A 60,948-nucleotide genomic window follows, 5' to 3' on the forward strand; every position below is an offset into this window, starting at 1 on the left:
TGTGGCCATTTTTTCCTGTTAGCCTCAACATAAAAAAAGGATCTGAAGTAAATATTTTGTGAAAAAAGTTAACTGTTATTTTTTTTTTCCACATTCCAAAAATTCCTGTGAAGCACCTGAAGGGTTAATAAAAATTTGGTGCCAAAATTGTGCCAATGTAAAGTAGATATGTAGGAAATGTTACTTATTAACTATTTTTTTTGTTACATATCTCTGTGAGTTAATTTCAAAATTTTCGCCAAATTGCTGTTTTTTTCTCAAATAAACGCATGTCATATCAAATTAATTTCACAACTATCATGAAGTACAATATGTCATGAAAAAAACAATCTCAGAATAACTGGGATCCATTGAAGTGTTCCAGAGTAATTACCTCATAAAGGGACAGTGGTCAGAATTGTAAAAATTGGCCTGTTCATTAACGAGCAAACCACCCTTGGGGGTAAAGGGGTTAAAACATAAATTAACAATAGTTTATCACATCTTTGGGAAGCTGAGTACAAATTCCCTAGCCACACGCAGGTCTGATTATTGCCACACCTGTTCTCAATCAGGAAATCACTTATATAGGACCTGCCTGACAAAGTGAAATAGACCAAAAGCAAGACATCCTCCTGCAATCCAAAGAAATTCTAGAACAAATGAGAAACAAAGTAATTGAGGTCTATCAGTCTGGAAAATGTTATAAAGCCAATTCCCAAGCTTTGCGACTCCAGTGAGAGCCATTATCCATAAATGGTGAAAACATGGAACAGTGGTGAACCTTCTCAGGAGTGGCCGGCCGACCGGCCGACCAAAATTACCCCAATAATGCAGCGACAGCTCATCCAAGAGGTCACAAAAAAATCCACAACAACATCCAAAGAACTGCAGGCCTCATTTGCCTCTGTTAAGGTCAGTGTTCATGACTCCACCATAACACGCTGGGCAAAAAATGACCTGTATGGCAGAGTTCCAAGAGGAAAACCCACTGCCAAGCAATAAGAACATAAAGGATCATCTCGGTTTTGTCAGAAAACATATTGATGCTCCCCAACACTTTTGGGAGAATACTCTGTGGACTGACTAGACAAAAGTTTAACTTTTTTGTAGCTGTATGTCCCATTACTTCTGATGTAGAAGTAACATAACTGTCACGATCCACCTTTGGAATTGTGGCAGATCTGGTTTCCCTCAGATTAAAACTTTTTTCCTTTCAGGTCATCTGGGGTTAATGCAGTTTTTCCCCTGGTGGCCGCTGGTGTAAGTACATTGCTGCCTAATCTGCTGATGTATTGGTGACCACTCCCACCACCCTTCAAAAGGTTACCTGATGCATCAGCTGACTGTTGGTAATACAGGTCATTTTGGGTACTAACCGTGCTGAAGACTGGAGGTTGCTGGTTCAGGGGTGCTTCAGTTGAATGCTGTAACTTGATTATTATTATTATTATTATTTATTTATATAGCACCATTGATTCCATGGTGCTGTACATGAGAAGGGGTTACATACAAATTACAGATATCACTTACAGTAAACAAACTAACAATGACAGACTGATACAGAGGGGCGAGGACCCTGCTCTTGTGGGCTTACATTCTACAGGATGATGGGGAAGGAGACAGTAGGTCAGGGGTTGAAAGTCTGCAGTTACTCCATGTGACTGCAGACTTGTGAATCCTCACACTACACGCAGTGCTCGCCGAGAAGACTCATCGGTGCTAGCGGCAAGAACAAGCGGCCACATGATCACAAGTATGCGACATGCACACTTCTGGCCACATTCTAACTAGCCGTGCACAGCTAGGGAGCATGCATATCACATACTTGTGGTCATACAACCGCCCGGTCTCACCGCCAGCACAGGAGAATCCTCATAGCGAGCAGTGCGTACGACGTGAGGACACACAAGTCTGCACACACAATATGAAAAATATGACCTGTATTTTGTCATGTGAATAAGCCTCAATATTTAGTTCTATCACAGTCAGCTGTTCGGCTCGGGCTAATCTGATAATTTTACAGATAATTTTACTGATGCCTTACTCTGCTGTGCGGAGCATTCCAGCAAAGAAAAGTTAAATGTTGTTTTGTATTTCCTTTTCCCTTTGGTGTTTGTCTTACCTTACCTTGGGTTGTCTTAGTGCAGCAGTGGGACCAGTGTTCTCACTTGCCAATTCCCTACTTAGGGATAGGAGCAGGGCAAGTGAGGGATTAGGTATCCTGCTCGGCGACAGGGTGAATTGACCCATATAGGGATGCTAGTAAGAGCAAGGCACATTCTCAGGTGAGTGCAGGAGGTGTCCATTCCCCGTTCCCTACCGACAGGGCCCACCGTTGTTAAAGTGTCCCCGGTGTACCCTTTTGTGCTTTGCCGTTTTGTGACCGTCCACTCATCGGGTCGTGTCACGCTAGGACAACAGAAAATGAACATCATACCAACAGTAAGATATGGTGGTGGTAGTGTGATTGTCTGAGGCTATTTTGCTGCTTCAGAACCTGGAAGACTTGCTGTGGTAAATGAAACCATAAATTCTGCTGTCTACCAAAGTATCCTGATGGAGAACGTCCGGCCATCTGTTTGTGAACTCAAGCTGAAGTTCTCTTGGGTTATGCAGCAGGACAATGATCCAAAACACAGCAGCACATCCACCTCTGAATGACTTAAACAAAATTAAGAGTTTGGAGTGGCCTAGTCAAAGTCCTGACCTTAATCCGATTAAAATGCTGTGGCATGACTTTAAAAAGGCGGTTCTTGCTCAGAAACCCTCTGTAACAACCCTGCTGGCTGTTATGAATAGGTAATTCAGAACCACAATGGACCTTGAAGTTCAGAGCACACAAGTGACCTGACAAAAACCACAAAACATAGGATGAGCTCTGAGACGTGGGAACTCTGCTGACCGCAATCCCTAGACCTATCAAACCACACTAGAGGTAGCCGTGGATTGCGCCTAATGCTCCCTATGCAACTCGGCACAGCCTGAGAAACTAGCTAGACCTGAAGATAGAAAAATAAGCCTACCTTGCCTCAGAGAAATTCCCCAAAGGAAAAGGCAGCCCCCCACATATAATGACTGTGAGTAAGATGAAAACACAAACACAGAGATGAAATAGATCTAGCAAAGTGAGGCCCGACTTACTGAATAGACCGAGGATAGGAAAGATAGCTTTGCGGTCAACACAAAAACCTACAAACAACCACGCAGAGGGGCAAAAAGACCCTCCGCACCGACTAACGGTACAGAGGTGCTCCCTCTGCGTCTCAGAGCTTCCAGCAAGCAAGCAAAACCAAAAAAGCCAGCTGGACAGAAAATATAGCAACAAAAGTAATACAAGCAGAACTTAGCTTATGCTGAGCAGACAGGCCACAGGAACGATCCAGGAGGAAGCAAGACCAATACTAGAACATTGACTGGAGGCCAGGATCAAAGCACTAGGTGGAGTTAAATAGAGCAGCACCTAACGACTTAACCTCATCACCTGAGGAAGGAAACTCAGAAGCCGCAGTACCACTCGTGACCACAGGAGGGAGCTTGATCACAGAATTCACAACAGTACCCCTCCCTTGAGGAGGGGTCACCGAACCCTCACCAGAGCCCCCAGGCCGACCAGGATGAGCCATATGAAAGGCACGAACAAGATCGGCAGCATGGACATCAGAGTCAAAGACCCAGGAATTATCTTCCTGACCATAACCCTTCCACTTAACCAGATACTGGAGTTTCCGTCTCGAAACACGAGAATCCAAAATCTTCTCCACTATATACTTCAACTCCCCCTCCACCAAAACCGGGGCAGGAGGATTAACAGATGGAACCACAGGCGCCACGTATCTCCGCAACAATGACCTATGGAATACGTTATGGATGGAAAAAGAATCTGGAAGGGTCAAACGAAAAGACGCAGGATTAAGAACCTCAGAAATCCTATACGGACCAATGAAACGAGGCTTAAACTTAGGAGAGGAAACCTTCATAGGAATATAACGAGATGACAACCAAACCAAATCCCCAACACGAAGTCGGGGACCCACACAGCGTCTGCGATTAGCGAAACGTTGAGCCTTCTCCTGGGACAAGGTCAAAATGTCCACTACATGAGTCCAAATCCGCTGCAACCTGTCCACCACAGTATCCACACCAGGACAGTCCGAAGACTCAACCTGCCCTGAAGAGAAACGAGGATGGAACCCAGAATTGCAGAAAAACGGTGAAACCAAGGTAGCCGAGCTGGCACGATTATTAAGAGCGAACTCAGCCAACGGCAAAAAGGACACCCAATCATCCTGATCAGCAGAAACAAAACATCTCAGATATGTTTCCAAGGTCTGATTGGTTCGTTCAGTCTGGCCATTTGTCTGAGGATGGAAAGCCGAGGAAAAAGACAAATCAATGCCCATCCTAGCACAAAAGGCTCGCCAAAACCTTGAAACACACTGGGAACCTCTGTCAGAAACGATGTTCTCTGGAATGCCATGTAAACGAACCACATGCTGGAAGAACAATGGCACCAAATCAGAGGAGGAAGGTAATTTAGACATGGGTACCAAATGGATCATCTTAGAGAAGCGATCACAAACTACCCAAATGACCGACATTTTTTGAGAGACGGGGAGATCCGAAATAAAATCCATAGAGATATGTGTCCAAGGCCTCTTCGGGATCGGCAAGGGCAAAAGCAACCCACTGGCACGAGAACAGCAGGGCTTAGCCCGAGCACAAATCCCACAGGACTGCACAAAAGAACGCACATCCCGCGACAGAGACGGCCACCAAAAGGATCTAGCCACCAAATCTCTGGTACCAAAGATTCCAGGATGACCAGCCAACACCGAACAATGAACCTCAGAGATAACTTTATTCGTCCACCTATCAGGGACAAACAGTTTCTCTGCTGGGCAACGATCAGGTTTATTAGCCTGAAATTTTTGCAGCACCCGCCGCAAATCAGGGGAGATGGCAGACACAATTACTCCCTCTTTGAGAATACCCGCCGGCTCAGGCAAACCCGGAGAGTCGGGCACAAAACTCCTAGACAGAGCATCCGCCTTCACATTTTTAGAGCCCGGAAGGTACGAAACCACAAAGTCAAAACGGGAGAAAAACAGCGACCAACGAGCCTGTCTAGGATTCAACCGTTTGGCAGACTCGAGATAAGTCAAGTTCTTGTGATCAGTCAAGACCACCACGCGATGCTTAGCTCCTTCAAGCCAATGACGCCACTCCTCGAATGCCCACTTCATGGCCAGCAACTCTCGATTGCCAACATCATAATTTCGCTCAGCAGGCGAAAACTTCCTGGAAAAGAAGGCGCATGGCTTCATCACTGAGCAATCAGCACCTCTTTGCGACAAAACAGCCCCCGCTCCAATTTCAGAAGCATCAACCTCAACCTGGAACGGAAGCGAAACATCTGGTTGACACAACACAGGGGCAGAAGAAAAACAAAGTTTTAACTCTTGAAAAGCTTCCACAGCAGCAGAAGACCAATTGACCACATCAGCACCCTTCTTGGTCAAATCGGTCAATGGTTTAGCAATACTAGAAAAATTACAGATGAAGCGACGATAAAAATTAGCAAAGCCAAGGAACTTTTGCAGACTCTTCAGAGATGTCGGCTGAGTCCAATCATAAATGGCCTGGACCTTAACAGGGTCCATCTCGATGGTAGAAGGGAAAAAAATGAACCCCAAAAATGAAACCTTCTGAACACCAAAGAGACACTTTGATCCCTTCACAAACAAAGAATTAGCACGCAGGACCTGGAACACCATTCTGACCTGCTTCACATGAGACTCCCAATCATCCGAGAAGACCAAAATATCATCCAAGTATACAATCAGGAATTTATCCAGGTACTCTCGGAAGATGTCATGCATAAAGGACTGAAATACTGATGGAGCATTGGCAAGTCCGAATTGCATAACTAGGTACTCAAAATGGCCCTTGGGCGTATTAAATGCAGTTTTCCATTCATTGCCCCGTTTAATACGCACAAGATTATATGCACCACGAAGATCTATCTTGGTGAACCAACTAGCCCTCTTAATCCGAGCAAACAAATCAGATAGCAGCGGCAAGGGGTACTGAAATTTGACCGTGATTTTATTTAGAAGGCGGTAATCAATACAAGGTCTCAGCGAACCATCTTTCTTGGCCACAAAAAAGAACCCTGCTCCCAATGACGATGACGACGGGCGAATATGACCGTTCTCCAAGGATTCTTTTACGTAACTCCGCATAGCGGCGTCCTCAGGTACAGATAAATTAAACAGTCGACCCTTAGGAAACTTACTGCCAGGAATCAACTCGATAGCACAATCACAATCCCTATGCGGAGGTAGGGCATTGGACTTGGGCTCATCGAATACATCCCGGTAATCAGACAAAAACTCTGGGACCTCAGAAGGGGTGGATGATGAGATAGACAGAAATGGAACATCACCATGTACCCCCTGACAACCCCAGCTGGACACAGACATAGATTTCCAATCTAATACTGGGTTATGGACTTGTAGCCATGGCAACCCCAACACGACCACATCATGCAGATTTTGCAACACCAGAAAGCGAATATCCTCCTGGTGCGCAGGAGCCATGCACATGGTCAGCTGGGTCCAATACTGAGGCTTATTCTTGACCAAAGGCGTAGCATCAATTCCTCTCAATGGAATAAGACACTGCAAAGGCTCCAAGACAAACCCACAGCGCCTAGCAAACTCCAAGTCCATCAAATTCAGGGCAGCGCCTGAATCCACAAATGCCATGACAGAATAGGAAGACAAAGAGCAGATCAAAGTAACGGACAAAAGAAATTTCGACTGTACCGTACCAATGGTGGCAGACTTAGCGAACCGCTTAGTGCGCTTAGGACAATCGGAGATGGCATGAGTGGAATCACCACAGTAGAAACACAGCCCATTCTGACGTCTGTGTTCCTGCCTTTCAGCTCTGGTCAAAGTCCTATCGCACTGCATAGGCTCAGGTTTATGCTCAGATAATACCGCCAAATGGTGCACAGATTTACGCTCACGCAAGCATCGACCGATCTGAATGGCCAAAGACATAGACTCATTCAGACCAGCAGGCATAGGAAATCCCACCAAGACATCCTTAAGGGCTTCAGAGAGACCCTTTCTGAAGATTGCTGCCAAAGCACATTCATTCCATTGAGTGAGCACAGACCACTTTCTAAACTTCTGACAATAAATCTCTATCTCATCCTGACCCTGACACAGAGCCAGCAAATTTTTCTCTGCCTGATCCACTGAATTAGGTTCATCGTACAGTAATCCGAGCGCCAGAAAAAACGCATCAATATTACATAATGCAGGATCTCCTGGCGCAAGGGAAAATGCCCAGTCTTGAGGGTCGCCACGCAATAAAGAAATAATGATCTTAACTTGTTGAACTGGGTCACCAGAGGAGCGAGGTTTCAACGCCAGAAACAGTTTGCAATTATTTTTGAAACTCAGAAATTTAGCTCTATCTCCAGAAAACAAATCAGGAATAGGAATTATTGGTTCTAACATAGAATTCTGAGCCACAAAGTCTTGAATATTTTGTACTCTTGCAGTGAGATGATCCACACATGAAGACAGACCTTTAATGTCCATCACCACACCTGTGTCCTGAACCACCCAAATGTCTAGGGGAAAAAAAAGACAAAACACAGTGCAAAGAAAAAAAAATGGTCTCAGAACTTCTTTTTTCCCTCTATTGAGAAGCATAGTACTTTGGGCCTCCAGTACTGTTATGAATAGGTAATTCAGAACCACAATGGACCTTGAAGTTCAGAGCACACAAGTGACCTGACAAAAACCACAAAACATAGAACGAGCTCTGAGACGTGGGAACTCTGCTGACCGCAATCCCTAAACCTATCAAACCACACTAGAGGTAGCCGTGGATTGCGCCTAACGCTCCCTATGCAACTCGGCACAGCCTGAGAAACTAGCTAGACCTGAAGATAGAAATATAAGCCTACCTTGCCTCAGAGAAATTCCCCAAAGGAAAAGGCAGCCCCCCACATATAATGACTGTGAGTAAGATGAAAACACAAACACAGAGATGAAATAGATCTAGCAAAGTGAGGCCCGACTTACTGAATAGACCAAAGATAGGAAAGATAGCTTTGCGGTCAACACAAAAACCTACAAACAACCACGCAGAGGGGCAAAAAGACCCTCCGCACCGACTAACGGTACGGAGGTGCTCCCTCTGCGTCTCAGAGCTTCCAGCAAGCAAGCAAAACCAAAAAAGCCAGCTGGACAGAAAATATAGCAACAAAAGTAACACAAGCAGAACTTAGCTTATGCTGAGCAGACAGGCCACAGGAATGATCCAGGAGGAAGCAAGACCAATACTAGAACATTGACTGGAGGCCAGGATCAAAGCACTAGGTGGAGTTAAATAGAGCAGCACCTAACGACTTAACCTCATCACCTGAGGAAGGAAACTCAAAAGCCGCAGTACCACTCGTGACAACAGGAGGGAGCTTGATCACAGAATTCACAACAGCTGGCATCACTGCATGCTCTGTCTGTGTGCATAGGGGGGCGGCGCCGGCAACTTCTGTGTCTTATTGAGACTGTGTTCACCATGCTAAGGTGTTCCCGGCCAATTGCCATGAGGCTTCCTGTATTTAAGACTTCCCCAGCCATTGGTGGGGGCCTGTGCTACTTACTCCTTCAGTCAGTTCTTAGCTGCTAAGGTGCCAGGCCCTGTCTCTGTGACTCTTGTGTCTGCCACCCAGTGGGGGCGTTTTACCCTGGTCTGTGTCCTGTGTAGCCACCCAGTGGGACATAGTACCCTGGCCTGTGTCGTTGTGTAGCCACCCAGTGGGGTGTAGTACCCTGGCCTGTGTCCTTGTGTAGCCACCCAGTGGGGCGTAGTACCCTGGCCTGTGTCCTTGTGCAGCCACCCAGTGGGGCGTCGTACCCTGGCTTGTGTCTGTGTCTTTGTGCCTTGTCTCATTCCTGACTCTTAGTCTAGTCCTGTTCCAGTGTTCATTTATATCCCTGTCTTGGTTTGCTTTCTCTGCTGTGCATACTCTGTGTCTTGCTTTGCTCTGCTCTGCACTCTCTATCTAGCTTTGCTCTGCTCTGCACTCTGTGTCTTGCTTTGCTCTGCTTTCAGCTCTGCTCTCTGTGACCATGCTTTGCTCCTTGCTCTGTGTTCTGTGACCTTGCTCTGCACTCTGTGGTTTTGCACTTAGCTCTGCACTCTGTGGTTTTGCACTTAGCTCTGCACTCTGACTTTGCTCTGCTCTCAACTCTGTGGCTTTGCTCTTGGCTCTGCTCTCTGTAGCTTTGCTCTGCACTCTGTAGCTTTGCTCTGCTTTCAGCTCTGCACTCTGTGTCTTGCTTTGCTCTGCTTTCGGCTCTGCTCTCTGCGACCTTGCTTTGCTCCTTGCACTGCATTCTGTGACCTTGCTCTGCACTCTGTGGCTTTGCATTCAGCTCTGCACTCTGACTTTGCTCTGCTCTCAGCTCTGCACTCTGTGGCTTTGCTCTCAGCTCCCTTGCTCCACCTCTTGCGTGTCTCCACTTGGCTGCCTCCTGCGTCTCTGCTCTTGGCTCCGCCTCCTGCGTGCCTGCGCTTGGCTCCGCCTCCTGCTCTTGGCTCCGCCTCCTGTGTGTCCACACTTGGGTCCGCCTCCTGCTCTTGGCTCCACCACTTGCATGTCCGTACTTGACTCCGCCTCCTGGTCTTGGCTCCGCCTCCTGCGTGTCCACACTTGGTTCCGCCTCCTGCTCTTGGCTCCGCCTCCTGCGTTTCCTCAATTGGCTCCGCCTTCTGCTCGTGGCTCCGCCTCCTGCATTTCTGTTCTTGGCTCTAGCTCCTGTGTTTTCACTTTGCATCCGCTCTTGCAGTCTTTCTCTACCTATTCATAAGTCCTCTTGTCTGAACAGGTTCTTACCTGTTTTACATACCTACCTGCAGACCGGTCCCTACCGGTTCTTCCAGTGTACCAGCCTTGTCCGCAAGTTCAGCTAGAGCCAGCCTACCTGCCTGCCAACCAGAGAGCCAGCCGTACCCACCTGCCTGCCAGTGTCTGTTGTACCTGTCCGCCTGCCTGTGTCCTAGCCGTGCCTGCCTGTCTGCCAGAGTGCCAGCGAGTGTCTCTGTTGTACCCGTCCGCCTGCCTGTGTCCTAGCCATGCCCGCCTGTCTGCCAGAGTGCCAGCCGTGCCCGCCTGCCAGTGTCTCTGTTGTACCCGTCCGCCTGCCTGTGTCCCAGCCATGCCCGCCTGTCTACCAGAGTGCCAGTCGTGCCCGCTTGCATGTCTATGTTTCGTTCCCAGGAGGGATCAGTAGTCACAGCCAGACACCACCCTGAAGTGGTACCTGGCAGCTTCCTGCCGCACAAGCCTGACCTCGCCATCAGAGGCTCCAGCGAATACCAAGGAAGCTTCTTAGTTACGCCCCTTCCAGGGTAGTCTGGTCTGTGGCACAGTGGGGCCACACACCCCCACGCCCGCGCCAACCAGTCTGGGCGCGAGCGTGACACCCTCCAATGTGGCTGAATTACAACATTTCTGCACAAATGAGTGGGCCAAAAGTCCTCCAGCGTGTTGTAAAAGACTCATTGTCAGTTATTAATAACTGTATTTTGTGTTTTACTTCTGTTATCTTTGTCTAATATTTAAATTTGTTTGGTGACCTGAAACATTTAATTTTGACAAACATGCAAAAGAATAGGAAATCGGGAAGGGGGCAAACACTTTTTCACATAACTGTACAGCACAGCAGACACGGGCTGTGGTATATAAATCACAGGAGACACCGAGTTGCAGTATATACATCATAAAAGGAGACATGGGGGCTGTGGTATATACATCATAGGAGGAGACATGAGGGTGTGGTATATACATCACAGTAGAAGACACCGGGGCTGAAAATGTGGTCTTCAGTGGGGCGGGAGTGCATTTCTCGCTATCTCTGCCCACAACGTAGATCCTGGCATTGGCTAGCATCAGGACGTAATTTAACCTTTCATTGTACGTACCCCAGCATTCAGTAGTGAAGTCTGCATGTGCGCACTAGTAGAGCAAGAAGAAATTAGTAGGCCAGCAGCATCAGCCTGAACACTGCACTGCAGGAATATTTCCAGGAGCCGGAAAAATGGTCTGATGTTTTCCGCTCTTGGTGTATTGAGAGCACTCACTATATGGCAGGTTTTGTAGGTAACACTATACATGTGGCATTCTCTGGCTGGTAATATTAATATGGGCACTATATGTGGTAGACAATATATGTGAGGCACTGCATGTAACACTATACAGCGGGGGAAATAAGTATTTGATCCCTTGCTGATTTTGTAAGTTTGCCCACTGACAAAGACTCCATTACTTTAATGTGCTTCTTTTTGAGCCACTCCTTTGTTGCGTTGGCTGTATGTTTTGGATCATTGTCTTGCTGGAAGACCCAGCCATGACCCATTTTTAATGTCCTGTAGGGAAGGAGGTTGTCACTCAGGATTTTACGGCACATGGCTCCATCCATTCTCCCATTGATGTGGTGAAGTAGTCCTGTGCCCTTAGCAGAGAAACACCAACTCAATTTTTGTCTCATCTGACCACAGCACCTTCTCTCAGTCACTCACAGAATCATCCAGGTGTTTATTGGCAAACTTCAGATAGGCCTGCACATGTGCCGCCTTGAGCAGGGGGAACTTGCAGGCACTGCAGAATTTTAAACATTTACGGTGTAATGTGTTACCAATGGTTTTCTTGGTGACTATGGTCCCAGCTTCCTTGATATCATTAACAAGTCCCCCCCGTGTAGTTTAAGGTTGATCTCTCACCTTCCTCATGATCAAGGATACCCCACGAGGTGAGATTTTGCATGGTCCCCAGATCGATGTCGATTGACAGTCATTTTGTATTTCTTCTATTTTCTTACTATTGCACCAACAGTTGTCTCCTTCTCACCCAGCATCTTACTTATGGTTTTGTAGCACATTCCAGCTTTGTTCAGGTCTATGATCTTGTCCCTGACATCCTTATAAAGCTCTTTTTTCTTGCCCATGTTGTAGAGGTTAGAGTTTGACTGATTAATTGAGTCTGTGTACCTCACATATATTACGCCCGCTGCCCCGCTCCCGGGTACTCACCTTCCTGCTCCAGTGTTGCGGCGTCTCGTTGGTCGGAGCTCGCAGCGTGTCTCTCCAGCACTGTCGGGTCTGTGGCTGGCAGCGGTACTGCACTCCTTGTGCATGCGCAGTAGGCCGCAGCTGTGCGCCTCGCTGTCGTTTTGATCCCCGGCGATGTCCTGACCCAGAAGCACCACCGGACCAACAGGCTGCTGTGTCCGGTATATCAGGCCGCTCTCCCTTAGCGGAGGTGCCTGATTTTCGTGTATTCCTTTAAATCCTTGTTAGGCCCTGTGTTTTCTGCTGTTTAGTGATTTACCCTTCTCCTTGCTTGTGTTCCCTCAGCCCTGGTTTCTCCCTGTCTCCTGTTTCTGCTCCTTCCTGGTGTCTTCGTGGTCCTCTACCTGGCTCTGCAGTTCCTGTTCTTCGCCTGTCCTTGTTCCACCTCTAGGTCCAGCAACTTCCTCGGCTGTCCATTCCTGAGGCACCCTGTTATGACCTGGTGGTTAGGAGCACCCGGAATGACCTGTTAGTTAAACCTCATACAGGACGAGCTCTGGGATGTGGGAACTCTGCTGACCGCAAGCCCTAATCCTATCACACACACTAGAAATAGCCATGGAGCGCTCCTGACCAGACCTAGGCGCCTCGTCACAGCCTAAGAACTATCTAGCCCTAGAGATGGAAAATAAAGCCTACCTTGTCTCAGAGAAATTTCCCAAAGGTAAAGGAAGCCCCCCACATATATTGACTGTGAGTAAAGATGAAAGTCACAAACGCAGAAATGAAACAGGTTTCAGCAAAGGGAGGCCAGACTTACTAAATAGACAGAGAATATGAAAGGTAACTTTGCGATCAGCACAAAAAACTACAAAAAGACCACGCAGAGTGTGCAAAAAAGAGTCGGTGCGGAGGGGCCACTCGGCATCCCAGAGCTTCCAGCTAGCAAGACAAAATCATGATAACCAGCTGGACAAGAAAACAATGGACAAATAATGACTATCAGGAACTTAGCTTCTGCAGGAGAAGGCAGGTCACCAGAGAGATCCAGGAGCGAACTGAACAAATGCAAAAACATTGACAGCTGGCATGGAGTAACGATCTGAGAGGAGTTAAATAGAGCAGCCAACCAAAGGATGAACCACGTCACCTGTGGGAACCATAGGCGCCACGTATCTCCGCAACAACGACCTATGGAACACATTATGGATGGCAAAAGAAGCTGGAAGGTCCAAACGAAATGACACAGGATTAAGAACTTCAGAAATCTTATAAGGCCCAATGAAACGAGGCTTAAACTTAGGAGAGGAAACCTTCATAGGAACGTGACGAGATGACAACCAAACCAAATCCCCAACACGAAGTCGGGGACCAACACAACGCCGGCGGTTAGCGAAACGTTGAGCCTTCTCCTGGGACAATGTCAAATTGTCCACCGCATGAGTCCAAATCCGCTGCAACCTGTCCACCACCGCATCCACACCAGGACAGTCCGAAGGCTCAACCTGCCCTGAAGAGAAACGAGGATGGAACCCAGAATTGCAAAAAAATGGAGAAACCAAGGTAGCCGAGCTGGCCCGATTATTAAGGGCGAACTCAGCCAACGGCAAAAAGGACACCCAATCATCCTGGTCTGCAGAAACAAAACATCTCATATGTTTCCAAGGTCTGATTGGTTCGTTCGGTCTGGCCATTAGTCTGAGGATGGAAAGCCGAAGAAAAAGACAAATCAATGCCCATCTTAGCGCAAAAGGACCGCCAAAACCTCGAAACAAACTGGGAACCTCTGTCCAAGACGATGTTCTCTGGAATGCCATGCAAACGAACCACATGCTGGAAAAACAATGGCACCAAATCAGAGGAGGAAGGCAATTTAGATAAGGGTACCAAATGGACCAGCTTAGAGAAGCGATCACAAACCACCCAAATGACCGACATCCTTTGAGAAACAGGGAGATCTGAAATAAAATCCATGGAAATATGCGTCCAGGGCCTCTTCGGGATCGGCAAGGTCAAAAGCAACCCACTGGCACGAGAACAGCAGGGCTTAGCCCGAGCACAAGTCCCACAGGACTGCACAAAAGAACGCACATCCCATGATAAAGAAGGCCACCAAAAGGATCTAGCCACCAAATCTCTGGTACCAAAGATTCCAGGATGACCAGCCAACACTGAACAATGAATCTCAGAGATAACTCTACTAGTCCATCTATCAGGGACAAACAGTTTCTCCGTAGGACAACGGTCAGGTCTATCAGCCTGAAACTTTTGCAGCACACGCCGCAAATCAGGGGAAATGGCAGACAAAATTACCCCTTCTTTAAGAATACCCGCCGGCTCCGGAACACCCGGAGAGTCAGGCACAAAACTCCTTGACAGGGCGTCAGCCTTCACATTCTTAGATCCCGGAAGGTATGAAACCACAAAATCGAAACGGGAGAAAAAGAGCGACCATCGAGCCTGTCTAGGATTCAACCGTTTGGCAGACTCCAGATAAGTTAAATTCTTGTGATCCGTCAAGACCACCATGCGATGTTTAGCTCCTTCAAGCCAATGTCGCCACTCCTCGAATGCCCACTTCATGGCCAACAACTCCCGATTGCCCACATCATAATTGCGCTCAGCAGGCGAGAATTTTCTAGAAAAGAAGGCACAGGGTTTCATCACCGAGCCATCAGAACTTCTTTGCGACAAAACAGCCCCTGCTCCAATTTCAGAAGCATCAACCTCAACCTGAAAAGGGAGCGAAACATCTGGCTGGCACAACACAGGGGCAGAAGCAAAACGTCGCTTCAACTCCTGAAAAGCCTCAACAGCCGCAGAGGACCAATTGACCACATCAGCACCTTTCTTGGTCAAATCAGTCAACGGTCTAGCAACACTGGAAAAATTAGCGATGAAGCGACGATAAAAATTAGCAAAGCCCAGGAACTTCTGCAAGCTCTTCACAGATGTCGGCTGAGTCCAATCGTAAATGGCCTGAACTTTAACAGGGTCCATCTCGATAGTAGAAGGGGAAAAAATGAAACCCAAAAATGAAACCTTCTGAACTCCAAAGAGACACTTTGACCCCTTCACAAACAAGGAATTCGCACGAAGGACTTGGAACACCATTCTGACCTGCTTCACATGAGACTCCCAATCATCCGAAAAGACCAAAATGTCATCCAAATATACAATCATGAATCTATCCAGGTACTCTCGGAAGATTTCATGCATAAAGGACTGAAACACAGATGGAGCATTAGAAAGCCCGAATGGCATAACCAGGTACTCAAAATGGCCCTCGGGCGTATTAAATGCCGTTTTCCATTCATCACCCTGTTTAATTCGCACAAGATTATACGCACCACGCAGATCTATCTTGGTGAACCAACTAGCCCCCTTAATCCGAGCAAATAAATCAGACAGCAGCGGCAAAGTATACTGAAATTTGATGGTGATCTTATTAAGAAGGCGGTAATCAATACAAGGTCTCAAAGAACCATCCTTCTTGGCCACAAAAAAGAACCCTGCTCCCAATGGTGACGACGACGGACGAATATGACCCTTCTCCAAGGATTCCTTTATATAGCTCCGCATAGCGGCGTGCTCTGGCACAGATAAATTAAACAGACAGCCCTTAGGAAACTTACTACCAGGAATCAAATTAATAGCACAGTCGCAACCCCTATGAGGGGGTAGGGCACCGGATTTGGGCTCTTCAAATACATCCCGGTAATCTGATAAAAACTCAGGGACTTCAGAAGGAGTGGAAGGCGAAATTGACAGCAATGGAACATCACCATGTACCCCCTGACAACCCCAGCTGGACACAGACATAGATTTCCAATCCAACACTGGATTATGGACCTGTAGCCATGGCAACCCCAAAACGACCACATCATGCAGATTATGCAACACCAAAAAGCGAATATCCTCCTGATGTGCAGGAGCCATGCACATGGTCAATTGAGTCCAGTACTGAGGCTTATTCTTGGCCAAAGGCGTAGCATCAATTCCTCTCAATGGAATAGGATGCTGCAAGGGCTCCAAGAAAAAACCACAGCGCCTGGCAAACTCCAGATCCATCAAATTCAGGGCAGCGCCTGAATCCACAAATGCCATTACAGAATAGGACGACAGAGAGCAAATCAGAGTAACGGACAAAAGAAATTTAGACTGTACCGTACCAATGGTGACAGACCTAGCGAACCGCTTAGTGCGCTTAGGACAATCAGAGATAGCATGAGTGGATTCACCACAGTAAAAACACAGCCCATTCCGACGTCTGTGTTCTTGCCTTTCAGCTCTGGTCAAAGTCCTATCACACTGCATAGGCTCAGGCCTATGCTCAGAGAAGACCGCCAGATGGTGCACAGCTTTGCGCTCACGCATGCGCCGATCGATCTGAATGGCCAAAAACATAGACTCATTCAGACCAGCAGGCATGGGAAATCCCACCATGACATCCTTAAGGGCTTCAGAAAGACCCTTTCTGAAAATTGCTGCCAGGGCACATTCATTCCACTGAGTAAGCACAGACCACTTTCTAAACTTCTGACAGTACACCTCCACTTCATCCTGACCCTGACACAAAGCCAGCAAGATTTTCTCTGCCTGATCCACTGAATTTGGTTCATCATAAAGCAATCCAAGCGCCAGAAAAAACGCATCAACATCACGCAATGCAGGATCTCCTGGCGCAAGGGAAAATACCCAGTCTTGAGGGTCACCACACAACAAAGAAATAATGATTTTTACTTGTTAAGCAGGGTCACCAGAGGAGCGGGGTTTCAAAGCTAGAAACAGTTTACAATTATTTTTGAAATTCAAGAACCTAGATCTATCCCCAGAAAATAAGTCAGGAATAGGAATTCTAGGCTCTAACATAGGATTCTGAACCACAAAATCTTGAATGTTTTGTACCCTTGTAGTGAGATGATCCACACAAGAGGACAGACCTTGAATGTCCATACCTACACCTGTGTCCTGAACCACCCAAAGGTCTAGGGGAAAAGAGAAACAAAACACAGTGCAAAGAAAAAAAAATGGTCTCAGAAGTTCTCTTATCCCTCTATTGAGATGCATTAATACTTTGGGCCAGCTGTACTGTTATGACCTGGTGGTTAGGAGCACCCGGAATGACCTGATAGTTAAACCTCATACAGGACGAGCTCTGGGATGTGGGAACTCTGCTGACCGCAAGCCCTAATCCTATCACACACACTAGAAATAGCCGTGGAGCGCTCCTGACCAGACCTAGGCGCCTCATCACAGCCTAAGAACTATCTAGCCCTAGAGATGGAAAATAAAGCTTACCTTGCCTCAGAGAAATTCCCCAAAGGTAAAGGAAGCCCCCCACATATATTGACTGTGAGTAAAGATGAAAGTCACAAACGCAGAAATGAAACAGGTTTCAGCAAAGGGAGGCCAGACTTACTAAATAGACAGAGGATAGGAAAGGTAACTTTGCGATCAGCACAAAAAACTACAAAAAGACCACGCAGAGTGTGCAAAAAAGACCTCCGCACCGACTCACGGTGCGGAGGGGCCACTCTGCATCCCAGAGCTTCCAGCTAGCAAGACAAAATCATGATAACCAGCTGGACAAGAAAACAATGAACAAATAATGACTATCAGGAACTTAGCTTCTGCAGGAGAAGGCAGGTCACCAGAGAGATCCAGGAGCGAACTGAACAAATGCAAAAACATTGACAGCTGGCATGGAGTAACGATCTGAGAGGAGTTAAATAGAGCAGCCAACCAAAGGATAAACCACATCACCTGTGTAAGGAACCTCAGAAGCCGCAGCTTCACTCATAGCCACCAGAGGAAGCCCATAGACAGAACTCGCCGAAGTACCATTCACGACCACAGGAGGGAGCTCGACAACAGAATTCACAACAGCACCCGTGAACGCCGTCTCTGCATCTAGTCCTCCTCGTTCGCTCGGCCCTGCCCGTCCGTCCTTTGGCATTCCTTCCTGCGGCTGTCTCAGTCCAGTTGGTATTTCTCTGCTTCTCTACGAGCCGTCCCTCTTGGTACCGGCTGTCGTGGTATTTGAACCCCATGGCCTGCTCCTTGCAATCCCTGTATAGCGGTCAGTTCCACCTGGCTCGCTCACCCGGGGGAGCTCAGTACCACGACCCAGAGGCTCCACTCCTGGAAGCTTACCGAGTCGTAACAACATACAGTGCTTTTCAGATATAGGACCCATATTACTATTATCAGACAAAAAGTGTTCCGTGTAGTGTTACATACAGTGCTTTTCATATACTGTCTGCCAGATATCATGCACATATTACTATTACCAGCCTGAGAGTGCCCCATGCTTAGTGTTACCTACAGTGCCTGTCATACAGTGCCTTCCAGATATAGTTCCCGTTTTTCTACACAAGCCAGAAACTGCCCCATGTATAGTGTTATCTGTTATGATCTGGTGGCCTTGGAGCAGCATGAGACGTACTCTGGAGAAGTACGCAAACCCTGAACTTAGCAGCGCAACTAGAAGTAGCCGTGGGGGGTACCTAACACTCCCTAGACCCCTCGACACAGCCTAAGAACTAACTACCCCTAAAGACAGAAACAGGAAACCTATCTTGCCTCAGAGAAAATCCCCAAAGGATAGACAGCCCCCCACAAATATTGACTGTGAGAGGGAAAAAACATACGCAGACATGAAATCAGGATTTAGCATAGGAGGCCATACTAGCTAAATAGAAAGAATAGAACAGAGTACTATGCGGTCAGTATTAAAACACTAGAAAATATCCACCACAGAAAATACAAAACACCACATCTGACTAAAGACATGGAGGGTATATCTGCATCTCCAGAGACACAGCTAGGCTGCAAAAAATCCTTCACAGACAAAGTTGGACAAGACAAAACATGAAAATGCACAGAACTATAAGGTCCACAGCAGATGGACAGCAAAAACAAAGCCAGGACTTATCTTTGAAGAAAAGCACAGCGAACAGGAGAGACCAGAAGGGATGTAAATCCTCCAAAAACAATGAACAACTGGCAGGGACTAAAGAGTCCTGCAAAGCTATATACCCCAGTCAGTTTTGCAATTAGTAGATACACCTGTCCAATCCTGCAGTCCAGGCACAACTGCATTACCCTCTACAACCACCGGAGGGAGCCCAAAAGCTGAATTCACAACAGTACCCCCCCTTGAGGAGGGGTCACCGAACCCTCACCAGAGCCCCCAGGCCGATCAGGATGAGCCCGATGAAAGGTACGAACCAAATCAGCGGCATGGACATCAGAGGCAGAAACCAAAGAATTATCCTCCTGGCCATAACCTTTCCATTTGACAAGGTACTGAAGCTTCCGCCTCGAAAAACGAGAATCCAAAATCTTCTCAACAACATATTCCAACTCCCCATCGACCAACACAGGGGCCGGAGGATCAACAGAGGGAACAACGGGCTCCACATATTTCCGCAACAAAGATCTATGGAAGACATTATGAATAGCAAAAGAGGCCAAAAGCGCCAGGCGAAAGGACACCGGATTAATAATCTCAGAAAACGACGATGGAATAAATGGCGCTATAAAAATGTATAATAATAATAATAATAATAAAATCCTATAAGGACCAATAAATCGAGGCTTAAACTTAGGGGAAGAAACCTTCATAGGAACATGACGGGAAGATAACCAAACCAGATCCCCAACCCGAAGCCGGGAACCAACACACCGACCGATGGTTAGCAAAACGTTGAGCCTCCTCCTGACACAGCACCAAATTGTCCACCACATGAGCCCAAATCTGCTGCAACCTGTCGACCACAGAATTCACACCAGGAAGGTCAGAAGGCTCAACCTGCCCAGAAGAAAAACGAGGATGAAAACCAAAATTACAAAAAAAGGCGAAACCAAAGTAGCCGAACTAGCCCGATTATCAAGGGCAAACTCAGCCAATCGCAAAAAAGCCACCCAATCATCCTGATCAGCAGACACAAAGCATCTCAAATAGGTCTCCAAGGTCTGATTAGTTCGCTCAGTCTGGCCATTTGTCTGAGGATGAAATGCAGAAGAAAAAGACAAATCAATGCCCAGCTTGGCACAAAAGGCCCGCCAAAACCTAGAAACAAACTGGGAACCTCTGTCGGACACAATATTCTCCGGAATACTATGCAAACGCACCACATGCTGAAAAAACAACGGAACCAAATCAGAAGAAGAAGGCAATTTAGGCAAAGGCACCAAATGAACCATCTTAGAAAATCGGTCACAGACAACCCAGATAACCGACATCCTTTGGGAAACAGGAAGATCGGAAATAAAATCCATAGAAATATGTGTCCAGGGCCTCTCGGGGACCGGTAATGGCAAAAGCAACCCACTAGCACGGGAACAGCAAGCCTTAGCCCGAGCACAAATCCCACAGGACTGCACAAAAGAACGCACATCCCGCGACAAAGAAGGCCACCAAAAGGACCTACCAACCAAATCTCTGGTACCAAAAATCCCAGGATGGCCAGCCAACACAGAACAATGAACCTCAGAAATCACTTTACTAGTCCATCTATCAGGAACAAACAGTTTCCCCACTGGACAGCGGTCAGGTTTATTAGACTGAAATTCCTGAAGAACCCGTCGTAAATCAGGGGAAACGGCAGAAAGGACCACCCCTTCCTTCAGAATGCCAACCGGCTCAAAAACCCCAGGGGAATCAGGAAAAAAACTCCTAGAGAGGGCATCTGCCTTAACATTCTTAGTACCAGGAATGTACGAGACCACAAAATCAAAACGGGAGAAAAACAGGGACCATCGAGCCTGTCTAGGATTCAGCCGTTTGGCAGACTCGAGGTAACTCAGATTCTTATGATCGGTCAGGACCACAATACGGTGCTTGGCCCCCTCAAGCCAATGTCGCCACTCCTCAAATGCCCACTTCATAGCCAACAACTCCCGATTGCCGACATCATAATTGCGTTCCGCAGGCGAAAACTTCCGAGAAAAGAAGGCACACGGTTTCATCAAGGAACCATCAGAATTCCTCTGAGACAAAACGGCCCCTGCCCCAATCTCAGACGCGTCAACCTCAACCTGAAATGGAAGAGAAACATCTGGCTGACGCAACACAGGGGCAGAAGTAAATCGGCGTTTAAGCTCCTGAAAGGCAGAAACAGCCGTGGAGGGCCAATTCGTCACATCAGCGCCTTTTTTTGTCAAATCGGTCAGAGGTTTAACCACACTGGAGAAGTTGGCAATGAAACGACGATAAAAATTAGCAAAGCCCAAGAATTTCTGAAGGCTCTTCACAGATGTGGGCTGAATCCAATCATGAATGGCCTGAACCTTAAAGGGAACCTGTCACCTGAATTTGGCGGGACTGGTTTTGGGTCATATGGGCGGAGTTTTCAGGTGTTTGATTCACCCTTTCCTTACCCGCTGGCTGCATGCTGGCCGCAATATTGGATTGAAGTTCATTCTCTGTCCTCCGTAGTACACGCCTGCGCAAAGTAATCTTACCTTGCGCAGGCGTGTACTATGGAAGACAGAGAATGAACTTCAATCCAATATTTCGGCCAGCTTGCAGCCAGCAGGTAAGGAAAGGGTGAATCAAACACCCGAAAACCCCACCCATATGACCCAAAACCAGTCCCGCCAAATTCAGGTGACAGGTTCCCTTTAACCGGATCCATTTCTATAGATGAGGGAGAAAAAATGAAGCCCAAAAAAGAAACCTTCTGCACTTCAAAGAGGCACTTCGACCCCTTCACAAATAAAGCATTACTACGGAGGATCTGAAATACCATCCTGACCTGTTTCACATGAGACTCCCAATCATCGGAAAAAATCAAAATATCATCCAAATATACAACCATGAATTTATCAAGATAACTCCGAAAGATATCATGCATGAAGGATTGGAACACAGATGGGGCATTAGAGAGTCCGAATGGCATCACAAGGTATTCAAAATGGCCTTCGGGCATATTAAATGCAGTTTTCCATTCGTCACCCTGCTTAATACGAATAAGATTATATGCCCCTCGAAGGTCTATCTTGGTAAACCAGCTAGCCCCCTTAATCCTAGCAAACAAATCAGTAAGCAAAGGCAAAGGGTATTGAAATTTGACCGTGATCTTATTCAAGAGGCGATAATCAATACAGGGTCTCAAGGAGCCATCCTTCTTGGCAACAAAAAAAAACCTGCTCCCAATGGTGAAGAAGATGGCCGAATATGTCCCTTCTCCAAAGACTCCTTAATATAGCTCCGCATGGCGGCATGTTCTTGCACAGACAGGTTGAAAAGTCGGTCCTTAGGGAACTTACAACCTGGAATCAAGTCAATAGCACAATCACAGTCCCTATGCGGTGGAAGGGAACTGGATTTGGGCTCATCGAATACATCCTGGAAATCTGACAAAAACTCAGGAATTTCAGAAGAGGGGGAAGAGGAAATTGACATCAAAGGAACGTGACCATGAACCCCCTGACAACCCCAACTAGTCACAGACATAGATCTCCAATCTAACACCGGATTATGTACCTGTAACCATGGGAAACCCAGCACAATATCATCATGCAATTTATGCAACACCAGAAAACGACAATCTTCCTGATGGGCTGGCGCCATGCGCATGGTCAACTGTGTCCAAAGCTGAGGTTTATATTTAGCCAACGGTGTAGCATCAATGCCCCTTAAAGGAATAGGGTTCTGCAAAGGCTGCAAGGGGAAACCACAAATTCTGGCAAATTCTAAGTCCATTAAGTTCAGAGCGGCGCCTGAATCCACAAATGCCATGACAGAAAATGATGATAATAAGCAGATCAAGGTCACAGATAACAGAAATTTAGGTTGCGCAGTACTGATAGTAACAGAACTAGCGATTCTCTTTGTACGCTTAGGGCAATCAGAAATAACATGAGCAGAATCGCCGCAGTAAAAACACAACCTATTCTGGCGCCTGAATCTTAGACGTTCAGCTCTAGACAAAATCCTATCACACTGGATAGGCTCCGGGCTCCGCTCGGAGGACAACGCCACAGTGTGCACAACCCTGCGCTCGCGCAAGCGCCGATCAATCTGAATGGCCAGAGACATAGAATCACTCAGACGAGCAGGCGTGGGGAACCCCACCATAACATCTTTAACGGATTCAGAAAGACCCTTTCTGAAAATTGCCGCCAAGGCATCCTCATTCCATTTAGTCAGTACAGACCATTTTCTAAATTTCTGGCAATACGATTCTGCCGCTTCTTGACCCTGACACAGAGCCAACAAGATCTTCTCAGCTTGATCCACAGAATTAGGCTCATCATACAATAATCCCAATGCTTGAAAGAAAGAATTAACATTAAGCAAAGCAGGATTGCCAGTTTCCAGGGAAAATGCCCAATCCTGTGGGTCACCACGCAGCAGGGATATGATAATTTTAACCTGCTGAATGGGATCACCAGAAGATCGGGGGCTCAATGCAAAAAACAGTTTACAGTTATTTTTGAAACTCAAAAATTTGGATCTGTCACCAAAGAATAAATCAGGAGTGGGAATCCTAGGTTCTAAGGCAGGAGTCTGAACAATATAATCTGAAATACCCTGTACCCTAGCAGCAAGCTGATCCACACGAGAAACTAACTCCTGAACACTCATGTTATTACTAGGTTCCGCAGCCACCCAGAGATTAAGAGGGAGGAACAGGCTAAGGAAAAAAAAATGGCTCAAAACCTTTCCTCCCTTCTTCTGAGATGCAATTAACTCATTGTTGGCCAGTTGTACTGTTATGATCTGGTGGCCTTGGAGCAGCATGAGACGTACTCTGGAGAAGGTGGCACCTGTACTGACCGCAAACCCTGAACTTAGCAGCGCAACTAGAAGTAGCCGTGGGGGGTACCTAACACTCCCTAGACCCCTCGACACAGCCTAAGAACTAACTACCCCTAAAGACAGAAACAGGAAACCTATCTTGCTTCAGAGAAAATCCCCAAAGGATAGACAGCCCCCCACAAATATTGACTGTGAGAGGGAAAAAACATACGCAGACATGAAATCAGGATTTAGCATAGGAGGCCATACTAGCTAAATAGAAAGAATAGAACAGAGTACTATGCGGTCAGTATTAAAACACTAGAAAATATCCACCACAGAAAATACAAAACACCACATCTGACTAAAGACATGGAGGGTATATCTGCATCTCCAGAGACACAGCTAGGCTGCAAAAAATCCTTCACAGACAAAGCTGGACAAGACAAAACATGAAAATGCACAGAACTATAAGGTCCACAGCAGATGGACAGCAAAAACAAAGCCAGGACTTATCTTTGAAGAAAAGCACAGCGAACAGGAGAGACCAGAAGGGATGTGAATCCTCCAAAAACAATGGACAACTGGCAGGGACTAAAGAGTCCTGCAAAGCTATATACCCCAGTCAGTTTTGCAATCAGTAGATACACCTATCCAATCCTGCAGTCCAGGCACAACTGCATTACCCTCTACAACCACCGGAGGGAGCCCAAAAGCTGAATTCACAACAGTTTGCTACAGTGCCTCACTTGTACTGTCTGCCAGATATTGTGCCCATATTTCTATTACCAGCCTGAGAGTGCCCCATATCTAGTGTTACCTACAGTGCATTCCAGATATAGTGCCCATATCACTACCACTGGGGCACTCTCAGGCTGGTATACAGAAAAGATATATATCTTTGTACCGTGTTAGCTAGTAGATAGAAAAATATTTAGATGTGAGAGTCCTTAGTTGTTGATACCTTTTAATGGCTAACTGAAAAGACGATAACAAACTGAAAGCTTTTGAGACTACGCAGGTCCCTTCATCAGGCAAAGAATAATTCACATTCTGGGGAATCACATACTAATATACAACAAGGCTCAGAGAGAAAGAAGACCATAGATAAGACAAGTGACATGAAGCAGAATTATCATTATGTGAGAGGGATAGACAGATATTGGAACAGTTCATAGATAAGGAAGTCTTAATGTTTTATGGTCCTCTGAATGGGTCTGGTTCTAGGTTTTGATGACCCCAGAAGGTCTAAAGAGCAAATTCCTTAACTGATGCAAAAATACATAAATCCATGCAAAACATTCATTCCTGCACTGAGTGTGCCTAAGGTCCTCATGACTTTATACTCACAGATTCTTATGTCTCTCTGAGATTTGAAATTACCTTTTAAAACAAGTAAATTCATGTCCATGATGCTATGACCGGGGATACAAAAATGTTTTGCTACCGGTAGGTCAAGCTGGTATAGTGATATGGGCACTGCATCTGTATGACAGGCACTGTATCTGTATACCAAGCACTGTATCTGTGTGGCAGGCACTGTATGGCAGGCCCTGTATTTGTATACCAGGCACTGTATCTGTATGGCAGGCACTGTATCTGTATGGCAGGCACTGTATCTGTATGGCAGGCACTATATTTGTATGGCAGGCATTGTATGTATATGGCAGGCATTGTATCTGTGGCAGGAACTGTATCTGTATACCAGGCACTGTATGGCAGGCACAGTATGGCAGGCACTGTATCTGTATGGCAGGCACTGTATGGCTGACACTGTATCTGTATGGCAGGCACTGTATCTGTATACCAGGCACAGTATGGCAGACACTGTATCTGTATTGCAGGCACTGTATCTGTATACCAGGTACTGTATTTGTATGGCAGGCACTGTATATGTATGGCATGCACTGTATGGCAGGCACTGTATCTGTATGGCAGGCATGGTCTGGCAGGCACTGTATCTGTATGGCAGGCACTGTATTTGTATACCAGGCACTGTATCTATATGGCAGGCACTGTATCTGTATGGCAGGCACTGTATCTATATGGCAGGCACTGTATCTGTATGGCAGGTGGAGCGCCCCCAGACACAGGGCCACGAGTTCTCGGTACCGGGCCTCTCTGGTTCAGTTCTGAGGCTGTCACGGTGGCTAGACCCGGTCCGCGACCCTGCTAAGGGGCGTCCAATAAAGGTGGTGCAGTCTGTCAGGGGTTCGTGACGCCACCTGTGGTGTTCGGTCAGGGTGACTGACGCTGCTGTGGGGTCCGCTGGGGTGATGGAATGGCAGCTGGATGGTATACCTTCCCACAGGTGAAGTGTGTCCCCAGGGCTTCCCAGTAAGGTAGATGGTAATGGTGTGAGGTGCAGTCAATAACGAGGACACAGGGTTGCAGTCTCTTTACCTCTTTACTGAAGACTTCAGGATCCTCAATCCAGAGCACGCTTAACAGGGCGATCTGAGACCGGCCGGTCCGATGGGCACATCTCTGGGGCGCTGCACAGGCACTGTATCTGTATGGCAGGCACAGTATCTGTATAGCAGGCACTGTATTTGTATACCAGGCACTGTATCTGTATGGCAGACACTGTGTCTGTATGGCAGGCACTGTATCTGTAGCAGGTCCTGTATCTGTATGGCAGTCACTGTATGGCAGACACTATGGCAGACACTATCTGTATGGCAAGCATTGTATCTGTATGGCAGGCACTGTATATGTATGGCAGGCACTGTATCTGTATGGCAGGCATTGTATCTGTATGGCAGACACTGTATCTGTATGGCAGGCACAGTATCTGTATGGGAGGCATTGTATTTGTATACCAGGCACTGTATCTATATGGCAGGCACTGTATCTGTATGGCAGGCACTGTATCTGTATACCAGGCACTGTATGGCAGGCACTGTATCTGTATGGCAGGCACTGTATGGCAGGTACTGTATCTGTATACCAGGTATTGTATCTTTATGGCAAGCACTGTATATATATGGCAGGCACTGTATGGCAGACACTGTATCTGTATACCAGGCACTGTATCTGTATGGCAGGCACTGTATCTGTATGACAGGCACGGTATGGCAGGCACTGTATCTGTATGACAGGCACTGTATTTGTATACCAGGCACTGTATCTGTATGGCAGGCACTGTAACTGTATGGTAGGCATTGTATCTGTATACCAGACACAGTATGGCAGGCACTGTATTTGTATGGCAGGCACTGTATTTGTATGGCAGACACTGTATCCGTATGGCAGGCACTGTATCTATATGGCAGGCACTGTCTGTAGCAGGCACTGTATCTGTATGACAGGCATTGTATTTGTATGGCAGGCACTGTATGGCGGACAATGTATCTGTATGTATCTGTATGGCAGGCACTGCATGGCAGGCACTGTATCTGTATGGCGGGCACTGTATCTATACCAGGCCCTGTATGGCAGGCACTGAATCTGTATGGCAGGCACTGTATCTGTATACCAGGCCCTGTATGGCGGACAATGTATCTGTATGGCAGGCACTGCATGGCAGGCACTGTATCTGTATGGCGGGCACTGTATCTGTATACCAGGCCCTGTATGGCAGGCACTGAATCTGTATGGCAGGCACTGTATCTGTATACCAGGTACTGTATCTGTATGGCAGGCAATGTATCTGTATACCAGGCACTGTATGGCAGGTGCTGCATCTGTGGCAGGCACTGTATCTGTATACCAGGTACTGTATCTGTATGGCAGGCACTGTATCTGTATACCAGGCACTGTATGGCAGGCGCTGTATCTGTGCCAGGCAGTGTATGACACTGTGTGAAGGGTTAAACTAAGAAAAATTAATGCAGGCTTCATTTTGTGCTTTTCGACTCCATCTTGCTGTTTTGAGATAAATTTTTGTTACTAGGTAAAAGTTCATAGTTGTTATGAGACCTTGATTATTCCAGCCCAAACAAGATATGACACTGAAGGTGTATTGTTCTACGAGACCTTGACGTGCAGGCTGCTCCTCCATTCTTATAAGTTAAGAACTGTGAGTGTGTTCTTATGTTGATTGGTTGAAGTATAACTTCTAAGATTATGAAAAGTGTAACACAATAAACAGGGGTCAGAGATCTGATCGATCCTCCCAGATACACACGTCTCCGTCTGGTCATTTTCAGTTGCCGGCAACGCCCTGTGGATCAATTTGAAAATCACTGTCAGCCATGAAGGGTCACTTCAGATCCTCCCTCAACATCTTGGCGCCCAACATGGGGCCCCAAACAGGAATGCCTCTGCCCCCCTGGAGGGCAACAAGACAAAGGACCCTGGGACCGGACACAAGCACTGGAAAATTGGATCATCCCTCACAACAACCACAGTAAGTTGGCAGTTATACTGTTTAGACTGACCGTTTGGTGTGGTTTTCCATTGATTGTTGCTGCAAAGAGGATCTGAGGTTGTTCCGGATGGTGGGGTGATTTTTGGGTGGAATCATATAGAGGTGTAGTTCTGTTGGGGGCCCAGTGCTCGAACCATACCTCATAAGGGAGGGACACCCCAGATTGACAAGTGATGTAATTCTCTTTATAGTCAAAATATCCTGAAATCCTGATCACTGTTAGAATCAGGCGTGGTGAGGTGATCAGAGATTGGGTAGGATACATAACTCAGGAATAGATATATATATATATCCAGAGGTGTCCGGAGGGATAGTCTGAGATGCCCTCCTCCTTTCACTGAGTACCACGTTTATTGGGTTGTCCCAGTGGGGGACAGGTAGACCCGGTGGAACAGACTATACGGCTCTAGTACTGTGCACAACTGAAGTAAGGATATTTAGCACTAAAGGAGAATCATGTTTCCATGGAAGAACAGTTTGAATTTGTGTGATGATGGTTTTGTGGAAATTAATTAAGTCTGAGAACTGCTGCATTCTGTTTCTGTGTGAAATTTCTAAAAATCTGATGGGAGGGGCAGTCTAAGCAGCTGCGCGATTGCTTTCTCCTTTCTGTGTGGAGAGATGCTGTGAGTTCTTATCTCCGCTAAAGTCTTGGATGGGAGGGGGCACGTAGCTGCGCTCAAGATTCTCTGTATACTCTGTCCTTGGTGTAGTACGCGCTGGGAGATCTGTGTTTTGTTTAAAGCAACAGTACTGTATTGAAGTAGAAAGAAATATTGTAAGTTGAAGTTGAAAGTAAAATATGGTGCCTAGTTTTAGAAGGAAACTTGTGATTGTTTGGTTATCAGTGTGATTGAAAGATTGGTAAAAGATTCACCTGCTTCAAGTTGAGTTATTGATATATATAGCAAATTGATCAACAGAGGAAGTGAGTTCTGATTGTTTCTGTTATTGATACGTTGAAAAAGGAAAGCTCTCTACTACTATGACAAAGACTGGATGTTTTGTGGTGCAAGAAGGAATTGAGAAAGTGCTTGAGGGTAATGTGCCAGAAAAAACGTACAATTAAAAATAATGATCTGGGGCAGGGGCGCTCCCTGTTAGATGATATGGTCCCTCCCCAGGAAATTAAGCCTCTTCTCCCGACTGAAAGCCCTATGCCCCTTAACCCCAAGGCACCAATATATCCTGGACTGCCGAGAAGTTCTATGGGCGTCTTATGGTAGTATTTAAAGATCTGGGATTCTCATTGTATAATAAACCCCATTCACACCTTTTTGTGTCAGCTTTAATGTCCGGCCTTAAATCTGAATTGAAAGAGGCAATAATGTCAGTTAGACCTGACATCGAGATTTCCACTCTGGATGATGCATTGAAAATAGTAAAAAGTTTTCAGAAGAATTTAGCTCGCTCTGCATCAGCAGGGAAATTAAAGGTTAAACCAGTAGCCACAGCAATTCATGCTCCAACCTCAGTCCCCACCCCAGCTACAAGGACACAGCTCCGTTCCTTATCAGTGGCCCACACAACACACTCCAGCTCCTGCCCTGCCCACCGTACACAAATCCAGTCCCATACTCCAATATCCCTTTTAACCCTATGTCTGGGAACCCCCCTCCCCAGCCCCGCCGTGCCAATTCTCGCTTGCAGTGCTGGCACTGTGGCCAGCCCCTTGTCAAATTTATGGTAGACACTGGGGCCGCCAATTCCATAATCAAGTCATCAGATGTACCTACGGACATTCCTATTCAATTCTCAATCCAAGAGCTTGTTTTAATTGGAGATGGCAGACCCAATAAACATACTCTTACAAAGCCCATCCCTATGCGACCTTTCCATGAGGTTACTGCTCAGTTCGTAATCTCTCCCACATGTCCGGTAAATTTACTGGGGGCAGATTTATTATCACAGTTCCGCTCCAGAATACAATTCCAAGATGATGGTCAGATGGTTCTTACGTCATATAACCCCTATGCAGATGAACACAATGAGGAGATCTGTATCCCACATGCCTTTACCACAGTTATGATGGCCCTGATAGGCCCAGATCCACCACTCCAACCTGGTGCCCCTTTTCCCAAAGTCCATCAGTACCCTTTGAAACATGATCAGGAGCGGGGCCTCAAGGGGCAAATACAAACATTACTCGATAATGGTGCCCTGGTACCCTGTGTTTCCCCATGTAACACACCCTTGTTTCCCGTTAAGAAAAAGACCCCACCAGGCCAACACCCTGTGTACCGGCTGGTACAAGATCTACGGGCAGTTAATGCAGCTACTGTTCTAGGAACTCCGGTGGTGCCTAATCCACATACTCTTTTGTCCCAGATACCTCAAGATGCTGCTTGGTTCACAGTCATCGACCTTGCCAATGCCTTCTTCAGCATTCCATTACACCCAGATTGCCAGTTTCTGTTTGCATTCACTTATCAGGGACGGCAATTGACGTGGACAGTTTTGCCACAAAGGGCCCAAAAGAGTCCCTCAGTTTGCAAAAAATATGGGCGAGTGTCTTTTACCCTGGCAGTTAGGTCACCCCGATGTCACACTGCTTCAGTATGTGGATGATCTTTTGTTGTGTGCATGAACAGAGCAGGAAGTCATTGCTGCCACTGTTAGCCTCTTCAAGTATCTGGCAGATCTGAACTGTCGGGTTTCGGCCTCAAAACTTCAGTTCTGCCTTGGTCAAGTGATATTTTTGGGTCACTGTCTCCTTCAGGGTGTCAGACACCTCACAGAAGAAAGAAAGATAGCTGTCAGCTCCCTTCCTTTTCCAAAAGATGAGACTGAACTCCAGCGTTTCCTTGGACTATGTACCTATTGTCGTCAGTGGATACCGGACGCATCCCGCATAATGCAACCTCTCTACAATGCACTAAAAGACGGGTATAATGAACTATAAGGAAACATCACCGGTTTGTATGAAAAGCCTTTATCGTGCCTTCTCTGAATTAAAGCGGCTTATTGCTTCCGCCCCTGCCTTGGGCATCTCAGACTATACTCGACCGTTATGGGGCAATCGAGGGTTTATTACTACTGCCGGTACTCCAGTGAAGAATGCTGAAGCTGTTAAAACCCTCATGGACTCAATCAAATTACCTACCCAGGTGGCCATTATCAAGGTCAAGGCGAACGGTCCTAGGAACAGTCCACAGACTGTTGGTAACGCCTTTGCGGATATGCAAGGGAAAGCTACTGCTCTCCTACCCGTGGAACTGACCATACCAGCTATGGTGACCACACACTCTCAGCGTAAACGGTTACAAGAAACACTGACTCTACAGGAACCTGATTATCTACGCCAGACTGTGGTTTTCTGTCAGACCCTGCGAGACTGCTTAATGACGATGCAGAGAATGTCCCCAAAGGAAGAAGTGAAGCAGTGGAAGGCTGATGGAGCACGTATAAATAATGGTCTCTGGAAAAGGACCAACTTGTGTGTCTCCCTAAGCGGATGTACCCTGCTATTGCCTCATGGGCACATGGGCCCACACATCGAGGAAAAAAACAGGCCCTAGCCCTGATACAAGAATTCTACTGGGCTCCAGGTATTTCTACAGTCCTGACAGCACTCAACCGTGCATGTAACATCTGTCAGACCTGCAATCCCAGTCAACTTCATCGTGTACCCCCGAAGCACCTTGCTAAGCCCGACTATCCTTTCCAAAGGCTCCAGGTGGACCACATCACATTGCCTAAGTCTGGAAAGTATGAATATTGTCTGGTGGTTGTCGACATGTTCTCCAGTTGGCCGGAAGCATTCCCCGTTACCAACATGACTGCAAAAACTACAGCGAAGAAACTGGTGATGGAAGTCATATGCAGATATGATGTTCCAGAAGTCATTGAAAGTGACCAAGTCCCGGCCTTTTCTTCTCATGTGTATCAGGAGGTTCTGACAATGCTTGGATCCACTGTAGCCCTCCATACTCCGTACCATCCACAATCCAGTGGGTAAGTTGAGAGGCTGAATGGTGTTGTGAATTCTGTGGCAAAGCTCCCTCCTGTGGTCACAAGTGGTACTTCGGCTGATTCTCTCTGTGAGCTTCCGTTGGTGGAGGAGAGTGGTACTGCGGCTTCTGAGTTTCCTTCCTCAGGTGATGTGGTGAAGTCGTTAGGTGCTGCTCTATTTAACTCCACCTTGTGCTTTGATCCTGGCCTCCAGTCAATGTTCTAGTATTGGACCTGTTTCCTCCTGGATCGTTCCTGTGGCCTGCTGCTCTGCATAGCTAAGTTCCGCTTTGCTATTTTGTTTGCTGTTTTTTTCTGTCCAGCTTGTCTATTTGTTTTTTCCTGCTTGCTGGAAGCTCTGGGACGCAGAGGGTGTACCTCCGTGCCGTTAGTTCGGTACGGAGGGTCTTTTTGCCCCTTTGCGTGGTTTTTGTAGGGTTTTGTGTTGACCGCAAAGTTACCTTTCCTATCCTCGCTCTGTTCAGAAAGTCGGGCCTCACTTTGCTAAATCTATTTCATCTCTACGTTTGTCTTTTCATCTTAACTCACAGTCATTATATGTGGGGGCTGCCTTTTCCTTTGGGGTATTTCTCTGAGGCAAGGTAGGCTTATTTTCTATCTTCAGGCTAGCTAGTTTCTCAGGCTGTGCCGAGTTGCATAGGGAGCGTTAGGCCCAATCCACGGCTGCCTCTAGTGTGGTTAGAGAGGATTAGGGATTGCGGTCAGCAGAGTTTCCACGTCTCAGAGCTCGTTCTATGTTTTTGGGTTATTGTCAGGTCACTGTATGTGCTCTGACCTCTATGTCCATTGTGGTACTGAATTACCTCATCATAACAGAACGGCACAAATTGACCAAAATGATGCAGGAGACTTCGGCTCCATGGCCAGAGCCCCTACCCATTGTACTGTACCACATTCGTACTACCCCTATTGCAAAACATGGCCTGTCCCCATATGAGATATTGTTTAGTGCCAGGCCCCCAGTTGCAAATTTCCAGCCTCAGCAGTTGTCAGAGGAAACTGACCGTGCTGTTCAATATGTTATTCAGCTTAGTAAAAATCTTGCTAACACCCATGCTCTAGTTTCTTCCTCCCTTCCAGAGTCAGTAGGAACCGACACTTGTCACAACTTGAAGCCTGGTGATTTTGTGGTTGTGAAAAGGCATGTCAGAAAACACGGACTAGAACCCTTGTATGACGGTCCCTATCAGGTCCTCCTCATTACTCCTACGTCAGAAAAGCTGGAAGGAAGGTCGACGTGGATCCACGCACCGCACTGCAAGCTGGTCAAACAGACTAGTGGCAGATAAAGGGGCATAATGTTTTGGTTTTTCTCTTTGGGAAGACCACATGTAGTACAAAATGGGTACAGCCAATAAAATTGTCAGTTCTATTTTCATTTACCCTATGATTACACATGTGGGATAAATTGGTTAGGGCCACAGACTATCTAGATGATCAAATTTGGGATATATTGGATATACTTAATACTACTGTTGCTGTCCAAAACCAACTTATCATAGTCACTAATCGACATACTGTAGTACTGGATTACTTAACAGCAGCACAGGTTATTGGACCCGCTTGCTGTCATTAAATAGATCCCAATAGCACTATGAAGTTAAAGTTAGAGGACATTCAAAGACTCAGAGATCAATCTGATAAAGACAATGACCGTAATAAGGACAGTTGGTGGGCAGACACCTTCTCCTTTCTAAAGGTACCGTCACACTAGACGATTTTACAACGAGAACGACAACGATCTGTGACGTAACAGCGTCCTCGTTAGCGATATCGTTGTGTTTGACACGCAGCAGCGATCTGGATCCCGCTGTGATGTCGCTAGTCGGCGCTGAAAGTTCAGAACTTTATTTTGTCGTTCGATTGGCGTGTATCGTTGTGTTTGACACCAAAAGCAACGACGCCAGCAACGATCATAGGGGCCGTCGCAGCGTCTTGCTCTAGCCAGGTAGGCGTTGTACATTAAAAAGGAGACGCCTTTACAATACATTGCAGTGACGCCCGTAATAGATTTAAATTTTAAACGTTTTCTTGGAAAATATCAATTTACCACGATCACATAAACTTCCCATACTATGATAGCCTAGGTCCAATACATATCGCCTGATTAATACAATAAAATATGCAATTACAAAGGATAGGGGACCGCCAAGTGATAAAGTATTACCTAAAATAAAAAAAAGGATACGCTATTACAAAAGGTGACTCCCTCTGTCCTGATAAAGCCTGGGAGGTGGTGTGTACATTCCATAAAGGAGGTCTTTACAATACATAACAATTACAAAAGGAGACGCCTTTACATTACATTATAACATTAAAAAGTGACCTCAGGACATGACTTTACAAAGGAGATGCCATTGTGTCGCAAATAGTCTGTGATGTGGTGTCTACATTATAAATAAAGGGGGTCTTTATAATACATTACAATGACAAAGGGGAGGACATAATGACATTAAAAAAGGTGACGCCATAACATGACTTTACAAAAGGAGATGCCATCTGTCGCCACAGCCTACATGGGGATTACAACAGCCATTACAAAAAAAGGCTTTTACTTTATTTAATAAAAAAAAAATGGTGACGCCATAACGTTATACAATGGAGTGGGTGTGATGTCTCCCTGTGAACTGTGATAGGCCACAGCGGGATCATCTATAGGTAGGTTCTATAGCAAGGTTCCGATATAAAAAGCTTGAGTCAACTGTTCAATCACTTGTGCGTATTTCAACTACGAGCATCTTGCAATAGGTTGGAAATCCACAACTCTGCATCGTGTTCATTCTCCATCTCGTAAGCGTTCTGGTTGGAAATCAAGATCTTTGCAGCGTCTTTGTTTTATAACCTCTCGTGAGCGTCTTGTTTTGAAATCTGGAATTCTGCTCCGTATTGATTTAACATCTCGTGAGCGTCGTGGTTGTAAATCGAGACCTTTACATCGTTCTCTAGCTTCTTGTGAGCGACCTGGTTGGAGATTTTGAACTCATCAGCGTTCTTATTAAATCTTTCATGGTAATTTTTTTTTTTTTTTTTTTTTTTTTTAATCTGCCATTTTCAAGCCCCAAAATTGTTATTAATAATATAAAAAAAGCATACGAACCATTCCATCCCTAAAATGGTGGCTACCAAAAGGAAAGAGCGCACGGCCCATCCCATACAAGAGAAGGCTGCTCACATTAGGAAAGGCACAGGGGCCACAACTTTCTTGCTTGATGTTGCTTCATTTTTTTATTTTTTTTTTAGATGTCTGCCAATGAACAAGACTGTGTTCGGGCACTCATAGAGATGTACCGCTCCCTGCCCTGCTTGTGGAAGATAAAGTCGGCGGATTACAGCAACCGCTACAAAAAGAAAGATGCGTATGAGAAGCTGGTGGCCATCTACAAGGAGCATCATCCCACTGAGACGGTGGATGAACACATTGTGCGTAAAAAAATCCAGGCTCTCCGCACAGTCTACAAAAAAGAGTTGAACAAGGTGGAAAAGTCGCTGAAGTCTGGGGCCGGAACTGACGACGTCTATGTGCCCAAGTTGTGGTACTATGACCTGCTGGCGTTCACTCGGGACCAGGAAATTCCTCGTCCGTGCCAGACTGTCACAAGCATATGTGCACCATCGCCTGAAGAGAACCTGCCCGAGTCTCCGGACGAGCATGTAAGTACCCCCTAGCTTCCCTTCTAGTAGCATGCCGTGTGTCTTGTAGGTTTATGAGACTGCATGGTTTCCAATAATAATGATTCACATTTTTCATGTTTAATCCCCCTGTTAATAACAGTTGTCACTTCCTGTTCTGAGAAGTATGTCCAAACAGTACTCCCCCCTCCTTTAAATGCATTTTTAATAATTTCCAAAGTCTATAACATAAAGATAAATACATTAACATATTGTGTCTTCCGCACATTTGTACGTACAGTATTGCTGCCCAATGTAGTTCAGCCCAGCTCTGAAAGCTCTGTAACCCCTGTGGTTTGCTACCTAGTTCGTCATAGCTTCCCATGAACAGGAATAGAGGTGTTGGAGAGGTGGGGCTCTAGGCTGAGTTGTTTGTATGTTATTGACTTTTAATTTTTTTTTCTTTTTGCTTGAATCGCAGGTGCCTCTTCAACAGCGGGAAAGACCAGAAGGGAACGATGTCCAGTCCCATCAGTCCTCCAGAAGCCCGTGTCTCGAGGATCAGAGACGTCCACAGCGGCCATCTCGCAAAAGAAAGTCGACAGCGGGGACACCTGTGGATCTCCTGGCAATGGCTAACAACATCTTGTCCAAGCATGCGGCAACCCAGCTCTCCGCATTCCCAACCTTGGTTGAGGAACGGTTAAAAAAATTGGACGTTACCCAACGATCTCACGCGGAGCGATTGATGTTTGACGTTCTGAACGCGGCAGCCGCTGGAAAACTGAGCGACACATCTATGTTGAACATCACCGAGCGTCAGCCCAGTAGCCAGTTTTATTTTGGACCACCACAGGAGCCCATGCACAGCACTCCTGTCCGCAGACCAGGCCCACATCATTCTCAGTTCTGGACACCACCTGCACCTCCTTCTTTTGCAGACTTTTCACAAGGACCTCCTACGTCCACGGACCGGTACAGCGAGATGGGCACCTACTATCAAAATTTGTAGGGATCTTGTCTTGAAAACACTAGAGACTTCAGTTTTATAACGTCCATAATCCACTCTGCCTACTGCCCTGCAGTCATTGGCCTGACGCCCGGTAATTAATCCTTGTGCCACATGAAAATGTCATGTGAAAACAAATAAAATATATATATTTTTCAAATTTGTCTCCATACTACGTGGCTCTCTGGATGGGCAAAATACTATGTGGGTGGGCAATATGCAAAGTGGACATGCATACTGTACAATACCAAATGCATTATAATCGGGATAGATTATATATATATATATATATATATATATATATATATATATATATATATATATATATATATATATATATATATATATATATAGAACAGCACAATGCTCACCAATAGCGGGTGCCTAGCCCCCTGGATAGAATGGTCCAAGCATTTATCCAACATATATACAAAATAGGAAAAAGAAGGCAGCACTCATAAAGTTTCATGTGAAAAAAATATGGAGATTTAATCGACCCACATCACTGCGCGACGTTTCGGCTCCCTGAGCCTTTTTCGAGCCTTGAAAAAGGTTCAGTGAGCTGAAACGTCGCGCAGTGATGTGGGTCGATAAAATCTCCATATTTTTTTCACATGAAACTTTATGAGTGCTGCCTTCTTTTTCCTATTTTGTATATATGTATGTATATATATATATATATATATATATACATACACACACACACACATCATGAAAGCGCTAGGGCAGAAGAGGTTGTTGATTCCCATGGTTCATATGTTTAATACAGAAGTAGAGTATTTTCATAGTTCAATATTTTAATTGGAATGGAATAAAAAGAACAAGACAATGTACATAAATCAATATATCGTTATGTTGACATTGTTACTTGACAAAGAAATTGGTTGGGTTCTAAAAAGAATGGTACACGAGAGCGGATGAACAAAAACAAATGTAATCCATAATAAATGGTAAAAGATATGCCTACAGTTGCGCTACAATTGTTGGTGCTGCCATGAGACAGCCCCTGGACCATTGAAAAAGTCACAGTATTTTTCCCTGCAATTTGTCGCGTCATCATTGTTCCTTCCGGATCCCAGACTTTCCAGGCCAGAAACCCTGTGCTCATCTAGACGCCATTCTCCCTGGGTTATATCCCCGTTTGCAGGGTCAACAGAGTCTACATACTGTGGAGGGCTGTATGCAGTGGCATCACGGCGGCGCAAAAAGTTGTGGAGGACGCAACAAGCAAGAACCACAGAGTCTATAGACGATAGTTTCATGTTCATTGCAGTGTGGAAAACACGAAATCGGTTTGCCATGATTCCAAACGCATTCTCCACAACGCGTCTAGCTCTCGAAAGCCGGTAATTAAATATGCGCCGCTCAGGTGTCAGAGTTTTCTGGGAGAATGGCTTCAAAAGGTTGGGATGCAGTGGGAACGCCTCATCTCCGACAAACACAAAGTTCATGTTTTCAGTAGTGTCACTGTTGGGAGGCAAGGCCAGTTTGTTTTCTTTCAAGCGGTCCCCAAAATCGGTTAGCTCCAAAACTCCGCCATCAGATAATCTCCCGTTAATCCCTACAGACACACTTACAAATTCGTAGTTCGCATTAACGAGGGCCATCAGAATTACGCTGAAATAACCCTTATAGTTATAATAAAAGGAGCCGGAGTGTGTTGGTTGGGTGATGCGGACATGTTTCCCATCCAAGGCACCCCCGCAATTAGGGAACTGCCATTGCTCATGAAATCCCCTTGAAATCTCTTTCCAATCATCCGGGGTCTCCGGGAAAGGCATGTAATTTTGGTGTAAAGCAGAGATAATTGCTTTACATGTCTCCGGAATTATGACGCTGAGTAGGGTTCGGGAAATCGCAGCGCAGTAATGCAAGTCTTGCATAGACCTTCCAGTCGCCAGGAACCGGAGCGTAACAGCCAGTCTCTCATCCACAGGGACAGCAGCTCGCATCCTTGTATTTTGCCGCCTAATATAAGGTTCCACAGCTTCAAGTAGGAAATTAAATGAATCCTCGGACATTCTCAGGTAGTTCTTGAAATCATGCGGGTTGTTCTCCTTCAGTTCCCTGATTAGGCCCATGTGGGACAATTGATTCCTCTTCTGCAGCCACTGTCTGGTCCACATGCGGCGCTGTCGCTTTGCACGATTGTTTCGCGCTTCAGCCTCCAGCTGGTTCTGAGCTTCTAACAGCAATGCAGCCGCTACAATCGCAGGTACATCCGAAAGAGACATGGCAACCTGAAAAAGCACAATATAAAATAATTATTACATATGATTTGCTAAAGTGACACAAGACAACCAATACTGTTAAATAGTGTTCACACATCTTTTTTTTTTTGGTTAGAAGGCAAAGTTGACATTAGCGTTTTGTTCGGTGCAGCCACGGCAATGCATGTGCCACTATATTTTACCTAGGGGCCTGAAATAACATGTGTTGCCCTATCGTTTTGTGAATCATGCGTCAGGACACAGAGGACGATGCATGATGTTTTTTTTTCTGACCCTAAAACCATGGAAAAGTTAATGCATGGGTCACAAAAAACGGCGTTGGGCATGTGCTCACATATCTGTTCAGCGTTGCATCTCAGACGCTGCCCTGTTCTACAGAAATGTGAACATAGGATTTAATGGAAATTTATATTTACATGTGTAATAAGCAGCGTTTAACACTACAGCCGCACCTCATTAACATCCCAAAATTACGATACAAGCTACTACAAAACTGAAAGCAAGACAATAAACGCTGTGAGTTGGTAACGGGAACGCCCCAAAAAAAAGGATGTCTGGAGCCGGCGTCACAAACGCGACGCTGTGCATAATCAGAGACGCTATAGCGATGCCGATCGCGCCGCAGCTAGGACCTCCTCTGGGCGTGGTTAGGCGGTGCCGTACAGCGTCTATCTTTAGAAAATGGCGGCGAGACAGCGCTGTGCTCCTCTGGGGCAGGCCGAGGTGCGTTTTTTTGTGGACAAGATGGATGCCCTCGACTATGAGGGACGGAGGAGCCGGCCTGCCCACCCAAATTTGCACAAGAATGCAGTGCTGGGCCGCATTGCAGAAATGATGGAGAGCAGGTTCAGCATCCGGCGCAGTGCGCTGCAACTGCGCAAGAAGTGGGCCGACCTGCGCTATAAGCAGCCACTCCATCTGGCACACTTGCGAGCGGAGGCAAAGCAAGGCAAGTATCAGAATGGTGGAATTGGAAGACGCACGGTACCGAGCGGGGGGAAATGGGATACTCGTGCCCGTGGTTGCCAACTTGTCCGGGACTTACGAGGACAAAAAATTAATATTTTCTTTTCAAATTTCTATAATGTCCAAGCGCAAAAATGCGTTGTCGCGTAAAAATTGGTCAGGTCATGAATTCCATAATCTCCACCCCCCATATTTAATTTATACGGATGTCCGCAATTGTAATCCCGATTGTCCTGAAATCATTACGTGGAGGTTGGCAACCCTGCTCGCACTGCCAGTAGGGGGAAACAGGAGACGTGCACTGCCGTGAGGTGCTTCCTATGTTCTATATATGTAATTACATTTAGCTTGTCAAAATTGATTTTTACTCCTTCCCGCAAATGGCCTCTTTTTTTTTTTTTTCTACAGCTCTGTACTTTTGTTGTCTAAACATGGCGATTTCTTTTTTTTATTTTTTTGTGTAGAGAGACGCCGCCGGCACCAGAGGGCACTGGCCTCCACCACAGCGGCCAGCAGCAGGCCACAGCCTGGACCGTCACGTAAGTTATCCATCATTCATTTCAATTTTATAACTGCATATGGGACTTTACAGGGGAGCAGAAATATAGAATACATTACAGATGCAGCCGAATTTCGATAGGCTCCTAACTTTAGCTGTCAATGTTGTCTAGTTTTATTGTGATGTCTACAGCTCTGTACTTTTGTTGTCTAAACATGGCGATTTCTTTTTTTTAATTTTTTTGTGTAGAGAGACGCCGCCGGCACCAGAGGGCACTGGCCTCCACCACAGCGGCCAGCAGCAGGCCACAGCCTGGACCGTCACGTAAGTTATCCATCATTCATTTCAATTTTATAACTGCATATGGGACTTTACAGGGGAGCAGAAATATAGAATACATTACAGATGCTGCCGAATTTCGATAGGCTCCTAACTTTTGCTGTCAATGTTGTCTAGTTTTATTGTGATGTCTACAGCTCTGTACTTTTGTTGTCTAAACATGGCGATTTCTTTTTTTTATATTTTTGTGTAGAAAGACGCCGCCGGCACCAGAGGGCACTGACCTCCACCACAGCGGCCAGCAGCAGCCCACAAGCTGGACCGTCACGTAAGTTATCCATCATTCATTTCAGGCTCCTAACTTTTGCTGTCAATATTGTCTAGTTTTATTGTGATGTCTACAGCTCTGTACTTTTGTTGTCTAAACATGGTGTTTCTTTTATTTTTGTGTAGAGAGACGCCGCCGGCTACAGAGGATACTATCCTCCCCCACATCTTCCAGCAGCAGCAGCAGCAGCCCACAAGCTGGACCGTCACGTAAGTTATCCATCATTCATTTCAAAATTATAACGGCATATGGGACATAAGAGGTGAGCTGAAATATTGTATACATTACAGATGCAGTAACCCCACCACAGGCCACTACTCCGCCCTTCCGCTACCCATCTTCCTCCCCCGGCTCGGCATCATTCTCCCCAGAGGCGAGCATTCGTAAGTGACGATAAACTGCGAGCGGTTCCCCACAGCGAGTTCAATTGTTAAACAGATATGATTTTGATTCCTTTTAGCTCCGGGAACTCTGGCCCGAGACAGGGGATGGGTGGTCAGCAGCTCCAGTGATGGACAACAGGCGTCCCTTCTCCGTAAGTATACAGACAGTGGGAGGGGTTATCGGTGGGATGTCACATTTGAAAGCGACTAATAAAATGCAACCAAAAAAAAAAAAAAAAAGACCTCTGGGACAGGACAAAAAAAAATGACTTTTATTCTATCTTCTATCTACAGAACCGGACACTGTGAGAGAGCTGCTGGCCAAACAAGAGGGACTGGAGCGGACAGTAGCGCTCTTGGAGCGCACAGTAGTGCTGCTGCAGCATCAAGTGCAGCAACATGGACGCACGCTGCGACACCTTTTGGCGCGCGGGCGTTAAAAATGTTTTTTTTTCTGTTTTTCTTGACAGATGTAATTTTAGTGTTTTGTTGAAAAAAAAAAAAAATCAGTTCAGTTTCTAAAAAAAAAAAAATTTCGTTCCTTTAAGTTGTGTGCTGTTTTATTTACTAGCGGAGCACGCCAGGGCCAGCCAAGGCAGACACAAGAGAATTAGTTAACCTTTCCATATAGTGTGTGCAAAATTGGCAGACAGCTAGTTTACCTTTCCATATGGTGTGTGCAAAATTGGCAGACAGCGCAACTGAGTTTGCAAACCGCATAGTAATGCCTCCATCTTGTGCGTCTGCTTGCCAGATGCACAAGATGGCTGCCGGAGGTGTTTTATCCATCATTACACCATATACATAGATAAAGATTATTGAATAGCCATAACTATACACAAAAGAAACAAACAACTGAAAGACATTTCATACCGTTGATGAGCAAGAAAAGAAACGATGAAGACGCCTGCAGTAGAATACGTTCTAGACAGAACGTCCACGGGAGAAGAGGATCGTAGCTGGCGAAGGATCGTTCCGAACAGGACGCTGGAAAGGCAGAAGACCGTGAAGACACAGCGCTCCAACAATATGAATCAATCGCTGTAGAGTTGCGGTTTATATTCCGGGACGCCGTAACGTCACATCCTGGGTGTCTCCCTGTGCATAAAACACACCTATCTGGCTACGTCTGCATCGTTAGATCGTTACACTCTTGCTGTGTGACACTGAGCAAACGACTAGCGAGGACGATCTGTGAGTCGCTGTTACGTCACTGTATCGCTCCAGCATCGTTCGTAGGTTGGTGTGTTTGGCATCTCTGCAGCGACCTAAACAGCGACGTTCCAGCGATCTTATTTTGGTCGGATCGTTGTCGTTCTCGTTGTAAAATCGTCTAGTGTGACGGTACCTTTAATCTAGCCAATTGGTTTAAGGGACTTGGGGGCTGGACAGCTGGAATCTTGCAAAGTTTGTTATGCATCGCTGCCTTTATTCTTGTCATGTATGTAATAATAAAACTTGTTCTTTAGTGTATTTCTGTATGTATTTGGAAATTCTGCACTAGGACAACTAATGATGATGCCAAAAGTGTTGCCACCCCTGCTCTTCTCTACACCGATTTCACAAAGTTACCTGATGAAGATGTTGAAGCCAAGCGCATGGCTACCTTCAAAAGACCTCCTCCACCGTCATCAAAAATTGTTATCCGTAATATTGTAGCATACAAGGGTGTTATGACCTGGTGGTTAGGAGCACCCGGAATGACCTGATAGTTAAACCTCATACAGGACGAGCTCTGGGATGTGGGAACTCTGCTGACCGCAAGCCCTAATCCTATCACACACACTAGAAATAGCCGTGGAGCGCTCCTGACCAGACCTAGGCGCCTCGTCACAGCCTAAGAACTATCTAGCCCTAGAGAAGGAAAATAAAGCCTACCTTGCCTCAGAGAAATTCCCCAAAGGTAAAGGAAGCGCCCCACATATATTGACTGTGAGTAAAGATGAAAGTCACAAACGCAAAAATGAAACAGGTTTCAGCAAAGGGAGGCCAGACTTACTAAATAGACAGAGGATAGGAAAGGTAACTTTGCGATCAGCACAAAAACCTACAAAAGACCACGCAGAGTGTGCAAAAAGACCTCCGCACTGACTCACGGTGCGGAGGGACCACTCTGCATCCCAGAGCTTCCAGCTAGCAAGACAAAATCATGATAACCAGCTGGACAAGAAAACAAAGAACAAATAATGATTATCAGGAACTTAGCTTCTGCAGGAGAAGGCAGGTCACCAGAGAGATCCAGGAGCGAACTGAACAAATGCAAAAACATTGACAGCTGGCATGGAGTAACGATCAGAGAGGAGTTAAATAGAGCAGCCAACCAAAGGATAAACCACGTCACCTGTGCAAGGAACCTCAGAAGCCGCAGCTTCACTCATAGCCACCAGAGGGAGCCCATAGACAGAACTCGCCGAAGTACCATTCACGACCACAGGAGGGAGCTCGACAACAGAATTCACAACAGTACCCCCCCACTTGAGGAGGGGTCACCGAACCCTCACCAGAGCCCCCAGGCCGATCAGGATGAGCCAGATGAAAGGCACGAACAAGATCGGCAGCATGAACATCAGAGGCAAAAACCCAGGAATTATCTTCCTGACCATAACCCTTCCACTTGACCAGGTACTGAAGTTTCCGTCTCGAAACACGAGAATCCAAAATCTTCTAGACAACATACTCCAGCTCCCCCTCAACCAACACCGGGGCAGGGGGATCAACGGAGGGAACCATAGGCGCCACGTATCTCCGCAACAACGACCTATGGAACACATTATGGATGGCAAAAGAAGCTGGAAGGTCCAAACGAAATGACACAGGCTTAAGAACTTCAGAAATCTTATAAGGCCCAATGAAACAAGGCTTAAACTTAGGAGAGGAAACCTTCATAGGAACGTGACGAGATGACAACCAAACCAAATCCCCAACACGAAGTTGGGGACCAACACAATGCCGGCGGTTAGCAAAACGTTGAGCCTTCTCCTGGGACAATATCAAATTCTCCACCACATGAGTCCAAATCCGCTGCAACCTGTCCACCACCGCATCCACACCAGGACAGTCCGAAGGCTCAACCTGCCCTGAAGAGAAACGAGGATGGAAACCATAATTACAGAAAAAAGGAGAAACTAAAGTAGCCGAGCTGGCCCGATTATTGAGGGCGAACTCAGCCAAAGGCAAGAAGGACACCCAATCATCCTGATCAGCAGAAACAAAGCATCTCAGATATGTCTCCAAAGTCTGATTAGTTCGTTCGGTTTGGCCATTAGTCTGAGGATGGAAAGCCGAAGAAAAAGACAAATCAATGCCCATCTTAGCGCAAAATGACCGCCAAAACCTCGAAACAAACTGGGAACCTCTGTCCGAGACGATGTTCTCTGGAATGCCATGCAAATGAACCACATGCTGGAAAAACAATGGCACCAAATCAGAGGAGGAAGGCAATTTAGATAAGGGTACCAAATGGACCATCTTAGAGAAGCGATCACAAACCACCCAAATGACCGACATCCTTTGAGAAACAGGGAGATCTGAAATAAAATCCATGGAAATATGCGTCCAGGGCCTCTTCAGGATCGGCAAGGGCAAAAGCAACCCACTGGCACGAGAACAGCAGGGCTTAGCCCGAGCACAAGTCCCACAGGACTGCACAAAAGAACGCACATCCCGTGACAAAGAAGGCCACCAAAAGGATCTAGCCACCAAATCTCTGGTACCAAAGATTCCAGGATGACCAGCCAACACTGAACAATGAATCTCAGAGATAACTCTACTAGTCCATCTATCAGGGACAAACAGTTTCTCCGTAGGACAACGGTCAGGTCTATCAGCCTGAAACTTTTGCAGCACATGCCGCAAATCAGGGGAAATGGCAGACAAAATTACCCCTTCTTTAAGAATACCCGCCAGCTCCGGAATTCCCGGAGAGTCAGGCACAAAGCTCCTTGACAGGGCGTCAGCCTTCACATTCTTAGATCCCGGAAGGTATGAAACCACAAAATCAAAACGAGAGAAAAAGAGCGACCATCGAGCCTGTCTAGGATTCAACCGTTTGGCAGACTCGAGATAAGTTAAATTCTTGTGATCCGTCAAGACCACCACGCGATGTTTAGCTCCTTCAAGCCAATGTCGCCACTCCTCGAATGCCCACTTCATGGCCAACAACTCCCGATTGCCCACATCATAATTGCGCTCAGCAGGCGAGAATTTTCTAGAAAAGAAGGCACAGGGTTTCATCACCAAGCCATCAGAACTTCTTTCCGACAAAACAGCCCCTGCTCCAATTTCAGAAGCATCAACCTCAACCTGAAAAGGGAGCGAAACATCTGGCTGGCACAACACAGGGGCAGAAGCAAAACGTCGCTTCAACTCCTGAAAAGCCTCTACAGCCACAGAGGACCAATTGACCACATCAGCCCCTTTTCTTGGTCAAATCAGTCAGCGGTTTAGCAATACTGGAAAAATTAGCGATGAAGCGACGATAAAAATTAGCAAAGCCCAGGAACTTCTGCAAGCTCTTCACAGATGTCGGCTGAGTCCAATCGTGAATAGCCTGAACTTTAACAGGGTCCATCTCGATAGTAGAAGGGGAAAAAATGAAACCCAAAAATGAAACCTTCTGAACACCAAAGAGACACTTTGACCCCTTCACAAACAAGGAATTCGCACGAAGGACCTGGAACACCATTCTGACCTGCTTCACATGAGACTCCCAATCATCCGAAAAGACCAAAATGTCATCCAAATATACAATCATGAATCTATCCAGGTACTCTCGGAAGATGTCATGCATAAAGGACTGAAACACAGATGGAGCATTAGAAAGCCCGAATGGCATAACCAGGTACTCAAAATGGCCCTCGGGCGTATTAAATGCCGTTTTCCATTCATCACCCTGTTTAATTCGCACAAGATTATACGCACCACGCAGATCTATCTTGGTGAACCAACTAGCCCCCTTAATCCGAGCAAATAAATCAGACAGCAGCGGCAAAGGATACTGAAATTTGACTGTGATCTTATTAAGAAGGCGGTAATCAATACAAGGTCTCAAAGAACCATCCTTCTTGGCCACAAAAAAGAACCCTGCTCCCAATGGTGACGACGACGGACGAATATGACCCTTCTCCAAGGATTCCTTTATATAACTCCGCATAGCGGCGTGCTCTGGCACAGATAAATTAAACAGACGGCCCTTAGGAAACTTACTACCAGGAATCAAATTAATAGCACAGTCGCAATCCCTATGAGGGGGTAGGGCACCGGATTTGGGCTCTTCAAATACATCCCGGTAATCTGATAAAAACTCAGGGACTTCAGAAGGAGTGGAAGGCGAAATAGAGAGCAATGGAACATCACCATGTACCCCCTGACAACCCCAGCTGGACACAGACATAGATTTCCAATCCAACACTGGATTATGGACCTGTAGCCATGGCAACCCCAAAACGACCACATTATGCAGATTATGCAACACCAAAAAGCGAATATCCTCCTGATGTGCAGGAGCCATGCACATGGTCAATTGAGTCCAGTACTGAGGCTTATTCTTGGCCAAAGGCGTAGCATCAATTCCTCTCAATGGAATAGGATACTGCAAGGGCTCCAAGAAAAAACCACAGCGCCTGGCAAACTCCAGATCCATCAAATTCAGGGCAGCGCCTGAATCCACAAATGCCATTACAGAATAGGACGACAGCGAGCAAATCAGAGTAACGGACAAAAGAAATTTAGACTGTACCGTACCAATGGTGACAGACCTAGCGAACCGCTTAGTGCGCTTAGGACAATCGGAGATAGCATGAGTGGATTCACCACAGTAAAAACACAGCCCATTCCGACGTCTGTGTTCTTGCCTTTCAGCTCTGGTCAAAGTCCTATCACACTGCATAGGCTCAGGCCTATGCTCAGAGAAGACCGCCAGATGGTGCACAGCTTTGCGCTCACGCATGCGCCGATCGATCTGAATGGCAAAAGACATAGACTCATTCAGACCAGCAGGCGTGGGAAATCCCACCATGACATCCTTAAGGGCTTCAGAAAGACCCTTTCTGAAAATTGCTGCCAGGGCACATTCATTCCACTGAGTAAGCACAGACCACTTTCTAAACTTCTGACAGTAAACCTCCGCTTCATCCTGACCCTGACACAAAGCCAGCAAGATTTTCTCTGCCTGATCCACTGAATTTGGTTCATCATAAAGCAATCCAAGCGCCAGAAAAAAACGCATCAACATCACGCAATGCAGGATCTCCTGGTGCAAGGGAAAATGCCCAGTCTTGAGGGTCACCACGCAACAAAGAAATAATGATTTTTACTTGTTGAGCGGGGTCACCAGAGGAGCGGGGTTTCAAAGCTAGAACAGTTTACAATTATTTTTGAAATTCAAGAACCTAGATCTATCCCCAGAAAATAAGTCAGGAATAGGAATTCTAGGCTCTAACATAGGATTCTGAACCACAAAATCTTGAATGTTTTGTACCCTTGTAGTGAGATGATCCACACAAGAGGACAGACCTTGAATGTCCATACCTACACCTGTGTCCTGAACCACCCAAAGGTCTAGGGGAAAGGAGAAACAAAACACAGTGCAAAGAAAAAAAAATGGTCTCAGAAGTTCTCTTATCCCTCTATTGAGATGCATTAATACTTTGGGCCAGCTGTACTGTTATGAGCTGGTGGTTAGGAGCACCCGGAATGACCTGATAGTTAAACCTCATACAGGACGAGCTCTGGGATGTGGGAACTCTGCTGACCGCAAGCCCTAATCCTATCACACACACTAGAAATAGGCGTGGAGCGCTCCTGACCAGATCTAGGCGCCTCGTCACAACCTAAGAACTATCTAGCCCTAGAGAAGGAAAATAAAGCCTACCTTGCCTCAGAGAAATTCCCCAAAGGTAAAGGAAGCCCCCCACATATATTGACTGTGAGTAAAGATGAAAGTCACAAACGCAGAAATGAAACAGGTTTCAGCAAAGGGAGGCCAGACTTACTAAATAGACAGAGGATAGGAAAGGTAACTTTGCGATCAGCACAAAAACCTACAAAAGACCACGCAGAGTGTGCAAAAAGACCTCCGCACTGACTCACGGTGCGGAGGGACCACTCTGCATCCCAGAGCTTCCAGCTAGCAAGACAAAATCATGATAACCAGCTGGACAAGAAAACAAAGAACAAATAATGACTATCAGGAACTTAGCTTCTGCAGGAGAAGGCAGGTCACCAGAGAGATCCAGGAGCGAACTGAACAAATGCAAAAACATTGACAGCTGGCATGGAGTAACGATCAGAGAGGAGTTAAATAGAGCAGCCAACCAAAGGATAAACCACGTCACCTGTGCAAGGAACCTCAGAAGCCGCAGCTTCACTCATAGCCACCAGAGGGAGCCCATAGACAGAACTCGCCGAAGTACCATTCACGACCACAGGAGGGAGCTCGACAACAGAATTCACAACACAAGGGGGACAGGTGCGTCGCAACAGCCATGGCTGGTAACATGGCACACCAGTCATGTGAAGACCGTACCCCTCGAGCTTATAGCTCGGGATAGTACCTCTGATGCTGCATATTAGTTAAAATTTATCTAGCGGGAATGTGAAGGGTTAAACTAAGAAAAATTAATGCAGGCTTCAGTTTGTGCTTTCCGACTCCATCTTGCTGTTTTGAGATAAATTTTTGTTACTAGGTAAAAGTTGTTCATAGTTGTTATGAGACCTTGATTATTCCAGCCCGAACAAGATATGACACTGAAGGTGTATTGTTCTACGAGACCTTGACGTGCAGGCTGTTCCTACATTTTTATAGGTCAAGAACTGTGAGCATGTTCTTATGTTGATTGGTTGAAGTATAACTTCTAAGATTATAAAAAGTGTGACACAATAAACGGGGGTCAGAGATCTGCTCGATCCTCCCAGAGACACACGTCTCCGTCTGGTCATTTTCAGTTGCCGGCAACGCCCTGTGGATCAATTTGAAAATCACTGTGTCAACCGTGAAGGGTCACTTCAGATCCTCCCTCAACAGCTGTATACCAGGCACTGTATCTGTATGGCAGGCTTTGTAAGGCAGCCAATGTATGGCAGGCACTGTATCTGTATGGCAGGCACAGTATGGCAGGCACTGTATCTGTATGGCAGTCACTGTATCTGTATACCAGGCACCGTATGGCAGGCACTATATCTGTGGCCAGCACTGTATTGGTATGCCAGGCACTGTATGGCGAGCAATGTATCTGTAGAAGGCACTGTATCTGTATGGCGAGCAATGTATCTGTAGAAGGCACTGTATCTGTATGGCAGGCACTGTATCTGTAGCAGGCACTGTATATGTGTGGCAGGCACTGTATCTGTAGCAGGCACTGTATCTGTGTGGCAAGCACTGTATATGTGTGGCAGGCACTGTATCTGTGTGGCAGGCACTGTATCTGTGTGGCAGGCACTGTATCTGTGTGGCAGGCACTGTATATGTGTGGCAGGCACTGTATCTGTGTGGCAGGCACTGTATATGTGTGGCAGGCACTGTATCTGTGTGGCAGGCACTGTATCTGTGTGGCAGGCACTGTATCTGTGTAGCAGGCACTGTATCTGTGTGGCAGGCACTGTATATGTGTGGCAGGCACTGTATCTGTGTGGCAGGCACTGTATATGTGTGGCAGGCACTGTATATGTGTGGCAGGCACTGTATCTGTGTGGCAGGCACTGTATCTGTGTGGCATGCACTGTATCTGTGTAGCAGGCACTGTATCTGTGTGGCAGGCACTGTATCTGTGTAGCAGGCACTGTATCTGTGTACCAGGCACTGTATCTGTGTGGCAGGCACTGTATCTGTGTGGCAGGCACTGTATCTGTGTGGCAGGCACTGTATCTGTGTGGCAGCACTGTATCTGTGTGGCAGGCACTGTATATGTGTGGCAGGCACTGTATATGTGTGGCAGGCACTGTATCTGTGTGGCAGGCACTGTATCTGTGTGGCAGGCACTGTATCTGTGTAGCATGCACTGTATCTGTGTGGCAGGCACTGTATATGTGTGGCAGGCACTGTATCTGTGTGGCAGGCACTGTATCTGTGCGGCAGGCACTGTATCTGTGCGGCAGGCACTGTATCTGTGTGGCAGGCACTGTATCTGTGTGGCAGGCACTGTATATGTGTGGCAGGCACTGTATCTGTGTGGCAGGCATGGTCTGGCAGGCACTGTATCTGTATGGCAGGCACTGTATTTGTATACCAGGCACTGTATCTATATGGCAGGCACTGTATCTGTGTGGCAGGCACTGTATCTGTGTGGCAGGCACTGTATATGTGTAGCAGGCACTGTATCTGTGTGGCAGGCACTGTATCTGTGTGGCAGGCACTGTATCTGTGTAGCAGGCACTGTATGTGTGTGGCAGGCACTGAATCTGTGTAGCAGGCACTGTATCTGTGTAGCAGGCACTGTATCTGTGTGGCAGGCACTGTATATGTGTAGCAGGCACTGTATCTGTATACCAGGCACTGTATCTGTGTGGCAGGCACTGTATCTGTGTGGCAGGCCCTGTATCTGTGTGGCAGGCCCTGTATCTGTGTGGCAGGCACTGTATCTGTGTGGCAGGCACTGTATCTGTGTGGCAGGCACTGTATCTGTGTGGCAGGCACTGTATCTGTGTAGCAGGCACTGTATCTGTGTGGCAGGCACTGTATCTGTGTGGCAGGCACTGTATCTGTGTGGCAGGCGCTGTATCTGTGTGGCAGGCGCTGTATCTGTGTGGCAGGCACTGTATATGTGTGGCAGGCACTGTATCTGTGTGGCAGGCACTGTATATGTGTGGCAGGCACTGTATCTGTGTGGCAGGCACTGTATCTGTGTGGCAGGCACTGTATCTGTGTGGCAGGCACTGTATCTGTGTGGCAGGCACTGTATATGTGTGGCAGGCACTGTATCTGTGTGGCAGGCACTGTATCTGTGTAGCAGGCACTGTATCTGTGTGGCAGGCACTGTATCTGTGTGGCAGGCACTGTATCTGTGTGGCAGGCACTGTATCTGTGGGGCAGGCACTGTATCTGTGCGGCAGGCACTGTATCTGTGCGGCAGGCACTGTATCTGTGCGGCAGGCACTGTATCTGTGTAGCAGGCACTGTATCTGTGTGGCAGGCACTGTATATGTGTGGCAGGCACTGTATCTGTGTGGCAGGTATGGTCTGGCAGGCACTGTATCTGTATGGCAGGCACCGTATCTGTGTGGCAGGCACCGTATCTGTGTGGCAGGCACCGTATCTGTGTGGCAGGCACCGTATCTGTGTGGCAGGCACTGTATATGTGTGGCAGGCACTGTATCTGTGTGGCAGGCACTGTATATGTGTGGCAGGCACTGTATATGTGTGGCAGGCACTGTATCTGTGTGGCAGGCACTGTATCTGTGTGGCAGGCACTGTATCTGTGTGGCAGGCACTGTATCTGTGTGGCAGGCACTGTATATGTGTGGCAGGCACTGTATCTGTGTGGCAGGCACTGTATATGTGTGGCAGGCACTGTATCTGTGTGGCAGGCACTGTATCTGTGTGGCAGGCACTGTATCTGTGTGGCAGGCACTGTATCTGTGTGGCAGGCACTGTATATGTGCGGCAGGCACTGTATCTGTGCGGCAGGCACTGTATCTGTGCGGCAGGCACTGTATCTGTGCGGCAGGCACTGTATCTGTGTGGCAGGCACTGTATATGTGTGGCAGGCACTGTATCTGTGTGGCAGGTATGGTCTGGCAGGCACTGTATCTGTATGGCAGGCACTGTATTTGTATACCAGGCACTGTATCTATATGGCAGGCACTGTATCTGTGTAGCAGGCACTGTATCTGTGTGGCAGGCACTGTATATGTGTAGCAGGCACTGTATCTGTGTGGCAGGCCCTGTATCTGTGTGGCAGGCACTGTATCTGTGTAGCAGGCACTGTATCTGTGTGGCAGGCACTGTATCTGTGTAGCAGGCACTGTATCTGTGTAGCAGGCACTGTATCTGTGTGGCAGGCACTGTATATGTGTAGCAGGCACTGTATCTGTATACCAGGCACTGTATCTGTGTGGCAGGCACTGTATCTGTGTGGCAGGCACTGTATCTGTGTGGCAGGCCCTGTATCTGTGTGGCAGGCACTGTATCTGTGTGGCAGGCACTGTATCTGTGTAGCAGGCACTGTATCTGTGTGGCAGGCCCTGTATCTGTGTGGCAGGCACTGTATCTGTGTGGCAGGCACTGTATATGTGTGGCAGGCACTGTATCTGTGTGGCAGGCACTGTATCTGTGTAGCAGGCACTGTATCTGTGTGGTAGGCACTGTATCTGTGGGGCAGGCACTGTATCTGTGGGGCAGGCACTGTATCTGTGCGGCAGGCACTGTATCTGTGCGGCAGGCACTGTATCTGTGTAGCAGGCACTGTATGTGTGTGGCAGGCACTGTATATGTGTGGCAGGCACTGTATCTGTGTGACAGGCATGGTCTGGCAGGCACTGTATCTGTATGGCAGGCACTGTATTTGTATACCAGGCACTGTATCTATATGGCAGGCACTGTATCTGTGTGGCAGGCACTGTATCTGTGTGGCAGGCACTGTATATGTGTAGCAGGCACTGTATCTGTGTGGCAGGCACTGTATCTGTGTGGCAGGCACTGTATCTGTGTAGCAGGCACTGTATCTGTGTGGCAGGCACTGAATCTGTGTAGCAGGCACTGTATCTGTGTAGCAGGCACTGTATCTGTGTGGCAGGCACTGTATATGTGTAGCAGGCACTGTATCTGTATACCAGGCACTGTATCTGTGTGGCAGGCACTGCATCTGTGTGGCAGGCACTGTATCTGTGTGGCAGGCACTGTATCTGTGTGGCAAGCCCTGTATCTGTGTGGCAGGCACTGTATCTGTGTGGCAGGCACTGTATCTGTGTGGCAGGCACTGTATCTGTGTGGCAGGCACTGTATCTGTGTAGCAGGCACTGTATCTGTGTGGCAGGCACTGTATCTGTGTAGCAGGCACTGTATCTGTGTGGCAGGCACTGTATCTGTGTGGCAGGCACTGTATCTGTGTAGCAGGCACTGTATCTGTGTGGCAGGCACTGTATCTGTGTGGCAGGCACTGTATCTGTGTGGCAGGCACTGTATCTGTGTGGCAGGCACTGTATCTGTGTGACAGGCACTGTATCTGTGTGGCAGGCACAGTATATGTGTGGCAGGCACTGTATATGTGTGGCAGGCACTGTACCTGTGTGGCAGGCACTGTATCTGTGTGGCAGGCACTGTATCTGTGTAGCAGGCACTGTATCTGTGCGGCAGGCACTGTATATGTGCGGCAGGCACTGTATCTGTGCGGCAGGCACTGTATCTGTGCGGCAGGCACTGTATCTGTGCGGCAGGCACTGTATCTGTGTAGCAGGCACTGTATCTGTGTGGCAGGCACTGTATATGTGTGACAGGCACTGTATCTGTGTGGCAGGTATGGTCTGGCAGGCACTGTATCTGTATGGCAAGCACTGTATTTGTATACCAGGCACTGTATCTATATGGCAGGCACTGTATCTGTGTAGCAGGCACTGTATGTGTGGCAGGCACTGTATATGTGTAGCAGGCACTGTATCTGTGTGGCAGGCACTGTATATGTGTGGCAGGCACTGTATCTGTGCGGCAGGCACTGTATCTGTGCGGCAGGCACTGTGTTGTGAATTCTGTGGCTGAATTCACTCCTGTGGTCACAAGTGGTACTGCAGCTTCTGAGCTTCCTCCCTCAGGTGTTCTGGTGAGCTCGTTAACTGCTTCATTACTTAACTCCGCCTGATGCTGCTATCCTTGCTCCTTGTCAATGTTTCAGTGTTGGATCTGAGCTTCTCCTGATTGTTCCTGTGACCTGCTGCTCTGTATAGCTAAGTGCTTTTTGCTTTTTTGTTGCTTTTTTTCTGTCCAGCTTGTCTTTTGTTTTGCTGGAAGCTCTGAGACGCAAAGGGTGTACCGCCGTGCCGTTAGTTCGGCACGGTGGTTTTTTTTTGCCCCTTTTGCGTGGTTTTGCTTTAGGGTTTTTTGTAGACTGCAAAGTTCGCTTTACTGTCCTCGCTCTGTCCTAGAATATCGGGCCCCACTTTGCTGAATCTATTTCATCCCTACGTTTTGTCTTTTCATCTTACTCACAGTCATTATATGTGGGGGGCTGCCTTTTCCTTTGGGGAATTTCTCTGGGGCAAGTCAGGCCTATTTTTCTATCTTCAGGCTAGCTAGTTTCTTAGGCTGTGCCGAGTTGCCTAGGTAGTTGTTAGGCGCAATCCACAGCCGCTTTTAGTTGTGTTTAGGATAGGATCAGGTGTGCAGTCTACAGAGTTTCCACGTCTCAGAGCTCGTTCTTGTATTTTTGGGTATTTGTCAGATCACTGTGTGCGCTCTGATCGCTAAGCACACTGTGTTTCTGGATTGCCTTCATAACACCTGTCATTAGCAAACATAACAGTACAAGGAGCCATACTAATGATTCTCAATAGAGGGAAAGAAAAAGTTCTGACATCACTTTTTTTTTTTTTTTTTTTCCCCTAGACATTTGGGTGATTCTGGACACAGGTGTGGACATGGATATTCAGGGTCTGTGCTCTTCAATGGATAATCTCGTTATAAATGTACAAAAAATTCAAGATACTATTGATCAGAAATCTATGTTAGAACCAAGAATTCCTATTCCTGATTTGTTTTTTGGAGATAGAACTAAGTTTCTAAGTTTCAAAAATAATTGTAAGCTATTTCTGGCCTTGAAACCTCATTCTTCTGGTAATCCTATTCAACAGGTTTTGATTATTATTTCTTTTTTGCGCGGCGACCCTCAAGACTGGGCATTTTCTCTTGCGCCAGGAGACCCTGCATTGAGTAGTGTCGATGCGTTTTTCCTGGCGCTCGGATTGCTGTACGATGAGCCTAATTCAGTGGATCAGGCTGAGAAAAATTTGCTGGCTTTGTGCCAGGGTCAGGATGATATAGAAGTATATTGTCAGAAATTTAGGAAATGGTCAGTACTCACTCAGTGGAATGAATCTGCGCTGGCAGCTTTGTTCAGAAAGGGTCTCTCTGAGGCTCTTAAGGATGTCATGGTGGGATTTACTATGCCTGCTGGTTTGAATGAGTCTTTGTCTTTGGCCATTCAGATCGGTCGACGCTTGCGCGAGCGTAAATCTGTGCACCATTTGGCGGTACTGCCTGAGGTTAAACCTGAGCCTATGCAGTGCGATAAGACTATGACTAGAGTTGAACGGCAGGAATACAGACGTCTGAATGGTCTGTGTTTCTACTGTGGTGATTCCACTCATGCTATTTCTGATTGTCCTAAGCGCACTAAGCGGTCCGCTATGTCTGCCGTCATTGGTACTGTACAGTCCAAATTCCTTCTGTCCATTACCTTGATATGCTCTTTGTCGTCGTTTTCTGTCATGGCGTTTGTGGATTCGGGCGCTGCCCTGAATCTGATGGATTTGGATTATGCTAAACGTTGTGGGTTTTTCTTGGAGCCTTTGCGGTGTCCTATTCCATTGAGAGGAATTGATGCTACACCTTTGGCCAAGAATAAACCTCAATACTGGGCCCAGCTGACCATGTGCATGGCTCCTGCACATCAGGAAGTTATTCGCTTTCTGGTGTTGCATAATCTGCATGATGTGGTCGTGTTGGGGTTGCCATGGCTACAAACCCATAATCCAGTATTGGATTGGAATTCCATGTCGGTATCCAGCTGGGGTTGTCAGGGGGTACATGGTGATGTTCCATTTTTGTCGATTTCGTCATCCACCCCTTCTGAGGTCCCAGAGTTCTTGTCTGATTATCAGGATGTATTTGAAGAGCCCAAGTCCGATGCTCTACCTCCGCATAGGGATTGTGATTGTGCTATCAATTTGATTCCTGGTAGTAAATTCCCTAAAGGTCGATTATTTAATTTATCCGTGCCCGAACACGCCGCTATGCGCAGTTATGTGAAGGAATCCCTGGAGAAGGGACATATTCGCCCATCGTCATCACCACTGGGAGCAGGGTTCTTCTTTGTAGCCAAGAAGGATGGTTCGCTGAGACCGTGTATTGATTACCGCCTTCTTAATAAGATCACTGTTAAATTTCAGTATCCCTTGCCATTGTTATCTAACTTGTTTGCTCGGATTAAGGGGGCTAGTTGGTTCACTAAGATAGATCTTCGTGGTGCGTATAATCTGGTGAGAATCAGGCAAGGAGATGAATGGAAAACTGCATTCAATACGCCCGAGGGTCATTTTGAGTATCTAGTGATGCCGTTCGGACTTGCCAATGCTCCATCTGTGTTTCAGTCTTTTATGCATGACATCTTCCGTGAGTATCTGGATAAATTCCTGATTGTTTACCTGGATGACATTTTGATCTTCTCAGATGATTGGGAGTCTCATGTGAAGCAGGTCAGAATGGTTTTTCAGGTCCTGCGTGCTAACTCTTTGTTTGTGAAGGGATCAAAGTGTCTCTTCGGTGTGCAGAAAGTTTCATTTTTGGGGTTCATCTTTACCCCTTCTACTATCGAGATGGATCCAGTTAAGATCCAAGCCATCCAGGATTGGATTCAGCCGACATCTCTGAAAAGTCTGCAAAAGTTCCTGGGCTTTGCTAATTTTTATCGTCGCTTCATCTGTAATTTTTCTAGCATTGCCAAACCATTGACCGATTTGACCAAGAAGGGTGCTGATTTGGTTAATTGGTCTTCTGCTGCTGTGGAAGCTTTTCAGGAGTTGAAGCGTCGTTTTTGTTCTGCCCCTGTGTTGTGTCAGCCAGATGTTTCTCTTCCGTTCCAGGTCGAGGTTGATGCTTCTGAGATTGGAGCAGGGGCGGTTTTGTCACAGAGAGGTTCTGATTGCTCAGTGATGAAACCATGTGCTTTCTTTTCCAGGAAGTTTTCGCCCGCTGAGCGTAATTATGATGTGGGCAATCGAGAGTTGCTGGCCATGAAGTGGGCATTCGAGGAGTGGCGTCATTGGCTTGAAGGAGCTAAGCATCGCGTGGTGGTATTGACTGATCATAAGAACTTGACTTATCTCGAGTCTGCCAAGCGCTTGAATCCTAGACAGGCCCGTTGGTCGTTATTTTTTGCCCGCTTCGACTTTGTGATTTCGTACCTTCCGGGCTCTAAAAATGTGAAGGCGGATGCTCTGTCTAGGAGTTTTGTGCCCGACTCTCCGGGTTTATCTGAACCAGCGGGTATCCTCAAGGAAGGAGTCATTGTGTCTGCCATCTCCCCTGATTTGCGGCGGGTGCTGCAAAAATTTCAGGCGAATAAACCTGATCGTTGTCCAGCAGAGAAACTGTTTGTCCCTGATAGGTGGACTAATAAACTTATCTCTGAACTTCATTGTTCGGTGTTGGCTGGTCATCCTGGAATCTTTGGTACCAGAGAGTTAGTGGCTAGATCCTTCTGGTGGCCATCTCTGTCACGGGATGTACGTACTTTTGTGCAGTCCTGTGGGATTTGTGCTAGGGCTAAGCCCTGCTGTTCTCGTGCCAGTGGGTTGCTTTTGCCCTTGCCGGTCCCAAAGAGGCCTTGGACACATATTTCGATGGATTTCATTTCTGACCTTCCCGTTTCTCAAAAGATGTCAGTCATTTGGGTGGTCTGTGATCGCTTTTCTAAAATGGTCCATCTGGTGCCCTTGGCTAAATTGCCTTCCTCCTCTGATTTGGTACCTTTGTTCTTTCAGCATGTGGTTCGGTTGCATGGCATTCCTGAGAATATTGTTTCTGACAGAGGTTCCCAGTTTGTTTCAAGGTTTTGGCGAGCCTTTTGTGGTAGGATGGGCATTGACCTATCCTTTTCCTCGGCTTTCCATCCTCAGACTAATGGCCAGACCGAACGAACCAATCAGACCTTGGAAACATATCTGAGATGTTTTGTTTCTGCAGACCAGGATGATTGGGTGTCCTTTTTGCCGTTGGCTGAGTTCGCCCTTAATAATCGGGCCAGCTCGGCTACCTTGGTTTCTCCATTTTTTTGCAATTCTGGGTTCCATCCTCGTTTCTCTTCAGGACAGGTTGAGTCTTCGGACTGTCCTGGTGTGGATTCTGTGGTGGATAGGTTGCAGCAGATCTGGACTCAGGTAGTGGACAATTTGATCTTGTCCCAGGAGAAAGCTCAACTTTTCGCTAATCGCAGACGCCGTGTGGGTCCCCGACTTCGTGTTGGGGATCTGGTTTGGTTATCTTCTCGTCATATTCCTATGAAGGTTTCCTCTCCTAAATTTAAACCTCGTTTTATTGGTCCGTATAGGATTTCTGAGGTTCTCAATCCTGTGTCTTTTCGTTTGACCCTCCCAGACTCCTTTTCCATACATAATGTATTCCATAGGTCGTTGTTGCGGAGATACGTGGCACCTATGGTTCCATCTGTTGAGCCTCCTGCCCCGGTTTTGGTGGAGGGGGAATTGGAGTATATTGTGGAGAAGATTTTGGATTCTCGTGTTTCTAGACGGAAACTCCAGTATCTGGTTAAATGGAAGGGTTATGCTCAGGAAGATAATTCCTGGGTTTTTGCCTCTGATGTTCATGCTTCCAATCTTGTTCGTGCCTTTCATGCGGCTCATCCTGGTCGGCCTGGGGGCTCTGGTGAGGGTTCGGTGACCCCTCCTCCAGGGGGGGGGGGTACTGTTGTGAATTCTGTGGCTGAATTCACTCCTGTGGTCACAAGTGGTACTGCAGCTTCTGAGCTTCCTCCCTCAGGTGTTCTGGTGAGCTCGTTAACTGCTTCATTACTTAACTCCGCCTGATGCTGCTATCCTTGCTCCTTGTCAATGTTTCAGTGTTGGATCTGAGCTTCTCCTGATTGTTCCTGTGACCTGCTGCTCTGTATAGCTAAGTGCTTTTTTGTTGCTTTTTTTCTGTCCAGCTTGTCTTTTGTTTTGCTGGAAGCTCTGAGACGCAAAGGGTGTACCGCCGTGCCGTTAGTTCGGCACGGTGGTTTTTTTTTTGCCCCTTTTGCGTGGTTTTGCTTTAGGGTTTTTTGTAGACTGCAAAGTTCGCTTTACTGTCCTCGCTCTGTCCTAGAATATCGGGCCCCACTTTGCTGAATCTATTTCATCCCTACGTTTTGTCTTTTCATCTTACTCACAGTCATTATATGTGGGGGGCTGCCTTTTCCTTTGGGGAATTTCTCTGGGGCAAGTCAGGCCTATTTTTCTATCTTCAGGCTAGCTAGTTTCTTAGGCTGTGCCGAGTTGCCTAGGTAGTTGTTAGGCGCAATCCACAGCCGCTTTTAGTTGTGTTTAGGATAGGATCAGGTGTGCAGTCTACAGAGTTTCCACGTCTCAGAGCTCGTTCTTGTATTTTTGGGTATTTGTCAGATCACTGTGTGCGCTCTGATCGCTAAGCACACTGTGTTTCTGGATTGCCTTCATAACACCTGTCATTAGCAAACATAACAGCACTGTATCTGTGCGGCAGGCACTGTATCTGTGTAGCAGGCACTGTATCTGTGTGGCAGGCACTGTATATGTGTGGCAGGCACTGTATCTGTGTGGCAGGTATGGTCTGGCAGGCACTGTATCTGTATGGCAGGCACTGTATTTGTATACCAGGCACTGTATCTATATGGCAGGCACTGTATCTGTGTAGCAGGCACTGTATCTGTGTGGCAGGCACTGTATATGTGTAGCAGGCACTGTATCTGTGTGGCAGGCACTGTATCTGTGTGGCAGGCACTGTATCTGTGTGGCAGGCCCTGTATCTGTGTGGCAGGCACTGTATCTGTGTGGCAGGCCCTGTATCTGTGTGGCAGGCACTGTATCTGTGTGGCAGGCACTGTATCTGTGTGGCAGGCACTGTATCTGTGTGGCAGGCACTGTATCTGTGTGGCAGGCACTGTATCTGTGTACCAGGCACTGTATCTGTGTGGCAGGCACTGTATGTGTGTGGCAGGCCCTGTATCTGTGTGGCAGGCACTGTATCTGTGTGGCAGGCACTGTATCTGTGTGGCAGGCACTGTATCTGTGTACCAGGCCCTGTATCTGTGTGGCAGGCACTGTATCTGTGTGGCAGGCCCTGTATCTGTGTGGCAGGCACTGTATCTGTGTGGCAGGCACTGTATATGTGTGGCAGGCACTGTATCTGTGAGGCAGGCACTGTATATGTGCGGCAGGCACTGTGTCTGTGCGGCAGGCACTGTATCTGTGCGGCAGGCACTGTATCTGTGCGGCAGGCACTGTATCTGTGCGGCAGGCACTGTATCTGTGCGGCAGGCACTGTATCTGTGCGGCAGGCACTGTATCTGTGCGGCAAGCACTGTATCTGTGCGGCAGGCACTGTATCTGTGCGGCAGGCACTGTATCTGTGCGGCAGGCACTGTATCTGTGCGACAGGCACTGTATCTGTGCGACAGGCACTGTATCTGTGCGGCAGGCCCTGTATCTGTGCAGCAGGCACTGTATCTGTGCGGCAGGCACTGTATCTGTGCGGTAGGCACTGTATCTGTGCGGCAGGCACTGTATCTGTGT

The 60,948-nt window shown here is 46.9% G+C and overlaps 2 protein-coding genes and 1 long non-coding RNA gene across 3 annotated transcripts; 2 read left to right on the forward strand and 1 right to left on the reverse strand.

Annotated features, from left to right (window-relative positions):
* Window positions 1–35,228: 35,228 nt before the first annotated feature.
* On the forward strand, window positions 35,229–36,946 carry LOC138675806 (uncharacterized). The gene is made up of 2 exons (XM_069764355.1): window positions 35,229–35,825; window positions 36,265–36,946. The coding sequence occupies exons 1-2, from the start codon at window positions 35,415–35,417 to the stop codon at window positions 36,793–36,795; spliced, it is 942 nt and encodes a 313-aa protein (XP_069620456.1). The 5' UTR covers window positions 35,229–35,414; the 3' UTR covers window positions 36,796–36,946.
* Window positions 36,947–37,571: 625 nt separating this feature from the next.
* LOC138675807 (uncharacterized) lies at window positions 37,572–42,757 on the reverse strand. Its single transcript, XM_069764356.1, has 2 exons — window positions 42,352–42,757; window positions 37,572–39,032 (listed from the first exon to the last, which is right to left on the reverse strand). The coding sequence occupies exon 2, from the start codon at window positions 39,024–39,026 to the stop codon at window positions 37,767–37,769; it is 1,260 nt and encodes a 419-aa protein (XP_069620457.1). The 5' UTR covers window positions 39,027–39,032; window positions 42,352–42,757; the 3' UTR covers window positions 37,572–37,766.
* LOC138674038 (uncharacterized) lies at window positions 40,835–41,654 on the forward strand. Its single transcript, XR_011320441.1, has 3 exons — window positions 40,835–41,304; window positions 41,386–41,478; window positions 41,556–41,654. It is a non-coding gene; the product is annotated as an uncharacterized lncRNA (long non-coding RNA).
* Window positions 42,758–60,948: the final 18,191 nt, after the last annotated feature.

The sequence above is a fragment of the Ranitomeya imitator genome, chromosome 4, assembly GCF_032444005.1.
Source record: "Ranitomeya imitator isolate aRanImi1 chromosome 4, aRanImi1.pri, whole genome shotgun sequence".
NCBI lineage: Eukaryota > Metazoa > Chordata > Amphibia > Anura > Dendrobatidae > Ranitomeya > Ranitomeya imitator.

Excerpts from the sequence above, each read along its gene's own strand:
- LOC138675806 (XM_069764355.1), top strand. The coding sequence starts at position 35,415 with ATGTCTGCCAATGAACAAGACTGTGTTCGGGCACTCATAGAGATGTAC. Across the intron at positions 35,826-36,264 it reads CCGAGTCTCCGGACGAGCAT|GTGCCTCTTCAACAGCGGGA; the intron begins GTAAGTACCCCC and ends CTTGAATCGCAG.
- LOC138675807 (XM_069764356.1), bottom strand. The coding sequence starts at position 39,026 with ATGTCTCTTTCGGATGTACCTGCGATTGTAGCGGCTGCATTGCTGTTA.